This window comes from Hevea brasiliensis, chromosome 3 (genome assembly GCF_030052815.1).
Source record: "Hevea brasiliensis isolate MT/VB/25A 57/8 chromosome 3, ASM3005281v1, whole genome shotgun sequence".
NCBI lineage: Eukaryota > Viridiplantae > Streptophyta > Magnoliopsida > Malpighiales > Euphorbiaceae > Hevea > Hevea brasiliensis.
The window spans coordinates 100,186,185-100,257,896 of NC_079495.1; the positions used below are offsets into that span (position 1 = coordinate 100,186,185).

Consider the following 71,712-nt stretch of genomic DNA (forward strand, 5'->3'; position numbering starts at 1 on the left):
TGACCAAGCTGCTTAGAAAAGATGTGAAATTTTAGTGGACGGATAAATGCCAACAGAGTTTTGATGAATTGAAGAGATGTTTGACTAAAGCTCCAGTCCTGACTTTACCTACCCCGGGTAAAGAATATACAATATATAGTGATGCTTCTCACAATGGGTTAGGCTATGTACTGATGCAAGATCGAAATGTCATTGCCTATGCATCACGCCAGCTAAAACCGCATGAGAGGAACTATCCAACACATGATTTGGAGCTTGCAGCCATTGTGTTTGCTCTTAAGATCTGGAGACACTATTTATATGGGGAAAAGTATTACATCTACACAGATCATAAGAGTTTGAAGTATTTGGGCACTCAGAAAGAGCTGAACTTGAGACAGAGGAGATGGTTAGAGTTGATAAAAGACTACGATTGTCTGATAGACTATCAGCCAGGGAAAGCTAATGTTGTGGCTGATGCCTTAAGTCGCAAGACTATGGCAAGTCTACGAGTTACTCATTTGTCTTTGGTACATGAGTTAAGATCATTGCATGCCAGCTTAAAGATTAATGATGATGGGCAGACAGCAGTTGCATGGCATGTACAACCAGTGTTGATTGATCGGTCGAATAGCGCCGTAATGATGAAAGGTATCAGAAGCTATTGGAAGAAGTCCGGCAGGGCAAGAGACTACAATTTTCAATAAGAGATGATGGTCTACTGTTACACCAGGGCAGAATGTGTGTTCCTAATGATGTTGAATTGAGGAAGATCATTTTGAAGGAAGCACATGAGTCTCCTTTTGCCATGCACCCTGGTGGCACAAAAATGTATAGAGGGCTAAAGGAGCATTACTGGTGGATGGGTATGAAAAGAAATGTGGCAGAGTTTGTTTCTAAATGCCTAACTTGTTAGCAAGTGAAGGCAGAGCATCAAGTACCCGCTGGGTTGTTACATCCACTACCAATACCAGAATGGAAATAGGAGAGAATAACGATAGATTTTTTGATGGGACTTCCGAGGACACAGAAGAGTCATGATGCAGTATGGGTAATTGTTGACAGACTGACCAAGTCTGCTCATTTTCTGCCAGTCTGGATGGACTACAGTTTAGAAAGATTGGCCAAGTTGTACATTGATGAGATTGTGAGATTGCATGGAGTGTCAGTATCCATCGTATCAGACAGAGATCCTAGGTTCACTACTAGATTCTGGGGTAGTCTTCAGAAAGCCCTAGGAACTAGATTGAACTTCAGTACTGCATTCCACCCACAGACAGATGGCCAGTCTGAGAGGGTAATTCAGATCTTAGAGGACATGCTACGGGCTTGTGTGATTGAGTTTGAGGGCAGTTGGGATACACACTTGCCTTTGATTGAGTTTGCTTACAACAATAGCTACCAATCAAGCATTGGAATGCCTCCATATGAAGCTTTGTATGGCAGAAAATGTAGAACCCCATTGTGTTGGGATGACGTGGGTGAAAGAAAAATGATTGGACCCGAAATTGTTCAACAAACTGAAGAGAAAATCAGGGTGATTCGAGATCGACTTAAGACTGCATCAGACCGTCAGAAGTCCTACATTGATCTGAAAAGAAGGGATATTGAGTATGCAGTGGGTGAGAAAGTTTTTCTCAAGGTTTCTCCTTGGAAGAGAATTATGAGATTCGGTAGAAAGGGGAAACTGAGTCATCGTTCCATTGGGCCATATGAGGTTCTGGAAAGAGTGGGTCCTTTGGCATGTCGGTTGGCACTACCTCCAGAGTTGGAGAAGATACATAATGTCTTCCATGTGTCTATGTTGAGGAGGTATCGATCAGACCCATCTCATGTACTACCAGTGGAAGAAATTGAAATGAATCCAAACCTTACATATGAGAAAGAACCCATAGTGATTCTAGTTTATAAGGTGAAGCAGCTGCGGAACAAGTAGATACCGTTGGTAAAAGTGCTGTGGAGCCATCATTCGGGCCAGGAGTCTACTTCGAAACGAGAGGAGGACATGAGGAGACAGCACCCACAGTTGTTCAGAGACTGATACCAGGTAAAATTTCGAGACGAAATTTATTTTAAGGGGGGGAGAATTGTAACACCCCTATTTGTATAGCCTGGTATATTTCATCATTATTCGTGGTCGTGTCGGTCTGAACAATTAAGGGGATTAGAACCACACTTAAGACAACTAGAGAAGCCATAAACACAAATAATTAGTAATGTCCAATTAGTTAAGTATTAATAAGAAAAATAGAACATAAGAGGTTAAACGAGCCAAAAGTCACAGCGAGGGGTGACCTTCTCGGGAACGACTGCGAAGTCATTTTAAACTCAAATTTCGAACCGTAAAATGTGACGCTGCGGTCCTTAGGACCATTATAAACACAGTGGAAAAGAGAAAATAACGAAAAAGGACTGTTAAGTCAGTTAAATAATTAGGTCAGGGAGCCGAAAGAAATATTGAATTATTTGCAAACCGGGATGAACTGGCGAGGGGCAATTTGGTCAATGGACCCCGAGAGCTGACTTATGACCTAACTGTCAAATAAAATAGGAGAAAAGAAAATTTCGGGATCAAGAATTAAATTAAAGAACTATTGAAGAATTAAAGAAAAAGAAAAAGAATAAAAATGATACTTATTACATCATGATGATGACATCATATAAGATGTCAAAATTAATTTTAATTTTCCAACCTTTTTTGACCAAGTCAATTATGGGCATAAAAACAAAAATTCAAAAAGATTTTTGTTCACTTCTTCTTTTGCTTATTCCCGTAGCTCTCTCCTCTCCCTCTCTTCTTATTTTGTTCCACCATTTTTAAGCGAGAAAAGCTTGGAATTCTTTGGTTCCTTTCCATAAATCCTCTAAATCCAAACATTAAATCTTATCCCTAGACCTAGATAAAGACTTTGGGAGCAAGAAGGAAAAGAAAACTTGGAGAAGTGAAGAATTAGGAAATCTACAAATTGAGGTAAGTGCAATTTCAAGTTTGGATTCTTATGGAATTCATGAATTTGAGTTTATGTGTGATGAAATTGCATTTGAAATAAAGGAAATCATGCTTAAATAAGGGAAGAAAGAATGTGGCAGCCATAGAACCCTAAGGTTTTAATGGTATTTAGTTAGGTTAAACATGAAATATTGGTGAATAGATGTTATATATGTGATTGTATAATTAGATTACATGAATTGTGAAGATTGGACAAAGTTAGGGTTTTGGGACTTAGGGTTTATGAACCAAAAATGTAAGAAATGAGTAAATGGTGTCTTGGACCTATTGTGAAGTGAAAATGGTCATTTATGACCAAATGAGTTGTGTTGGAGTGATTGGAATTAAAGTTAAATTCGGAGGGAGTGTGGTCATGCTGCTGACAGCATGACCAAGTCAGCTTTGAAGGACCAAAAATGAAATTTTATAAGTCCAATTGATATGGGACCAATTTGGGATGAAAATAGATATAAAATGACACAATTTTCATTTAGGAAGCCTGCCCAAAAAGTGACTAAAACCTAGTGAACAAAGTGGCCGAAGTCGGAAAATCACAGGCTGCCTCTGTACAAACTGACTAAATGAACAATGTAAAACTCCAATTGGAGTGATTCAAAAAGGAGAATAAACTTAAAACAATAGGAAACATTTTCCATGAATGAAGTTTTGCCAAATTCCAACAGAAAAGTGACCAATGGAACAGTGCAATCTAGACACCAAAAACTGAAAATTGACAATTTTGCCTAAAAGACTTAAGTGTTGAGAAAATGACCAAAATCAACAAGTTTAGTGACCAAAATGTGGTATGTGGGTGAAGTTGGAATTCCCATACCTATTAAGCCTTAGAAAGTCAATAATTTGACTTGGATAGTGTAGTGAATAGTAACCCGAAACACAAAATTTCAAGAACGTCGAATTTAGCACGTTAGAGCTAGGTAAAAGTGAAGTTAAATTTATTTTTGGATTTATGTTAAATTATGGTACTGAAATACTGTAAATTTGTGTGTTTCAGTTGAAAGGAATACCGAGAAAGAACCCAAGGAACCGAGTCAAGGCCAAGAGGCGACTCGTTTGAGGTTTGTGTACAACGTATACTTTTTGTAATCATCTTTTGCATACTGTTTTGAATAATGTGAAATATTGGATTATGGCATTCTTATGATGTTTTGATTTAAATTGTTGAAAGTTATTATGTATATTAAAATGACAATGTTTAGCAAATTGTTAAGATAAGTTTTGAAACCACAGTGTCATGACCATATATTTGAACACCTCACTAGCACGACTAGTGGGGGTAATTAGTTTCGAATTTTGATTCCTTCTCTAGAGAAGTATTGAGGTGTGCCAGTAGAAGAGGATGTGAATGGATATCCATATATTTGAGCTAGCTAGCCTTGTGATGTGATTTCTCTTTAGCCTCTGGCTATTGAGATTCTATTTGTTTCGAATGGCATGATCTAACTGTGGGTTTTATGAAATGTGTTTTGATATTTTGAAATGAACTTGGTTTGCATTTAAAATCTCACAATGTATGATTTGTACTTAATTCTCATATTCAGCCAAATTTTTGAATAAATGTGATTTAATTTTTGCATAAAGATTATTTTAGTATGTTGTGCACCACTGAGTCCTAGTACTCAGCGATAGCTTCTATTGCTGTCGCAGATACAGAGACTAGAGGAGCAAAGCATGAGTCATTGAGGTGTGAGGAGCTATCAGCTTAAAGTCTTCGGGTATAATTTATACCCTAACTGTAAATATTTCTTTTGATGTATATATTGCACATAAATGTATGGACATGTAAAAATGGGTCTTGAGCAGTTTGTATAAAAATTGTATAAAGTTGTAATATATATTGTAGTTTGAAATTCTCTTAATGTAAATTTTGTAATAATGTATCTAAATTGTTTTGTTTCTAATGAAATATGAGTGGAACTATTTTATTTAATTTGAATGAAATGGATTGCTAGTATTTTGATGATCATTGGATAGTGGATTGAAAATTTGAAAGTTAATAAATGTATTGAGAAATTGATTGAGATTGAGTATGAAATTGAAGCCGTTGTTGAGAAAAATTTTTAGAAGTGCTTTTTACAGGTATTTGAAGAACTGGTTTCTCAAAATACAGAGGGAACTCTGTCAAAATTTTTATAAAATTTGAGTAAAAATAAAATGGGCCAAAAATATTAACTAGTTTTAATTTTAATTAAATTTTTTAAACACCTATTAGATTATGCTCACCACTTATCAAAAATAAGAAAATTGTTTTAAAATCCCTTGTAGGGTACTTAATGAGTTATCGGTAGGTGAAGTTCGGTAGTTCATTAGGTATTCTACGGGATCATGTTATGCCTTACAAAGGGTTAAGGTGTGACACTCCTCCTGAGTCCAAAGGTCATCTCGGATCGTCGATCCAACAGTCGGATCGTCCTAGATTGGACCGAAAAGCTTGAAAAACTCGAAACTTTTCTCTTCCATATCTCACTCATCCGACCTCCATTTGCTACAAAATTAGCATCAAAAGAAAGCTCTTGGAACATGCTTTCCAACGCCACCTGAATCGCCTGGATTGAACGCCGGATGAAGCCGAAATCACATCGGAAAGTCGTTGCCCCTGCACGTGCATTTCTCTCCCTTCTCCCTCACATGCCGCCGCTTCTGGTGCTACTGTCGACCGACTGGTGGCTTGCCGGCATTGCCTAGAGTTGCTCAGTCGCTGGTCAGTGGTGGTTGCTCCTTCACCAACTGAAAAAAATGGAGAAAAGGGAGAGAAGAGATGGGGGGGAAAGAGAGATGCGTGAGGCAGAGAGAGGGGTCTATTGGTTATTGTTTTTTTGCTTTTTTTAATTTTAAGAATGAATCCGGATAGCCATGTTATCTAGATTCATTCCTAAAAAAATTTTAATTCTTTTCTTTCTTTTCTTTTCTTTTTTTAATAATAATAATAACAATAAATAATAATAATAATAATAATAATAATAATAATAATATTCATTTAACAAAAATATGATTGTGAAAATATAAATTTTAAAACAATGAATAAAATATCAACAACTTAATAGCTTCATAAAAGAAAATATTTATTAAAAAAAAAATTAGGTTATTACATTCATCCCCCTTAAGAAAAATTCATCATTGAATTTTAAATAAAAAGCTCCAAGAAAAGAATGTGGTTATTCGTTGCTTTTTTTACTCTGATGTAGTGTCCTAGCTATCATCTTCATTCCGTAGCGAAACTCTTACCTCTAACTATCCATTGACCATTTTCCTGATACATTAACACTTAGGTTGAGGCTCCACTACTCCTTGAATCTAGTACCTCACCATAACTTGTTTTAAACATCCCTTGGTGTGTCCCTTGCAGACTTATTCCTTCTTATTCTCATCATTGTAACTAAATCTATTGAGCTATTCTCCTATTCTCTGGATCTTATCCACTTCTTTTTCCTGTTTTCTACCATTATTAATATCTTCCTAATCTACCATACTTATTCTTTAACCTTTGTCCTCTCTCATCCGTATACCTTTTCCTTCAAGGATGTCTTTCCCATCATCGACTTTAACCTTCTTTTTATTTCTTAGTCCTATCTTGACTACTAGTTCCAATACTCCTGGAATTCTAACATTACGATTAGCTCTTACCAACACATCCTTCACATCATATAACACTCATAATTAACCATAAAAAATCCTTCTTGTATCTCCTTCCCAACTTGACCATTAAAAAATTACCATTCCCTAATACCCTTAGTAGGAAATCACTCATCCTGTTTAAATAGAAGCCCCATAAACTATAAGTTCCATCTAAACTAACATGGCTATGAGAAATGTGTGCTATACCTTAATTCCAGAAAAGATACTTTTCATGTTCATTCTTCGTAATATGACCACATATATTGCCCATAGCTTTCCAAACTTCAGCCCCAAATTTATCCATCAGCAACAATTTCAGCCATTAAAACTTATCCACAATTAGCACTTCTTCCAGCTTATAATCCAAAAGGGTTGCAAGCCCTAGTAACTAACTCGTTTTAACTCCTGTCACTACTCTGATTGTTCTTTAATACATAACATCAGGTACACACTTGTCGTCGTTTTCTTTTAAAAATAATGTGTACATACCGATGCCTATCGGGTTCTTAAATACTAGGTCATCTCAACATTATTTCCCTTGCTTATATAGACTTCCAGAGCCAAAGGTACGATCTAAACTTGAAGAGAAAGAAAAATCTCCTCCGACTGACATCAACACACTATTCATGTAACAACCTAAATTTTTTTTTAATAAATATTTTCTTTTATTAAGCTAATAATTTATTGATATTTTATTCATTGTTTTAAAATTTATATTTTCACAATCGTATTTTTGTTAAAAATATTATTTTTACATGTATCATTATTATTATTATTATTATTATTATTATTATTATTATTATTATTTCATTTGTTAATTGTATTATTATTATTATTAAAAAAAAAAGAAAAGAAAAGAAAGAAAAGAATTAAAATTTTTCCAGGAATGAATCTAGACAGGCATGTACAATGAAAGTTGGTATCAGAGCAAAGTAGGGACGGCGATATGTAACCGATTCCTGGGAACTCTCACGCGTGAACTATGGTAAAGTGTGGCTCTCCGCCCAAGGGCTTGCAGGGACAGCGATACGTAATGCCTGCAAGTGCTCTAATAGGTACCCTCTTTTGCCACCAAAGACAGTGACAATTGTGGTATCAGAGCTTAAGCTCAAGATTCATGGAAAAAAGTCTAATTGGGAGTGTAAAAAGGGTCTTGTTAGGAGGTCACATGCGGAGCATAGAATCTTATTTCGTTTTCTTCTATAACTCCTTGTTTCTAACTTTTATATTATACCTCGGGTAATATAAGAGTGCTTTAGTTAGTATCTTGATTTTCGTGGAGTACATAGAGATGTGAAATAGAGTTAGCAGACATGTTGAGGTTTGCCATGGGAATACATACTCCAAAGACTGCTGTGTTTTTGTCAGTATGGGGCTAATGATGTGCCTATCTAGTGCAAGGTACTAGTATTTAAAGGTGAGTTATGACATAGTTGCCCTAGATGGGAGTGAGAGTACCACTGCTAGCAGTTATCAGTGGATAGCCTAGTCAGAGTAAGTGTGTAGTATTAGTGAGTTCAAGAGAGATAAAAGGTTTGGGAAATCTGATATGTGGGACGTACCGTAGTAACTATACATTATTCTCGATGTTTATGCTGTAAGCTGCAGATTATAATACCAATATGGAATTATTGTGTAGAGTTGCGTGCTTCCCCATGGTGCACCATGATTAGAGTGTTTATAAACAACTTTTATTTTGGTACAGTTATGTCAAGACAGAGTTCTATTTATGCAGAGGAGTTAGGAAAACTCTTAGTTAGGGTTTAAGACCCTAAAGATTGAACATTAAAGGTCACAATTGGGTGATAACTAGAGTCAGTGACTCAGTTATCCTACTTTGAACGCAGAGTTATAGCATAAGTGGCACAAGACTAGAGGTTTTTAGTATGGTTACAGTGTAATGATGACACCTACTTGGTGAGATCATTTGGTCTCCGATATGAGATCGTTGGCAGTGTTGGCATTACGGTGAACGTATTGCCTAAAATTTAATGAAGATAGCACCTCCCTGGTGTGACAGTGGAGCGTAAGTACGACTCTACTCCTTTAAGGAGACTGAAGATTATGAATAATATTCGTAGTTTGCGAAATAGCATCCTAGGAAAGTTTACAGTATAAGAAGAGAGCATATAGCTTTATATAGTTGTGAAAATGCAGTAGATGTAGTACCTCTTTTGTAGTTAGTTATGCTACAAATAATGGTAATGTCTTCCCTGGAGAGAAAAAAGAGTACCACTAAAATAATGATTTGTGAAATAATGTCCTAAATGGGACTGTAGTGTGATAGAGAATAGTTGGCTTAAGTAGTCCCCTTAGGGAGAGTACGATTTTCGTTATAAGGATCATAAGGGATCAGATCATGATAGATGCAGAGCTTTTGAGCAGTAAGGAAAAAGGGGATCCTGTAGATTTCCCTCCTTGAGGTATTAGAGGGTAGTTTGTAGCTAAGCAGAGGAAAGGACAATGACTGCAAGTCAGCAAGAACAAGTCAGTGGAAAAAAAGGAATTATAGAAATTAAAATTTGGATGGTTGGTCTCAGATGTAGCAGGAGAAGAATGGAATTAAGGAATAAAGTAATCAAGGTTCTATTTTGGGTGAGATAAAAGAGATGAATTAAAGAGTAAATTGAATAGCCAAGAATAGGACAAGATTAAAAAGATCAAAGTGAGATATAAAGTACATAAAGTACCATCCTAGGCAAGGTAAATAGGATGAACTGAAAAACAATATTAAAAAGTCCCGAATGAGATTACTTGAGTGAGGACAGTTGTCCAGATAAAGAACCCAAAAGTGTAGGACTTAGAGCTGATCATAATTGATGTAGTGTTAGGAGTTAAAACATGAAGCTCAAAGTCGCAGTATATAGATTAGACTATCTATTTTCTATTCCCAAGGTGGAATAACGGCCAATGGGACAAAATCCCTTCACCTTATTGATAGTATGAGCAAAGTTAGTTGAGGAAATGCAAATAGAGCAAGAAAAAGTTATAGGATATACAATGGTGTCATGAACTGTCCTGTCAAGCAAGGAAATGAATTAATAAGTAGTAAGTTAAATAAAAGTAAACCTAATGGTTCAAACAGGCATGAAAAACAAAAAGGATGGTGAAAAATGGCACATAGGCTTAGGACCTAAGTGGAGATGGTGAGATAACAGTTGTGAGGTTTGCGATCAAGGGTTAGGTAAACATTTTAGTATGACCAATAGGGTCATTTCATAAGGAAACGTGAATGAAAATAAACGTGAATGAAAATAAGTGACAAAATGACAGTAAGAGATAGAGTGGGAAGAGTATGTATGAGTGATAGTCATAAGTCACTGAGGATTACAAGGATAAGAGTTATGATAGTAAGCATGATAGTAATCCATTTTGGAAGAGTCTATTAGTGAGAGGTATCTTCTTGAATACAGTAAAATATAGGGATGCAAAAGAGTTAAAGTAGGCGTGAAAGGGTAGAAATGGAGTACAAGTGGAGATATAAAATCTTAGGATGATATGTCAAGCAAATCGATGGTACAACAGAAGGATTGTTATATTGATATCTTATAGAAAGAGATGATAAAATTTCTGGGAGAAGACCAAGAGATATGAATTGTAACATCCCATGCAGCAAGGGGAAATAATCTATGGCTGGAGGCAGGGCCTCACTTGAGACCTTGACCAAATGAGGGGCAGGAATGAACCGAATCATACATTGAAATGGGAGAAACTAATAACTAGAGGCGCCTTTTAGTAGAATGACCTGTAGAGTTGGAAAAACTCCGGGGTTAAAGCATGCTCGCTTGAGAGAAATCTTAGGATGGGTGACCTCCTGAAAAGTTCTTCATTCCACTTATGGAACAAAACCGTGAGGCTCAGGATGTGGTGGGCCAAAGCAGACAATTTCTCTAGTAGTTAGAGCAGGGACGTTACAAAACCAAGTTAAACTAAAGGAGTGTTTCAAAAACATATTTCTTGTTTACTTGATTAGCATTATCGTCACTTGAGTCACATGCTGAAATAATGGTTTAATGGCCAAATTTTATATAGATAAAAGGCTTGATTGCTTTAAAAATTGAGGATTAAATCTCACATTCACTTAATAATGAAAGGGCTCAATTGAAAGTATATTGTATATGCGAAGGAGTTAATTTTATTATTATTTTATGGTCAAAGACTCAAATAAACCCTTAAATTTTAATTTAATAGTTAATTTTATTCTGTAATTTTCATTTACAATTAATTGAATCCTATACAATTTAATTTAAGTTTAATTAAACTCAATTTGAGAGTGTTAATTGACGGTGTTGAAAAAAAATAATAAAGTAGATCATTAATAATTAAAAAAAATATTTTTATAATATAAATAATTATTAAATAATTATCAACTAAAATAAATAAGATTAGGTCTTTCTTTGTTGGAGACTTCTCTTTCACCCTCCCCACTCTCATTCTCTTCCTCCTTCAAAATCAAATTCACCACATCTAAGATCAAATTCATTGCTAAAGTTTCTACATAACAAAAATAAAACACCTAAATTCTTTTGATTTAGATGGCTCAAAATGAAACATAATGAAAAGCGGACCATTTAAATTCAATGCACAAATTCATTTCCTTTTCATCTTCTACTGCCCTAGATAAACTGGTTTTTTTTTTTAATATGAAATTGAAAATTTCTCGTATAATTTACAAAACAAGATCTATGCGATAAAACCTTAAAAAATCTACATCTTCATTAAGGGAGGATACCATCACTGCTAACATAACACCCAAAGCAATCGTCCACCATCACAATATTCACTGTCTCGACTTCCATCATAACCACCATCGCGATAATCACCACTGCCTCCACGATTGTTACTAACACTATATCCACCTTTACGGCGTCCACCGCTTTCATAGTTGCCGTTGTTGCCAACATGGCTATATCTATTGTTACCACCTCCACTTCTACGAGATTGAGCTTCACTTATAGTAACGTTAAGGCCATCAAGATTTTGACAATTCATTCCTTCAATAGCATTCCTCATCGACTTTTGTTGTTGAAGGTCACAAATCCAAAATCGCAAGATTTATCAATCTCTTGATCATTGATGATCTTTGATTCAAGGATATTGTCAACGAGACTAAAGGCATCTTGGAGGGCTTGGTCGGTTGTGGCTTAGGCAAGGCCACTGACAAAGCATTGATACTCAAATTTTGAGAAATTATTAGGTGTATCTGGTGAAAATTTATTATCTCTCACAATCATATAAAACCTACTTTTCATATTATAAGAAGGGTCTACTTTTTTGTGAGAGATGGAACACTATTTTTTAATACTCCTAGCGTATCTAATATTAACCCTCAATTTTTGCTTATTACCATAAGCATGGATTTCATATATTTGTTTAGAGGGGTTTACCTTAAATTAGGAACAACAGCTTATAAGTACCTAATACTTATTAGCTAATTTGAGCTTATAAATATTTCAAAAATTAAGATATTACGTGATTAATTAAAATACTTATAAGTAATTGATAAATAATTAATATGTTTAGTAAAAAATAATTTATAAATACCTTTTATTATTAAAATAATTAAAAAATATTAAATAAGATTTATGATAAAATTTTAAAAATTAAATAAAAATAATATAGTAAAATACTTAGTTAAATTAAGTTATAAGCACATAGTTTATAAGTAGCTAAATAAAAAGTTATGGATTAATTTTAACATAAACTCAACTTATAAATCTAAAAATTATTATAAACAAATAGGTCAATTTATTTTTAGATCTTATTATCTGTTTTGACTAGCTTGTAAGCTAACACAAAACCCTATTAGATTTTAGATTTATTTTAACATTTTATTAATTTTTAATGCTGATTTTTTTTTAATTTTTGCTAATTAAAATTTAAAATAATATATTTATTATTTTTTAATCTCACTTAATACTTGAGCATTTATTTTGGAAATTTAATTAAATTTTATCTTCACCCCTATTTTTTTTCTTTTCCATTTTCTCTTTCCTCTTTTCGATATGCCTTTTTGTTCCCATTTCTTGTTTAGGTGCTTTTACTTTTTTGGGTGTTTTTCATTCTTCTTGCTTATTTTTATAGAAGAAAATGTTGCAATTAGTGAAAAAAAAGATGTTAAGAGTGACAACATATAAGATATTTCTTATGTCATCATGAAAGATTGAAGGTTAAATTGTCTATTGAATCAAAAATTTAAGAATGTATTTGAGTCTTATTTAAAAAAAAAAAGTAAAGTATAATTATTAAATTTAATTAAATCTATAACTTAATTATGTAATTTTAAAATGAAGTAATTTAATTTTTAACATTTTAATAAATTATAAATTATTTTCTACTACTATAATTACTGCTAATTTCTATTAAATTTAATAAAAATAATTAAAATATTCTTAACTTTATTTTTAAATAAAAATAATTTAGTGCATAAAAATTTTATTTTATTAATAATTTAGTATCTATAATTTTTAAATTTTATTAAATTTAAAAAATATAAATATAAATTATAATTATTAAAAATAGAAATTAATTATAAATAAGTTCATATAATTTTATAAAACTTTATTTTTTTATTATTGTGATAATATATATTTATTAATTTATTATATTTTTATATATTATATTATATTTTTATATATAAAAAATAAAATAAAATAAGAACCTAGGTGCAAATTGTGTCTAGATTCAAAGTAAAAGAACCCATTTTGATCCCGTTTTCTTCCCCTCCCCCATTCTCCGTGCAGTTCTCTCTTTGGACTATATTAAAATATTAAAAATTATTTTAAAATTATAAAAATTAAATTATATATTTAATTAAATTTTAAGAATTATATTATAATTAAAAAAAATACAAAATAAGATATCTCCTATGGGTTAAGTGTTACATTTAGTATATGTAAGAAATTAAAAAAAAAAAGAAAAGTTTATTCCGGCTTCCGCTTGTTTTATTATTCAAATTGATGGGAAGGAGCTTTTATTTATTTATTTATTTTGGGTTAATTTTTCCCTCTCATTTCATTTTCATTTTCATTTTCATTTTGTTTTCATTTTCCTGCTCGCGAAAATTCTCTGGCATGCTCATCGGATCGGAGCCCTAAAAGCAACGCTTATCATTTTCTCTATTCAGTTTCGGCATTCACTTACAAACTATTTCTAGCTCTTCGTGATTAATTTCCTATTTGTTTTGATGTGATATAAAACCCTTAGAACCCTAGAGAATCATAGCAAACGACATTGAGTTGCTAGCGGATTGGGAAATGGGGGATTCCTCTGGAAAGATCGATGTTGATAAGCTGATATCATATAGCGACGACCTTGTGGCAGTGTTGAAGGAGAAAAGGGACATTAACATTTTGACGCAGTGCCTGGACAAGTCTAAGGCTCTTCGTTCCTCTTGCGATGCCGAATTCAACGAAGCTCGGACTCTTCTCGAAGGTCTTTTTCGTTGCCTCTCTGTAATTTTCCTTTGCTTCTTTAGTTTTCATGGCGGTTTTGTTGCTGTCGGTTTAATTCTACAAAGTTGTGCCAATTTATTTAACGATTAACTGTATAGATCGAAACCGTCTTTTTTTAATGTGCATTTGTGAAGTTCATTTCTCATTATTTTGTGGGTTTCGTTTGTATTTTTTTTGGGGTAGAGGACTAGGGCCTAAACAATTCCTTTTAGGCTCATATTCCTGTAGATTTTATACTCTGTGATCCCTTGGCATGCTGGAATCATTCTTCTTCTTCTTCTTCTTCTTTTAAACTTTGGCATTTACTCTTTCAATTTGTGTGTCTTTCGGTGGTAATTTGAGTAATGTTTCTTTGGGAAATATTGTAGCAGTTGAACGTGAGAGGCCAGTTGGTTGAGGAAGATTTTCTTTTTTTTTTTTTTTCTTTTCTTCCTTACTGATGAGTTTTTATCAAGGTTTTGCTATGTATCTTTGCCCATATAGAATTTTTGCCGTTGCTATAAAATGTTTTAAAAAGTATTGACCGTTTGTAATGGACAAATATGTAAAACATCGCTTTCAAACATTATCATTGATTGATTCACAAGCATAATGGGAAAGAATTAATTGATGTTAAGATCGCATGATTATTAATGAATACAGAATACTATGTCATATTTGACAAGTTTAATTGATATGATTGTAAATTTTTCCATCATACATATCGATCCAGTTAGTTCTTTATCATGCATTTGATTTGACAATGGCGTGTTCACATATTAAGCAGATCATCAGAAAAAGATAGATGAATGTAAGCAGAAAACAGAGAAGGCAAAGCTTGAAGTTCCTGCTGATGCTGAACTGGACCTTCTTCAGAAGGAATTGGATGCGGAGCATGAAAAAGAACGTCTGCTGATGGAGGAGCTTAGATAAGTATAAAGTTGATTTTAATTATTTAGCTGTTGAGATTCTTTATATTATGTAGTGGCATTGATTGGTTGTTTATCTGTAATTGATGTAAACACAGTCATCAACAATGAGATAAATGATCTCGGACGTCAAAGGATTTCTGTTGAAGAACACAAGCAAGCTCTAAAGAAACTTGAGCAAGAAGAGCTAAGGGCACAGTAAGGATATAAACAGAGCCTCGTTTAAGAGTTTTCTAGCCTTCATCTTTTATGTCAATGCATTAATCTATGATTTTGTACTTGAATCTGTGAATAGTAATAATATGTATTCATATTGTGTGGAACTAGTCTAATTTAAATCAGATGAAAACAACTGAGCCTGGTTAATATACTACGCAGATGTATATGTGAACTCATATTCTGCGGATTGCAGATAAAGAGTCTTTGTGTTTTTAACTTTTTATGTTAAGTGCCAATTGTGAGTCTTATCACATTAATAGTATCATTTCTGTAGGTTTCAACTTTGAATGGTTCATATCAGTCTACTAGATATAGTTCAGTTCCCATAGATTAAAAAATGAAGCAATTTTATTTCGTCTTGCAGGAGGAAGCTTTCCATGTATGCATCTGTCACAAATATCATTCCGAACTTGGATGATCACTCCAAAATCTCAGGCCGTATCCTTGTTTTGCAACCTTTTGCATGCTTCCTTGTAAAGGTTAGCTATTTTCTTTCTTTTTGAGTTCCTTTTTAGTTCATTCTGGTTCGTATTGTGGTATATGGGTTGTCCTTAATATCAATCTCAGATATTGTGGATAGAGACAAAAAGATGGTTGAGAAATTTGAATTTGACCCAACAAACATGGCTGCCTTTGATATATGCCAGAGCATTTGGAAGATGATAAATATGCGATAGATGTTGGACATTGGTCCATTCAACTTGCATACACTACTTTTAGTGATTCTGTGAATCCTTCGTTTGTTTCCGTCTTTTTCTAATACATTTAAATTATTATTATTCACTTGGGAAGTGCTGCTGATGGGGTAGGTTATGGTGTGTAGGTCTTGTTTGCTCATTTTTGCTTTAATGGCGAATCATGCTTCAGAAAGGTTTCTTTTCCCCATTTGCGTTTTTAGATATTGCTTAATATTATTGAAATGCTGCTGACAAAATCACTTTAGAATCAGTTTTAATAATATTAATAATTAAGATGTTTGAATGATAAGAAATATATCTTATAAGGTTCCACTTAGAAATCTAGTTATTTATTTGATGGATAAAACTTGATTCATTAGTGTTACCTTTGACCAATAACGAAAGAAAAAAAAAGGACCTATCACGCCGAAAAGTTTGAAAGGCGTTGTATGTTAAGATTGAGGATAGCTGTCTTTTGTACCAGCAGTGAGAGTCAGAACAGCTGGTTACGATTTTTAAACCACCACTTCAGGTTTAATTAAGTTATAAATTTAAAGTAAGTTGCCCGCCATGAGACGATTTCTGAACCATCAGTTTTAATATGAGTCTCAGTGTAAAATGATTTAAAAGGTGATTTGAAAAAAAAGGGTTTAAAACAGTTTTGAAAGTGATTTGAGGATGGTTTAGATAAAAATTAGAGAGAAATTTTATTAATTTGTAATTAAGTTATATTTATAAAAATATTTTAATTTTTTTAAAAAATTTTATAATTAAAATAAAATAAAAAGAAAATAAAATTAATTTATCTTTAAAAAAAATTTAATATGAAAAGACTTGAGCTTGTTAAAAAATTATATATGAAATTAATTTTTTTTAAATTAAAAAAAAAGTGCTTGAATTTGATTTTACTTGTGTACTCTTTTGGGATTTAAAAGAATTAAAGTTTTTAATTTTATTGCTTGTTCTTTTTCTTAAAATTGTATGATAAAATTTGATAATTAAGCAAAAGTATAAAAGAGAAAAAAAAATAGAGGGTATTGAAAATTTTATTAAGGATATAAAAAAATAATTAAGTAATTGAGATAGTATTAAAAATTTAAATGAGTATATAAAATAATAAAATAGAGAAAATCAGAGAGTATTGGCAATTAAAGTTTAGAGAATTTAAGAAAAATTGAGAGAGTACTGAGAATTAAAGAGAGTGTAGAGAATTTGAGATTTATATAAATGAATCAAGAGTGAGTGAGATATTTATTGGGTTCTTTTGAATTTAAACCGTTGGTTTGATCTGATTCAAAACCATTGACTTAATCTTGTCTGAAATTGCCGGTAGCAAAAAGGCGATTTCAATCTAGTTCAAAGCCGATTCTAATTTTGATCAATTTTGGTTCAGTTTTGACTGAGCCGGTTCTTGTTCTATTCCGAACCATGGCCACCAATACTAGTAGAGTTATAATTGCATCATTTGTGCTACCTGTGCCATGACCCAACCTATGGGCCGGATCGGCACTAGGACCTGGGCCAGCTTAAAGCCTTTGAGGCTCGTAGTAAGCCTAACTATTACTCAATCCAACTCTAAGGCCCATTTGGGCTCAATTTCAAGAATTCAATCGGACAGAATTCAGTCATAACATGAACAATTTAACGGGGAGTTTTTGACTCAACCGACCTGTAAACACAATATATATAATAAATTGGGGAGCTCAGTTCACCCTCTACATAATCAAATGTCATAAAAATAAATAAGAGCTCAGCTCTCTCATTCAATCCAATTATATATGCATTTAATAAGTTTACAGGTCCAACATGACAATTATATTATAGACCCAATCAAATAAATATTTTTAACACATGCGGAATTCTATGAGTAAATAAAAATTATATAATATCATAACATAAACAGGCAACCTGCGAGGGATAGGAACAGGTTAAACTAAAAAATAAACCTTTTGTATCCTGAAAAAAATAGGTGAACAGGAGTGAGCGTTCGACTCAGAGAGTAAAATATCAATTTTAACCGTAATCTTTATAACTATCTAAAGTTAATGCACCATGTGGAGTGAAATGCAACATCGTCATAATTTTCATATCATAACAGTAAAAAGGTAATTTGGAGCACTCATACACCCGATAATGTCAAACAATACTTATATGGGAGTTAATCCCCTATACAGACTTCTTAATCCAACCTCTGCCAGCGAAGATCTCAAGCCGAACTTTCGCTTAATAAACTAAATACGGGGTCCCAGTGAATCTCTCAAGCCGTGTCTACCCGTCCTGTCCATATCCAACACCATACCACACGCACGCCAACGCACGCACACTGCTCCAAATTACTACAAACAACACCCATGGCAATTCATCAATTAAGAATGCAATATAAAACTATTAGTATTTAACTACATAGATATATACATATAAGTGATGCATGAGCATACCGGAACAAATAATAATATTGAAATTATAATTAAAATTAACATTTTACTCACAAACTCAACCGAAGTCACTGTGGCAGCTGGGCGGAGGAGGAAGGCTGTCTCGGCTCACCTGACAATTTTATTATAATTATTTAATACATTTTACTCAATACAAACTGAGAAAAGACCAAAGATGTCCTAAGTCGTACTGAAAATCCGGCAGAGTCTCCCCTATACCTAGGACCCACCCAACCTGCAAAAGGGCTTAAAACGCACTTCTATATCCACAAACCATACACCCACAACTCAATCACATTACACAGCCCCTCCTGGGCCCATTCAAACAGTCATCAATCACAATATATAAAATTACAGTTTAGTCCTTATAATTGACCCTTTTGCAAAAACTACCCAAATAAGCTCTAAAAATTCTAAAACTTTGCCCCACGGTCTTTAGCATTATTACTAAGCCAATGCAAGAGGAATCATAATTTTCTGAGCTACCATGAATATTTTATAGATTTTTAATCCAATTCAAGCACTAGACAATTAAGAAAAAGTAAGGTTCGGGTTTACCTATACTGATTCTAACCCCGGGAATGCGCTCAGAATGTCTGACAATGGTAGGGTAGCTAAAATCTCAACCCAATTCCAAGAATTTTTCGGTAGCCTGTCTGCCTGGCCCCAAATTTACAGACCTGGGTAACCGTTGAATTTCCCTGAATTGAAGGTACCTACACAAAACCTACAACACGGGGGTTAGTATATAATTTTTTAGGGAATTTTCTAAACTCATTTAGTGCTCGGAAAAACACAACGAAATTTCGTGGGACCCATCGAAAAACGGTGTCAGAAAATTTTGAAATTTATATTGCCACGAAGTTCTCAACTAGTGGAGTACTTCGGTACTCTCGGTTTTCTCGTGGAATTTACAGTTTGCGAGAAATCTAGCCCAAAAATCAAAATGGGCTAAAATTTTTCGGACAAAAATTGGGCAAACCGCTCGATGGATTTTGATGTTCTTGGTGTCTATGAAAAGCTCTCGAGGTGTAGATGTGTTTTGGCACAGGACCCAGTTCGATTGGTGTTCGGATCGGCCGAAATCGGCCTGGGAAGACGAAACGACGCGCTGGGCATTGGGGTGTCTTCGAGCGCGTTTTTGTGGCTCCTCAGGCGACGGCCGGCGACGGAAATGAGCTGAGGTGGTGCGCCGGCGAAGGGAGGACGGCTGGGTGGCGGCTGGCCGGCGTGGGGAGGATGGAGGAGAGAGAAACGGGAGAGAGAGAAGGAAGAAGAAAAAGAAAAGGTTAGTCTGATTCAACTGGTCCGGTTCGATTCGGCCGGTCCGATTCAAGATACAAAATTTTAAATTTTTACTCTGCCTTGGGACCGAAAACAAGGCCCAAAAATTTCAAAAAATTCTAGAAAACTCAGAAAAATTCGTAGAGTCCAAATATATTTTTGGTTTTGCTACGTGGTCTTTAAATTAATTTTTAAAAATATCAAAGTTTTATATTTTCTGAAAATCAAATCCGATTTCTAAAATTCGAAAAATTTTAAATAATTTCCTAAAATTTAAATAAAATAAAATATTAATATTTACTCACAAAATAATAAATTTAAAAATTAGGGTGTTACAACCTGCGAATGCCAACCAGAGAATTCCTGATTTTCAGAGAATTATGACATGCACAGAACTGAAAGCAATATGAAGTGTGCAGGTCCTGTTGTTAAATATGGCAAAAGACGATGCAAGACTGCATAAAGCATGTTGGAGGTTTCATTGTTATTTGGTGCATTCATGAACCGACATTTGCTTTCCATTCAGGTAAGAGGAACTTCGTTAACTTTTCCATCTCAATTGAGTTGGTTGGTTGGTTGGTTATAAACTGCTTCCAGTGGCGTCGACAATGGTGGGATTAGATTCGAGAACATCATTGTCTCGGGACGGTTAAGAACCCCCAGATTATATTAGCGTCGCAATATGGACTCGGAGATACATAACATGGCAAGGTTAACTTTCTTAGAGTTGATGAGAACTTTATTGGAATTAACAGAAGCTGGTTCCGTAACAACATTGTTTTCTGCATTAGAGTGGGGTGAAGAGAAAAATAAAATCCCTTATTAATTTAAGGGCTAGGTTCCTTTATATATCATGCTCGATGAAATATTTCGTTAATTTTACTTCTTGGGTGGATGTTTTCTCTCTTAAATCAAATTGTCCTCTTGATAATAATATCGTATAATCATATTGATAAATGGAAGCATTGTCAAATGTATGATGCAAATCCGAAGTATTTTTCTTCATATATATAATATGGCAGATTCCAATCTCCACAAGTTATAACATAGTATCATAATCAAAATGGTGATAATCAGCTTATCAATTGCTTAATACCAGCCACTGGTGCAAGGCAGCTACCATAACACTTATAAGCTCAAGGTTTTTGTTTTTCTAGGTGCAGCCATGAAGCTTTTCCTGAGCCAGGTGGTGCTTCTAATGCCAGGCTTATTTCATTGGCATAGCATACTGGGTGCTTCGAATTTGTCTGCTCAGCTGAATTTTTCTTGGGTGGAATTGTTTTACAAATTTCTGGCTTAGGATTGCCTTTGTAGGCCTTGCAGATATTGGCTACCAAGTTCGCTTCCTGCATCATAAAAATTAACGATTCCGACTTAAGATAGGAGAAAAGAAAAGAGAAGGAGAATATATATATATATATATATATATATATATATATATATATATTTTTTTTTTTTTTTTTTTTCCTGAAAGTAACTTCTATATGTTCATTATTCACCACAACCCGCGGCACACATCTATTTGGTGGTATCAAACCATTGGTTTCATGAGATAGTCAAGCTGCATACATCGTCTCAAATTAGAAAGGTAGGATCAAATGAAATGTATACCTACCATCTCTAGATATATTTTTGAAAAAGGAAAAATAAAATATTAGATATTCAAGGGTTGTGCAAGGCAGTATTTTACCAGGTCTGTGCATGCCTTGAGGGCACAGGCATGTCTAGTATTGAAGTAGCATTCATCAGGACCATGCTGCAAAAGTGTTTTCTGTGATTATTAACAAAGAAGATTAAACCCAGATGATGAATGTGATGAAGGTGAAGAACCTGGCAGAGGAAGGTTTTGTGAGGTTTCACAATGCGAGCGTTTCCCCATGGAACCATCCTCAGGTTGACTATGTGAAAGAGACGTTCTTTGAAGAGGGCGTTGGACAGATCATGCAAAATGTAGGATGCAGAGCTTGGACAGAGAGTTTCATGGTAGAGGGACACATTAACCTTCTCGTTATATTTGACATCAGATGGAAACTTAGTAATATCTTTTCTGGAAGTGGATTGAGATGGGAAGATGAACATGGAAAGGAAGGTGAGGATAATAAAGCAACATAGCAATTGAGAAGCCATTTCTAACAGCAAGCTTAATCAGTGCACTTCACCGCATTGAGACTCCTTGTTAGAGGCTTTATTTATAATACCTGTAACCACATCTTGTGTCATTTTTGCCCCCCTTATTCCATCTGTTATGATTCCCAATCTTCAAATCAAAAGCCACTTTTCTTGCCGTCTTAAGACTTTGAGCTGTGATACTTCTTAGAATTTCCTTTTTCTGGTTCTTTCATTTATAATGGGCAGATATTTCATTTTCCTACTCAGTTCAGATATAAAATTTATCTTTCACTAAATAAGAGAAAATAGGTGGGTGTATCAGTGAATAGAATTTCATTCATTCACATTCATCAATTCTTTTTCTACATGTAATTCAGCAGGTATTTACTGTCAACAAACTATCTGTAATTCTGTGGATAAACTTCAGGAACCCTGTTAATTGCCTTGCTATTGGTGATAGCACTGGCTGATCAATCTCGTCAAGCAATGCCAATGCACCTGTGCTGCTACTTATCTTAACTTGAAGTAACAATTTGCTGAAACATTAACAAGATCACAGTTAAACTGCAATATGAACCTTTTTACCTAGAACGGGTTTTGCTAATAAAGAACATCCTCAAATCATGTTTTAGCTACAGTTTTGTCGCAGATCATACAACTTAAAAAGAACACCCCCAAATATGCTCTCCATAAACCTTAATCTGGTAAAGTGTTTATCTGTCATTTTAATTCTGAATCCATGATTAAGATGTTCACCACTCTATTTTCACCATCTGCTATGCTACAAGTTGATAAAGCATCTAGGTAGGTGAGTTGCAAAAGAAGTTCAATGCCTAATCCATGTAAGAAAAGGACAGCTGTAAAATTCCATCTTCAGATTCATACTTCAAGAGAAAGATGATCTTGATTAAGAATTTCTTATGCACTCCATTCCTGATTATCCATGGCAACCAAATAGAGAAACTAATACACATTTTTGGTAAATATTTTAGCATTGGATGGGGAACTTGGCACTGCTTCTTCCATTCATGAACAAGTGTTTGTTTGATCTGCCATTTGAATCTCCATACCAGCCAATACTTTCTATTCTGGCGTAATCCACCAACCATAACAACTACTGTAAATAAGAATAGGTCCAACACCCTCCATGGAATACACTTGTGATTCATGCGTGTCTGAGATGAAAAAATATCAGTGAAATGATTATGGGGATGAGAAGATGTGGAAGCTTCCCATTGCCTCTTATACAACTTATTTTCAAGATTTATTTGTAAGAAAATGTAAAATCCCAATCTGATGCAAGTGAACTCAGATATAAGTGGCAGCGAGTCCAGATTTTAATGGAGATTTATGTGAGCTATGATGAATATTTTTGAAAGCGTTTGTTTGTACTATAGCATTTGTTATGATTTATAATTAATATGTTAGACATAATGATGATGAAGTTTGCCAATATAACAATGCAATTACAACTTTGAGGTGATCTAATTACATTTTGGGAAGAAACTATCTTTTAATTTCACACACACACACACACACACACACATATATATTGAACCATAATTTTTGCCTTTAGGCTAAGCTTCTGGCGTCATTCTTTTAGCCTCTAGTTTCTACAGTTTGGTAACACCCCAACTCACATACTACACCTAAATTTAAATATTCTACAATCTTAATTTGTGGACTAACCAGTAGAAAAGGATAGAGAAATCAAATTGACTGAATATAAGTTCTTAACCTGTGATCCAAATTCAAGTATTACCAAATAAAATATATCTTATATAATTTCATACTTTACAATGGATATGAACATGGTTTTTGCCATTTATATCAGTTTCAGTTTTTCAGTGGTACTATTCATCCCGTAATATGAATGAGTATGATATTTCATCCTGCGAATCCTTCAAAAGCCTCCTTTTGAAAGCTTTCCTTGACCGTGATATTCTCATTATTAGTCTCTAAGAAGTCAATTCTTAGCTTCAACTCTATAGCAGACTGGATGGACGGGACTTGCCTCTCTAATTGAGCTGATATCTGCAGGCACTTTGTATTTGGAATATGCAAGTGTAAAATTTTTACATTGAAAAGAAATGAGATAAATGAGAGATAAGAAATTAGCTAGGTTTTGGATTAAATGTAGTGTAAATATTATAAATGTATTTTTTTATGGGACTTATCAAGAAAGATTCTCTTCAGATCCTTTAGGCTCTCCAAATCTCTTAATAATGAGTATCAGAGCTAATAATTTAGCATAAATAAATATGGAGACGATGGTCAATGAGCTCTAACCTAGGTGTATGCTCAAATAGATTTGATGAAATAATTAGACTCTTGATGACTTCGTAATGTTTAATTAAAAAAAAAGAAGAAAGAAAAAGCTTTCGTTAGTGTAGGAGCAGAATAAACCCAATAAAATTTTATTGACGTAGGAATAGGATATTAAGAATCCTAGCAGCGTTGGCCGAGGGTTTACATTAATATCTTATTCTCTGTAAATTTATTTTTCTCTATATTCACAAGATGGAATTTTCTCCCTACTTGTACTTAATTTTTGAAAATATAGTTTATTCTCACACAATAAATATGAATGTATTTGAATGATGAAATTAAGCATGTGGTTTTGGTCTTTCCAAATTGTATATCAATTATAAATAATATGTATAGATAATTTATATATATATATTAATATATTTTGATAAAATTATCATAATTTTATTAAAAAATATATTTTATTAATGAATCGCGTGAATGTGTTTATATATTTTTGATAAAAAAAAAATTGCATGGGTTACTCCTCACACTCGAATGGTATATACATGATCTCTAACGTGAAGGACTAATTTTTTGGAATCTCGTATTAATTATAAATATCTTACACAAGTGACTCATATGAATTAATATATTTTAATAAATAATTTTATTAAGAGGTGTATTTTATCAGCGTGTGTATCTTTAAAAAAAAAAAAAAAGTCGGTGGCTTTCATTGTTTTGTCGATCCTGTACGTTGGTGGGACAGGTTTTACTGGAGGTTCGTTTCAATGGAGATTAAAAAATGCATTTCCCACCGACTTCTGCGTTGGAATGATAATAATCCACTAGGAGGGTAGAACGAGTGACACGTTTCATCTGCCTATTGGACATTTTAAGCTCCTTCAGACAAAAATTATAGACTGTGTAAGAAAACACAGTTCCTTATTAAACAACTCTTCTTCGGGAAGACGTTTGTCCCCCGGCTCTGTCTCAGGCGTTACTTATAGTCGGCGTCCGATGAAGCAGAAAGAAGCCGAAGAGAGAAAAGAAAATGGAAGATGGTGTGACTAAAGTTGTGAGATTTTTGCATCCTGAAGAGGAAGAGGAAGACTATGACGATAAGAAAGACGATCACCATCATCGTCAAGGCACAGCTCCTGGATCACTAAACCATGTCATCTCTAACTTGCTATGTAAAGAGGAAGCAGATGAAGAGAAACAAGAAGGTTATGAAGAGAAACAGGAAGAAGAAAAAGATGAAGAGAAGGGAGGTGGAATCCTCGACAATATCATATCCCGCTTGGTTCCTCCTTTGAGTCCAAAAGCAGGAGCACAAAACCAAGGTGATGAAGTTGGAGATGAAGAAGATGGGAAGGGCAAAGAAGAAGATAAGCTACTAGTGAAGCGCGACGAAAAGGGTGGTGGACACATCATTGATAAAATCGTTTCCCACTTCCCAGGTATCTTCTTCTTTCTTTCCAATCTTTTTGGACACTATTTATTTGATTGTTGTTAAGGGCAATAATGATAAGTTAATCATGACTAATGAAATCATGAGTTAATTAGTTTCTGCAGGAGACTGTGAATCTTAGAATATTCATGGACATTGATTAACATTTCAACTGTGTTAAATTTCTGGCTGTAAACAGATGACGCTGTTCCGACAGATGATGAAGCCTCCATTCTAATTCACTCCATCGTCCATGATTAGAGAAGAAGGTGTTCTTCTGTGTAATTAATTGTCAGAATTTTTCATTATGGTTTTCGCCCATTTTTGTTTCGGTGAACCCACGACTGGTCCATGTTGGGAGTGTAATCATGTTCTTGTAGTTCACTCCCTTTAAATTGAAAATTCATAGCACAAAACTCGACTATAATTCAATTGATTTCACTTTCATATTAAAATCTAAGACGTCAATAGAATGTTTAAAACGCTAAAAAGTACTCGACTATTTGGCAATTGGCTAATGACGAGGCAGAGAAGATAAATTCTTTGCAGAAACTGAAAAGCAAGCAGTTTCTGAAGTTTGTGGAGGACGAATTGGTAGTCTATAACAATATAATAAAGTTTTGCAGTACAAAAAAGCAAATGAAATCATAAGTAACAGAGATGTTTTAGGTGCACTTTCAATTTTCCTCTCTTCATATATGAATGAGAAAGATTACCACAAGCCATCAAACAAGTATCGATTATAGACTCATCTTCTTGTAACTAGAATAGCCTTAAATGGCCAAATGGAGAGAAACAAGAAGCAGCCTGAAGATAGCCAATGCTTGCTCCTTACAGAACATCGGATAAGGGAAAAACTTATCCTAACCCAAGATAAAAACATGTGAATCAGGTCTCAGCAAGAATTTCTATAAGCAGTTCTGCAAGTAGTTCCCACCATATGCTTCAGTCTTCTTACCCCAGTAGGTTGATTAAACAGACACATTGAAAGCGACATGAATAACACTATTAGCATATTTTAAATATTCTTCTTTGATGTGAATAATAATTTTATTTCAAATGTATTATGTCAAAGAGTCCACTTAATTAATTTCATAATATCAATCTGAGAGGAAGAGAGAAGTGTGGACACAAATAGAAAACCTCTCAAGGAAACACCAACTAACCGTTTGACTTGGGCCCCATCACCTACTTCAATACAATACTAGTGAGAATATTTGGTGAGAGGAAAGGCGTAGCCTGCTAAGTCCAAACAACCTTGCCCTGCTCATTGTCCATTTCTTCCTATAATCACTTCCCTTTTCTTTACCACATCTCCCTTTAGATATATTATCATAGTGCAGACAATTAAAAATAAGAGATTTCATCTTAGAGAGCTTTAAGTTAGTCCCATGAGTGTCAATGTACAATTTAACCGCAGAAAGGTTCTCATGGCTTCACAAATGTTGTTATTAGCTTTGTCGGATTCACTTGGTTGCTAGTTTTAGTAATAATTTTTTGGATGAGGGAAAGATGAGAAAAATAAAACCAAAAATGATGATATAAAATGGAATGGATGTTATGAGCATTGAGCAAGTTATGTGAAGATGGGAAGGTGGAAGGCCTGGCCATGCTTCGAGCAAACGTTTCTCTTCTCAGCTAAGTGCATGCTTCTGAAGCTGGCTTCAAGTTTAAGACCCAAGGCCAGAGGTAAGACCAAGTTCATTTACATTTATATGCCTTCTCACTTCTAGCTTGAAACCCTTTAAGCCTTCTTCTGCAAACCATCAGATATCACCTGGAAATACAAGTTCGATAGTTTCTGATAGTACAATGTTCTTATCTGGAGCTCTTAAATCTCCTTGATGATGATGGCAGGGAAAAATCACGGGCTTATGAATCTTTACAAGGACATGGAATCTTGTGGGGAATACGCAGATATACGAGTTATGTGGGAGATAATTCACTCTTCTTCTCCTCCAAATGGTTATAGTAACAGGAGGAAGAGACCTTACTGGAAATTCTGTTTCAGGCCAACTGGAACAATGTAATTCCTTTCCTAGGATGTGGCCAGGATTGATGAACTTGACGTAGCCCCCTATTATTGCTGTTACAAGAGATTTGCAGAGGCTAATAAATAAGACAAGAAAAGCATCCCAAATTTGTCATGTACACATCAGCGGCACAGAATAGATTCATTTTTTTTTTTTCTGATTTGTTTTTCGTTCAATAGAATTCCCTCTGGTTCATGTCTTTCATCCACAGATAACTTGAGGGAGTTTTGCTCAAAATGGGTTTGAAAGATTTCAAATCAATTCAGTACTAAATAACTTCATCACTTAATCATCTGAGACAGAACAATGGTCAAGAAAGAGAATATCAAGTATCACCCAAATGATATAAAACATCACATTCTGCCGCTAAATCCTGTGAAGTCACTCTTATTGTTTTAACCAAAAACAGCTACCTGCTTTATATCACATTGATGTTTATATAATCCACATGGTACACTGCTAATTTATTCTCTCTAATACACTAAAGCTACAGTGGAAATTTCAACACAAAAAGGCACACTTAAAACCAAAATCAAAATACAAGTTCTAATCTACATCATGCAGCATCATCCTCATGGAGAAGCATCTGATCGAAGTGCCAGACTCCTGCAAGCCATAAATAATTACTCTTAGTGTATATACATTGCAAATCAATGAAGAGACTAGGTTATTTATGGAACAGAACAGAATGAAGAAGAAATTGAAGTAGCTTGATAAATAAAAGATGAAGAAGAGTTTATTTGGAAAGTTTCTACATACCATGGCCTTTACCAACCATCCTTAATTGAGTAACATATTCTGCTATCTTCTTAATGGATTCAACCTGTTAAAAATCTCGAATTAGTCAAACATCATGCAATATGTAATTTTCAATGTTCACAGTAAATGTTATCGACAATGTTATGATGCTTATTTGTCAATTCTGTTCCTGGTGTTTTAAAGGTAAATATTAAACAAAGCAGCTAAATTATATGGGAAATCAATAAGCATGTTCTTGAAGTATGACTTTTAAATAGCACTGTATTAGTTCCGGTAAAAAGAAAGTCTTCGAGCTAACCTGTTCTTTCAAAAACTCTCTCTCAACGAATTCTGCCATTTGTGGATCATTGTTTCGATCTGCCACCTGTGTTCATAAAGAACATAGTGTGAGAAAATGCCTTCTGCTTCATCATAGAAGAAATAAACTGAAATGAGACTTTTAAGGCAAAAATGCATTACATTGTGCACGCTCAATAGTTTCTCATTTGTCAACTTCTCCAAAGACAATGCTAATTCCATAGCTGAATCAAAGAATCAAAGCTGAAGTTAATTTGAATAGAAAGAAACGCTGAAGACTACAGATGTGCAGTTAAGAACAAGGATAGCATATCAGTTGGCACACACATGATGAAAAAGACAAAAATCTGGTGTCAAAAATTGGATTGTGCATTAATGTGCCTTGCAGCAGCTTAAGAAAATTCAGAAAAGAAACACAATGGAAGATTACTTATAAAACTGGATTTAACTAACTGTAAGATAGGCTTTGAGGTGCATTTCATCAGTTGTTTGTATCATCATCACTGATTTTTTTCTTTTTTTTTTTTTTTAATTTAGAAATAGAAATGCAGACAAGCGTTGAATCATGAGTTTTGGAAAGAAAACTTCTCTTTTAGACCCTTCTACATGAAGAGAGAATAAGTGAAAACTAAGGTTTTGGACAGGAAAAATAATGAAAAATCAGAAGAACTTTAGCCTTTATTTGGATCAGTGCCAATAGATACAAGCTAAGTGCTATAACAGAGACATCCAAGGTTTCCCTCCATTATAGGCCCGACTAGACACAATGTTAACGCCATGGAAAAGGGATATATATTATAGATAACTTATATGCCAATTAACTGTAAACACATAACCAAGCACAGATCACACAGTATCTGTAATAGTGCATCCACTTTCATTTCTAACATCCTATGGAGTTAAGCAGACTTTACCATACAATGCATCTCCCTTCTCTGCATGCTCAAACTCTGACAGAGGCATCAGCATAGAGTGCAGTTTTACTCGCCCTCCACGTATGTTCTAATCATAATTGGAGAATAATTAAACACTAATCAAATACCCAAAATTTATTTTACAATTAGACACTAACCATAATTGGAGAATAAAGTACCTGATACTTCATTAGCTTTTCAGCGTGCTCTCTTTCTTCTTCACTGGATTCCTTGAAAAATCTGGCTCCAAATAATACATCCCATAGTTCATAATAATAACTAAATTAATTAATTAATTAATTAAGAAGTTTACTTGGCTAGGCCCCTCAGGGCAACGTTGTCCCTGTCAAAATATGCAAACATGGAGTGGTATGCATAGGAAGCATTGTATTCCACACTGTGAAAAAGGGGTAAAAGCACAATTAACAGCTATAAAAACAAAAATTCTGGTGTTTGGATCAAATTAAATTTCCTCTATTTGAATATACTGACTTGATCTGCTCGTTTATTGCAGCTTCACACTCATCCACATAGAACTGGCGAGCAAGAGAAACTTGAGGAGAGATAGGAACCATAAAAGCTTCCCTCTTGACCTCTTCAAATGGCTGGAACACTACACCAGTCAACTGCAAACCGCTATCCACAGCGGCGGAAACCACAAGACTGTTTCTTCGCCTTCTTGGCGATAAATTCAGGGCTGCGAAAGAAGAAGAAGAAGAAGAAGAAGAAGAGAGGCCATTGCTGGGACTAAAAGCAGCATCTCCCTGTCCGTTTGACAGAGGAAAGGCTGAAACAGCTCTCAGAAACATTGTTGCTTGCATTTCTACCCAAGACAGGAGAGAAATTGTATCGCAGAAGCAGAGAATTTAGAGCAAAGACGGAGATGTAAATGAAGAAAGGTGGCTGAAGAGAAGATGCAGGTGAATTAAATAGAATGAACGGAGTACTAGAAAGAGACAGGGTGAATGGGGTTTATTTTCAACCGTTTGATTAGGTAAGGAATGGAGGGTCAGATATGAACCACGTGTAGACAGCGTGTGTCGAGCTCGTGGTCTATCCACTACGAATGGGACAGACCAATATCCCATCCACGTTGCAGTCACAAGGTCTCCAAAGTTGTATTGCTTTCATCATGTATTTTACTTTTACACTCGCTGGAACGTCTGATTAAAACTAATACTCGCGGCAATCTGTCGACAGCTGTGCATTATTGTTTGTTTCTTGTGGTTATGTGGCGATATCAATCAATGTTACAAATCCTTTAACGGAAATATCCTTTAACGGAAATATTGTATAGTAAATATGTGATTTTATGTAATAATTTGAAAAATAATGACAATTAAAAATAAAGGGATAGTTATATTTAAGAAAAAAATTATTTTTAATACATAGAAAAAGTTGAGTTTAGTAGGATTTAAAATAATTAATTATTATTTTATAATTAATTTATCTTTTTATGTATATTTATCTATATGAAATAAACGATTCATAATATAATTTTTTTTATAATTTTAATTATTAATTAATTGGGTATTTCAAAATGAGTGTATAAACTTTTTTCTCTCTACTTATGCTCAAGAGGGGGAGAGAGAGAGAGAGAGAAACAAGTTATCTTGCTTTTTTTCTCTACTTTTGCTCCTCTGATTTAAACTTTGGCTAAGTCTCGTTTCTTGTCTACTATCGTCTGAGCTGCTAGACGTTAGATCTCAATCAATTGAGTTGTTATTGATTCTATAATGATAATTTTGAACACATGTTATTATTATTCATTAAATAATTTTATGTAAAAAAAATTTATTTATTACGAGAATTTACGGAAAACTAATTAACATAAAAATATATAAAGTGATCTACCAGATCAAGAAAAAAGGAGACAATATCGAGTTCTTCGACTAAGGCAAAATATAAGGAGACTTGACTGTGGCACATGACTTATTTTTATACTTATCTTATTTAATATATTAAATATGTTGTTACTTTTATTTTTATTTCATTATATTATATCTTTTAAATATTCTACTATTTTATATACTTCTTTTAATTTATATCTTCAAATTTTCTTTTATATTTATAATATTTGCTTCTTACTCGTACAATAAAATGATGAAAATATTATAATTTAATATTTACAACTTATACAAATGTTTTATGGGAATGCTACTAAAAGTCACGTGCAGAATATATTGTGCAGTGTACCTAATTTGGTGCATGTAAAAAATTTAAATATTAAAATTTTAATTTATCATACTAAAATATTGAAAATTTAAAATAAAAAATACTCTTCATAAAAAACATACTGATTTAAATGTTATATATTTATTTTTTATTCAATAAAGAAAAAATATTTTACATAATATTTAAAATTTTTTTAATATGTTAATAAGCCATTAATTTTTTTAACACAATTTTTTTTTATCTGTAAATCTATTTTTTTTAACATATATAATCATAATTATAATTACACTTCACAGATGTTATATTACTACTTAAAAAATAAATAAGTATTAAAAAATAAATTGAAATACATATTTTCATAAATTTAAATTCAAATACTTATATTTGCAATACTTTAATAAGTCATTAATCTTTTTTTATCTATAATTTTTTTATAATGTATAAATACAACATTTCACAAAAATAAAATAAAAAAATTTAAAAAATTTAAACCATCGGGACGTGTTTTATTGAAGAGATTATGCAATTTGAGATGCTAATATCATTAGCGTCTTGATCTAACGAACCCACCTTGGCGTGGGATGTGACAGCACCTGGGATGTTACTTATGATAGCGTCCCGGCTTTTGGATGCTACCAATAGTGGCGTTTTTATGTCAAGTCTACTCAACGTGGGATTCCTTTGGCATTGGATGCGACGGCGACTACTTGAAACGTTATTTATAGTACCATCCTCACTTTTGAACGCCATTAATAATAGCATTTTTATGTCAACACTGGTCAACATGGGATTTTCGCCTATTGACGCTACTAATACTAGCATTTTGCTGTCCTCCCTTTCCACATCACCCACATTTACATCGTTTTGATAAATAAGTGAAACACAATACTTTTTCCGTAATTTATTTGGTACAATGCACTTATACGTTCAATTCCCCCGTATAGGCCTTACCGCCTTCCCTTTTGCATCTCCCTCCGTAAGCTATTGATCGGTGCTAAACATTTCCAAGGGCCATGGTTTGTTTGCTGTTAAAAGTCCTTAAGTAGTTGCTAGCTATGGGTTGATCTGGTTTTGTGTTGATAGGATATTTCTATCCTTAGCCGTTGTTCTTGTTCTGAAAGATGGTGGTACTTTAGGTCAGACGACAAGGATGAGCCCGCAAAATGTGGAAGCAACTTGGTCTTCTTCTTTTCGAGTGCCTTACCTGGTTTTTTTAGGGCTACTTCTTGTTCTATATTGGGTCTCTTTTTCTGGGCTTGTTAATGAGCTCATAGTTTGTAACGTTAGCTTTTATGTAGCTAGTTTTCTCCTCGTGTGTTTAATTGGCCATGGCTTTAGTAGGTTTTAACACCTTCCCTAGGTCTTTTAAGGACATTTTTAATGAAATTTGATTTTTAGAGAAAAAAAAAATATTAACTAATCTATTTATTTATCTGCATATAATTTTTTCTTGAAGTTGCCTCCTGATGCAAGAAAAGCTTGGCATACTTATTATTAATTGCTATTTTTTTAATGTAAATATGTTAATAGTTTATTTTTCTTTAATAATTTAAGTTATACTTAAGATTAATAAATATTATAACCTATATAATTAATTGATAAAAAAGTAATTATCTTTATTATAATATTGATCATCATTGGACTATCATAATAATAATAATTATTATTATTCTTTAAAAATAAAAAATAATTAATTTTGTAAATATTCTAAACATTAAAAAAATATAAAAATATATATTTTTCACGAATATATTTCCATAAAACAAATGCTGGCTAAGTTAATATTGAATCCCCAATACATCTATTTCGACTCTTTTCATACTAATAAATTATTTCAAAATCATGAAGTAAAGTCTCTCGTGCGGCTACAGCTAAAAGGAAATAACTCAGCAGCACTGTATAATTTCTCGAAGTTCAAAGGAAGGGCGTGCGAGTAGGTTACTTTCTGTGGCAGCCTGGCATGTTAGGTTGGAATTTTGGCAGAGGCTTTTTTTGTCTGTTACGTAGACAAAGAAATCTACAGTTGGATAATATTTATCTATTTATTTTTAGGATAATTTATAAATTAATTTCTAAAATATGTTGAAAGCTATTAAAATTTATTTTAATAATATTTTATATTTTAAAATTTAATTATATTAATTTATATTATTTAAATTGATTGTTAATTTCATAGATTTTTTAAATTAAAATTTTTAATTTCTTAAATTTTATTAATAAAATATATTTTATGTTTAGTATTTAACTAATTATTTTTTTTATGATTAAATGAATTATATATTTTATAAAAATATTAGAAGTTCATTATAATTATAAATATTTAAATATAAGATGGTATAAATTTTTATTAATTGATAATATTATTTCAAATAGTAAAAACATAATTAATAATAAACAATATCTTGTACTAAATTCTTAAATTTAATTTTGTAAAAATAATATATTTTATTTATAGTAAAATTTTTTAATAAATAAATAATTACAAAATTCTTTGAACATATTTTTAATAAAAAAATATTTATAAATAATATAATTTATTTTAACAATACATAATCATACATAAATTATTTTAAATTATAATTTATAAATATTCTTAAAAAACGAATCTTAAAAAATTACAATTTAAATAAAAGTTTCATTTCAATCAAATTATTTAATTTTTTCAAACAATTAATTTAAATGAAAATTAAATTTTGAATTTCTCAGGAAAAGGTTATTGAAGTATGGTGTTGGAGAGAGGAGATTCATCGTTGAGCTTGAGCCATAGCTCCAAACTCCCATCTCCTCTAGCGTACTTTGCAATTCTGCCACAACTTCAACCTGAGCTTCTCTTCAGATTGATTTGCTGAGGTGTTAGATGCTGGTTTCTGGCTGATGGCAGGAGCAGAAATGTTGTTAGCAGGCTCTTGAGTGACTCCCTCGTGGGAGTAAAGGAATCGTTTACTAAACCTTCATGTTTGTCTCGTTAATTGTCTGGTTGTGGTTCCGGAGCATATTAATTATTGGTGCGTAGGCTTTTAGGAGTGTCATATTGCAGAGTTTGATTTTCAGTGGCAGCGCTTTGCGTCTTGTCATCTATATTCATCGCACCAATTAATAACAAAGGGTTGGCACATTGACCTGTTTTGACAAGACGGGAAGTTTATCTACAATCAAACAAGATATTAGAGAGGGAAATCCCAACCCCACATGGGAATTCACTCTGAGACTAAAATTAAAATTCTGAAATTTCCTATTTAAATCTAAAATTTTATGAGATTTAATTTAATTATTTTTTATAAATTTTTATATTTAAAATAAAAAATATTCTTTTAATTTAAAATATATTTAATTTTTTATAAAATTTATTTAAATCCTTTTCTTCAAATAATTTATTTCAAATTAGAGTATGCACCCCACTGGTCATAAACTTCTTTAGCCTATGGGAGAAAGAAGGGGTGAGCATTGGTCCTTTCAGTTCAAAAAATTGAAATTTCAATAAAATAAACTTTTTAGTATACCAAATTAAAAAGAATCAAGCTAAGCAAAAGATCCTTTGGGATCTTACATTAATTATAAATAACATTTGTAAGTAGTTTATATAAATTAATATATTTTAATAAAATTATTATAATTTTATTAAAAAGTATGTTCTGTCACTGAATCATTTGTATGTATGTGTTTATAGTTGAAAAAAAAATCAAAGTACTCAAGAGGGTGAGTCGGTGTGTGTGAGGGTTACCCCCTCACATGAGTCGGATACACGTGATCCTCCGCGTGGAAGGGCTGATCCTTCAGGATCCCACATCGATTATGAATAGCGTATGTATGTGGTTTATATGAATTAGTAAAATTACTATGATTTTATCAAGAAAAGTGTTCCGTCAATGAATTACCTGCATGCATATATTTATCTTTGAGAAAAAAAAAAGTTAAAAAGAAAATGAATCAAATAAATAAATTAAAATTTTTAGTAGATCAAACCTAATTAATTTAATTCAGTTTAATTTAAGCTTTATATTAGACATTTTTTTACTCATTTTGAACTTAATTTTATTTATATTTTCTATTTTAACTTTAATTTGATATCTAATAATAATTAATTAAAAAATAAATTATTCAATTTAATTTAATTAATTTTTTTAAAATCAAACTAAACCAAATAAATCGAATTTCTTAAAATTAAAAATGGATTTTGTGACTGGGTTGCCTCATACTACGCGAGGATATGATTCGATATGGGTAATTGTAGACCGCTTAACCAAATCAGCTCACTTCTTGCCTGTGAAGACTACATATTCTGTGGCACAGTACGCCCGACTCTACATTCGAGAAATAGTCAGATTGCATGGAGTTTCGGCTTCCATAATATCTGACAGAGGGCCCCAGTTCACTTCTCGATTTTGGAGAAAGTTGCAGGAGGCACTTGGCACACAGTTGAACTTTAGTACAGCTTTCCACCCTCAAACAGACGGATAGTCCGAAAGGACAATCCAAACACTGGAAGACATGCTTCGCATGAGTGTTTTGGATTTTGGAGGTCAATGGGATGATCAACTAGCTTTAGTGGAGTTTGCCTACAACAACAGTTACCATTCCAGCATAGGGATGGCACCCTATGAGGCATTATATGGAAGGAAGTGTAGGTCTCCTCTGTGTTGGACAGAAATGAGAGAAGTGAAGGTGCATGATGTAGACTTAGTGCAGTACACATCAGAGATGGTTCCCTTAATCAAGGAACGATTGAAAGCGACTTTTCGATGAAGCGTAAGAGTTATGCAGACCCCAGACGGAGAGATGTGGAGTTTACAGTAGGCGACTATGTATTCCTGAAGGTTTCTCCAATGAAGGGAGTCATGAGATTTGGAAAGAAGGGCAAGTTGGCACCTCGGTATATCGGACCTTTTGAGGTTACGGATAGAGTTGGAGCAGTTGCCTACCAGTTGGAGCTACCACCCAACCTTTCTCACGTTCATCCCGTATTTCACATCTCCATGCTCAGGAAATACATTCCAGATTCTTCTCATGTACTACAACCAGATGTAATAGAGCTAAAAGAGAACTTAACGTTTGAGGAGCAACCTGTAGCCATAGTGGACTACCAAGTGAGACAACTAAGATCAAAACAGATCCCTATGGTTAAGGTTTTGTGGAGGAGTCAGTCAGTGGAAGAGTGCACCTGGGAGTCAGAACGGGACATGCGTAGCAAGTACCCTTATCTGTTCAATGTATAATCATGTGCTTTATTCTGCCTTGTGTAAAATTCGAGAACGAATTTTCTGTAAGGGGGGAAGAATGTAACACCCCAAAATTTTAAATTTTATTATTTTATGAGCATTTTTGGTATTTTAATTTTATTTAAATTTTAGGAATTTTTTTGAGATTTTTTGGATTTTAAAAATCGGGTTCGATTTTCCGAAAATATAAACTTTGATGATTTTTAAAAATTAATTTAAAGACCACATGGCAAAACTAAAAATATATTTGGAGTCTACGTATTTTTCTGAGTTTTCTGAAATTTTTTCGAAATTTTTGGACCTCGTTTTCGATCCCGAGGCAGAGTAAAAATTCAAAATTTTGTATCCTGAATCGGACCGACCGAATCGAACCGGACCGGATCGGGCCGATCGAATCGGACCGGCCTTTTCTTTTTCTTCCTTCTTCCTCCCGCGCGCGTCGACCTCTCTCCCTTCTCTCTCTCTTTTCTCTCTCCTCCCTCCTCCCCTTGCCGCGCCGCCGCCTCCCCTGCCTTCCCACCTCGCCGGCGCCTCACCTCGGTCCTCCCCCACGGCCGGCCGCCGCCTGGAACGCCGGAAAACGGCCTCTGAAGGGACGCGCAGCGCGCGACGTTTCAACTTCCCGGCCCAAATCCGGCCGATCCGGCCACCAATTGGACCGGGTCTTGTGTCTATAATCATCTACTCGACGAGAGCTTTCCATAGACACCAAGATCACCGAAATCCATCGAGCGGTTTGTCCAATTTTCGCCCGGGAAGTTTTAGCCCATTTTGATTTTCGGGCTAGATTTCTCACAAACCGTGAATCCCATGAGAAAACCGAGAGTACCAGAGCGCTCCACTCGTCGAGAGCTTCGCGGCGACATAAATTTCAAATTTTTCCGACACCATTTTCGGTGGGTCCCACGGAACTTCGCAGTGTCTTTTCGAGCAATAAATGAGCTTAGAAAATTCTGAAAAATTTATGTACTAACCCCCATGTTGTGGGCTTCGTGTAGGTATCCTCAATTCGCGGAAATTTGACAGTTGATTGGGTCTGCAAATTTCGGGCCAGACAGACCCGTTATCAGAAAAGTCTCCAAATTGGACCAAGGTTTTGGCTACCCCCCCATTGTCATACGTCCCGAGCGCGTCCCCGAAGTCGGAATCGGTAAAGGTAAACCTGAACCTTGTTTTTTCATAATTTTCTAGTGCTTAACTAGGATTAAAAATCCATAAAATATTCGTGGTAGCTCAGAAAATTATGATTCTTTTTGCAATAGCCTAGTAATATTGCTAAGGACCGCGGGGCAAAGTTTTAGAATTTTTAGAGCTTGTTTGGGTAGTTTTTGCAAAAATGATCAATTATAAGGACTAAATTGAAATTTTACATATTGTGATGGATGACTGATTTGATGGGCCCAGGAGGGGCTGTGTGATGTGATTGAATTGTGGATATATGAGTTGCGAATATAGATGTGTGTTTTTAGCCCTTTTGCAGGTTGGGTAGGTCCTAGGTATAGGGAGACTCACGGATTTTAAACACGACTTAGGACGTATTTGGTCTTTTCTTGATTGTATCGAGTCATTTATATTAAAAATTGTAATGTAATTGTCGGTGTGGTGAGCGACCTTCTTCCTCCGCCGCCTCGGTGACCAAATCAAGTTTGTGAGTAAAATATTAATTTTAACTGTAATTTCGATATTATTATATGTTCAAGCATGCCCATGCATCACTTATATGCATATATTTATGTAGTTAAACTCTAGGCACGATTTATGTTGCATTGATAACTGTTAAAGTGCCATGGATGTTATTGTGGTAATTTGGAGCAGTGTGCGTGCATTGGCATGCGTGTGATGTGGTGTGGACTATGGATAGGACGGGTAGTCACGGCTTGAGTTCTTCGCTGGGACCTGATCCTTCGAGGGGTAGTCACGGCTTGAGTTCTTCGCTGGGACCCTCGATTTGGTTTATTAAGCGAAAGTCCGGCTTGAGTTCTTCACTGCACCGAGTTGGATTTAAGAGAGTCAGATAGGGGATCAGCTCCCATATATTATGACTGATACTAAAGGGTGTGTGAGTGCTCCAAATTACCTTTTTGATGTTATGATGTGAAAATGTTGTTGATGTTGCATTTCACTCTACAGGGTGCATTAGTTTTAGATAGTTATAGAGATTATAGTTAAAATTGATATTTTACTCTCTGAGTCGAACGCTCACTCCTGTTCAATATTTTTTCAGGCCACAGGAGGATATTTTTGAGATTAACCTGCTTTCTTCCTCGCAGGTCGATTATTAACGTTTGTATAAACTTGTTAAATCTTAAAATTTCCATATGTGTTAGAAATGTTTATTTGATTTGGGTCTGTAAACTAAATTATTATTTTGGACCTGTAAACTTATATTCTATGCATGTTTGATGGATTGGATGAGAGTGCTGAGCTCCCATTTATTTTTATGTTGATGAATATGTGGAGGGTGAGCTGAGCTCCCCAATTGAGTATTTACTGTGTTTACAGGTCGGGTGAGTCATAAACTCCCCGTTGGTAGGTCCATTTTATGGCCGGACTCTATCCGGTTGATTTCTTGATATTGGGCCCAAATGGGCCTTAGAGTTGGGTTAAGTGAATAGTTAGGCTTACTACGGGCCTCGGGGGCTTTAGGCTGGCCCAGGTCCTAGTGCCGGTCCGGCCCATAGGTTGGGTCGTGACAAATGTGGTATCAGAGCTTAGGCTCCAGATTCTTAGGGAATGTTGTCTAAAGTGTTGGGAAGAGTCTATTAGGAGTCACATGCAGAAATATAGGGTCCACATTCGTCTTGCATTGTCATCTTTGCTTCTAGTTTCTGCTTCAAATAATTATGTATAAATATGAGTCCATAGAGCTGTGTAACATGTTGTTTTGAATTTTGTGGGCTAATGCTGCTGAATTTCAGGAAAATGCGTAGAAGCAGGAGAGCTGCCACTGCACCAGAACCAGATGTGCCTGACGAGGTGTCGGCACAGGATGAGGCGCCTGCCCCGAGGAGGCGGGGTAGGAGGCCTAGAGCTGCTCAAGTAGAAGAGCAGTTGCCCACAGTTCAGGAACAGTCTTTCATGGCACAGGGTCCATGGCAGCTACTCTAGCTGGGTTGCAGAGAACCATCGACATGATGGCGCAGTATATGGTCCACCCTCCACAGCAGCAGCAGTCCACCGCACCAAGAGGGGAACCTTACAAACAGATAATCAATTTTAAGAAGTTGGTGCCTGGTACTTATGATGTGTCAGACGATGCATATCGGTTTTTGGATTCCTGCAGACAGGCAGGAACAGAGTTGCAGTTGACTGACAGAAGACTCATAGAGTGTATGCAGCATGTCATGGGGCCTATGCCTAGACAGTGGATGAATGACTACATATTACCTCGGATGGAGGGTTTGTCGTGGACTCAGTTTGTGGAACTGTTCATCAATCGGTTTGTGCCAGAAAGCTTCAGGGATCAGAAGCAGTGGGCCTTTGAGGCCTTAAGACAGAATGGCAGGTCTGTAGATGAATATGCTACAGAATTCCTGGAATTGAGCAGATATGCCCCTACAGCAGTAGCTACAGAAACTATGAAGGTGAAGAGATTCCTAAAGGGGCTTGACAGAAGGTATGCAAACCTGGCCATGATGTCTGATCAGTCTTTTGATGTAGTGGTTGATCGAGCCAGACAGATTGAGATTAGCTATGCTGTGGATGACAGCGGAAGAGCAAAGAAAAACAGAGCAGAGGGTTCTTCAGGTGTTCCCCAAATGGGTACTCCAGACAGTAGTGGCCAGAGTAATTATAGAGGAAAAAGTAGGAACAAGAAGAGTGGTTTTAGACACAAACCTCGAGGGTTCGCACTGAATCTGGATCTAGCGGTGGTCACGATTCAGGTACAGCAGCCTGGTGCAGTTCGAGATCTTCCTTAGCATCTTGTGCACAGTGTGGAAGAGGACATTCAGGACCTTATTTGATGGGTTCAGGAGTATGCTTCAGGTGTGGCCAACCAGGTCACTTTGCTAGGGAATGCCCCGTGTTCAGCGAGCCACAGATGGGGTCACGTGGTTACATTGCGAATGTTCCTTGTCGATTGTATCCGGTGCTTCGGCATGGCAGCGCCGATCGATTCGATGTGAGAGGACAAGGGGGACGTGGATTTGGAGGCGGTCGAGGTAGAAGTCGATCGTGGTTACGCCACTCAGGGTAGGGGTCAAGCTCGGGTTTTCACCCTGACCCACCAGGATGCTTAAGCTTCAAATGCAGTCGTGGCAGGTATTCTTCTGGTCTGTTCCTATGAGGCTCGTGTTTTGATAGATTCGGGTGCTACGCACTCATTTGTCTCCCCTGTGTTTGCCATGAGATTGGGTAGAAACCCTACCACTTTAGAATGCCCTTTGTCTGTAGCTACCCCACTTAGTGACAACATAGATGTAGATATGGTTTTTCCGGGTAGCCCAGTAGTAGTGGATGGAAAGATCCTCCCCGCAGACTTAGTTCCTCTACCAGTGATTGATTTTGATGTAATTTTGGGGATGGACTGGTTGGCAACTCATTATGCCACTTTAGACTGCAGGAACAAAAAGGTGCATTTCCACATACCTGGTGTGGAAGAGTTTAGCTTTGATGGTGACAGGAGCGTGGCTCCATATAACTTGGTGTCAGCAATTAGTGCTAGAAAAATGTTGAGGCTTGGATGCCAAGGGTATTTGGCATTGGTGAGAGATACATCTGTAGAAGGTGTCAGCATGAAAAATATTTCTGTTGTCAGAGAATTTATGGATGTCTTCCCTGAAGAGCTTCCAGGGTTGCCACCAGAAAGGGGAATAGAGTTCTGCATTGATGTTGTTCCGGGTACAAACCCCATTTCAATGCCGCCTTACAGGATGGCACTAGCAGAATTGAAAGAGCTGAAGGAGCAACTACAGGAGCTTTTGGACAAGGGTTTCATACGCCCGAGCACTTCACCCTGGGGCGCTCCTGTGCTATTTGTAAGAAAGAAAGATGGGTCATTGAGGTTGTGTATTGACTACAGACAGCTGAACAAGGTGACTGTGAAGAACAAGTATCCACTTCCTCGGATCGATGATCTGTTTGATCAGCTCCAAGGAGCTAGATTCTTTTCCAAGATAGACCTGCGATCAGGCTACCATCAGTTGAGAATCGGGAATGAGAACGTGTCCAAAACGGCATTCAGGACAAGATATGGTCATTATGAGTTCTTGGTGATGTCTTTTGGACTCACTAATGCACCAGCAGCCTTCATGGACTTGATGAACTGGGTGTTCAAGCCATTTTTGGACCGTTTTGTCATCGTATTCATAGATGACATTTTGGTATACTCTCAGACTGAGGAAGAACACGTGTGGCGCTTGAGGATGGTGTTGCAGACTTTGAGGGAGCACCAGCTATATGCCAAATTTTTGAAATGTGAATTTTGGCTAGAAAGCATCTCATTCTTGGGACACGTGGTTTCTAGTGACGGCATTCAAGTGGATCCCAAGAAAATTGAAGCTGTAACTGATTGGCTTAGGCCTACAACAGTCACTGAGGTGCGAAGTTTTCTGGGTCTAACTGGCTACTATAGGCGTTTTGTACAGGATTTTTCCAGGATAGTAGCTCCCCTAACTAAGTTAACCTGGAAGAATGTTCCATTCATTTGGACAGATGACTGTGAGGAGAGTTTCCAAAAGCTTAAGGAGTGTCTAACCACTGCCCCTGTGTTGACACTACCTAAGAGTGGTGAAGGATACACCGTGTACTGTGACGCCTCCAGAGTTGGCCTAGGGTGTGTTTTGATGCAGAATGGAAAAGTAGTGGCTTATGCTTCAAGACAGCTGAAGAGGCATGAGCAAAACTACCCCACCCATGATTTAGAAATGGCGGCTGTAATCTTTGCACTAAAAATCTGGAGACACTACCTGTATGGTGAAGTGTGCGAGATATACACCGACCATAAGAGTTTGAAGTACATCTTCCAACAGAGAGACTTAAACTTGAGACAGAGGAGATGGATGGAGCTTTTGAAAGACTATGATTGCACCATCCAGTACCACCCTGGGAAGGCCAATGCAGTAGCAGATGCTTTGAGCAGAAAATCTTCTGGCAGTTTGGCGCACATTTCAGCAGAGAAGAGACCGTTAATTCAGGAGGTACATGAGTTGATGGATCAAGGTTTAATCCTAGATCTTTCAGATGAGGGGGTATTGTTGGCTCATTTTTCAGTGAGGCCAGACTTGCGGGACAGAGTTAGAGTTTCCCAGCACAGAGACCAACAATTGATGAAAATCATAGAAAGAGTACAGCAAGGTGAAGGTGGTGAGTTTGAATTTGCCAATGATGGCGCCTTAGTGCAAGGTTCTAGGATATGTGTGCCCGATGTGGACAATCTCAGAAATGAAATCATGCAAGAGGCACACTATACAGCATGCAGATGTCCACCTGTGCTCCACCAAGATGTACCATGATGTGAAGAATAGCTATTGGTGGAATGGCATGAAGAGAGACATAGCAGACTTTGTGTCCAAGTGCTTGACTTGTCAAAAGGTGAAGTTTGAACACCAGAGACCGTCAGGGAAGCTGCAAGAGCTCCCTATCCCAGAATGGAAGTGGGAGATGATCACTATGGATTTTGTGACTGGGTTGCCTCGTACCACGGGAGGATATGATTCGATATGGGTAATTGTAGACCGCTTAACCAAATCAGCTCACTTCTTGCCTGTGAAGACTACATATTCTGTGGCACAGTACGCCCGACTCTACATTCGAGAAATAGTCAGATTGCATGGAGTTCCGGCTTCCATAATATCTGACAGAGGGCCCCAGTTCACTTCTCGATTTTGGAGAAAGTTGCAGGAGGCACTTGGCACACAGTTGAACTTTAGTACAGCTTTCCACCCTCAAACAGACGGACAGTCCGAAAGGACAATCCAAACACTGGAAGACATGCTTCGCACGAGTGTTTTGGATTTTGGAGGTCAATGGGATGATTAGCTAGCTTTGGTGGAGTTTGCCTACAACAACAGTTACCATTCCAGCATAGGGATGGCACCCTATGAGGCATTATATGGAAGGAAGTGTAGGTCTCCTCTGTGTTGGACAGAAATGGGGGAAGCGAAGGTGCATGATGTAGACCTAGTGCAGTACACATCAGAGATGGTTCCCTTAATCAGGGAACGATTGAAAACAGCTTTCAGTAGGCAGAAGAGTTATGCAGACCCCAGACGGAGGGATGTGGAGTTTGCAGTAGGCGACTATGTATTCCTGAAGGTTTCTCCAATGAAGGGAGTCATGAGATTTGGAAAGAAGGGCAAGTTGGCACCTCGGTATATCGGACCTTTTGAGGTTACGGATAGAGTTGGAGCAGTTGCCTACCGGTTGGAGCTACCACCCAACCTTTCTCACGTTCATCCCGTATTTCACATCTCCATGCTCAGGAAATACATTCCAGATCCTTCTCATGTACTACAGCCGGATGTAATAGAGCTAAAAGAGAACTTGACGTTTGAGGAGCAACCTGTAGCCATAGTGGACTACCAAGTGAGACAACTAAGATCAAAACAGATCCCTATGGTTAAGGTTTTGTGGAGGAGTCAGTCAGTGGAAGAGTGCACCTGGGAGTCAGAACGGGACATGCGTAGCAAGTACCCTTATCTGTTCAATGTATAATCATGTGCTTTATTCTGCCTTGTGTAAAATTCGAGGACGAATTTTCTGTAAGGGGGGAAGAATGTAACACCCCAAAATTTTAAATTTTATTATTTTATGAGCATTTTTGGTATTTTAATTTTATTTAAATTTTAGGAATTTTTTTGAGATTTTTTGGATTTTAAAAATCGGGTTCGATTTTCCGAAAATATAAACTTTGATGATTTTTAAAAATTAATTTAAAGACCACGTGGCAAAACTAAAAATATATTTGGAGTCTACGTATTTTTTTGAGTTTTCTGAAATTTTTGGACCTCGTTTTCGGTCCCGAGACAGAGTAAAAATTCAAAATTTTGTATCCTGAATCGGACCGACCAAATCGAACCGGACCGGATCGGACCGGTTGAATCGGACCGGCCTTTTCTTTTTCTTCCTTCTTCCTCCCGCGCGCGTCGACCTCTCTCCCTTCTCTCTCTCTTTTCTCTCTCCTCCCTCCTCCCCTTGCCGCGCTGCCGCCTCCCCTGCCTTCCCACCTCGCCGGCGCCTCACCTCGGTCCTCCCCCACGGCCGGCCGCCGCCTGGAACGCCGGAAAACGACCTCTGAAGGGACGTGCAGCGCGCGCGCGATGTTTCAACTTCCCGACCCAAATTCGGCTGATCTGGCCACCAATTGGACCGGGTCTTGTGTCTAAAATCATCTAATCGACGAGAGCTTTCCATAGACACCAAGAACACCGAAATCCATCGAGCGGTTTGTCCAATTTTTGCCCGGGAAGTTTTAGCCCATTTTGACTTTCGGGCTAGATTTCTCACAAACCGTGAATCCCATGAGAAAACCGAGAGTACCAGAGTGCTCCACTCGTCGAGAGCTTCGCGGCGACATAAATTTCAAATTTTTCTGACACCGTTTTTCGGTGGGTCCCACGAAACTTCGCAGTGTCTTTTCGAGCATTAAATGAGCTTAGAAAATTCTGAAAAATTTATGTACTAACCCCTGTGTTGTGGGCTTCATGTAGGTATCCTCAATTCGCGGAAATTCGGCGATTGGCCAAGTGCAAATTTGGGCCGCATGGACTGCATCTTGGAAAAGTCTCTGAATTGGACCAAGGTTTTGGCTACCCCCCCATTGTCAGACGTCCCGAGCGCGTCCCCAAAGTCGGAATCGGCAAAGGTAAACCCAAACCTTATTTTTTCATAATTTTCTAGTGCTTAACTAGGATTAAAAATCCATAAAATATTCGTGGTAGCTCAGAAAATTATGATTCTTTTTGCAATAGCCTAGTAATATTGCTAAGGACCGCGGGGCAAAGTTTTAGAATTTTTAGAGCTTGTTTGGGTAGTTTTTGCAAAAATGATCAATTATAATGACTAAATTGAAATTTTACATATTGTGATGGATGACTGATTTGATGGGCGGGAGAGTGTGTGATGTGATTGAATTGTGGATATATGAGTTGCGAATATAGATGTGTGTTTTTAGCCCTTTTGCAGGTTGGGTAGGTCCTAGGTATAAGGGAGACTCTGCCGGATTTTCGGCACGACTTAGGATGTATTTGGTCTTTTCTTGATTGTATCGAGTCATTTATATTAAAAATTGTAATGTAATTGTCAGGTGAGCCGGGACAGCCTTCTTCCTCCGCCCAGCCGCCTCAGTGACCACCGTCAAGTTTGTGAGTAAAATATTAATTTTAACTGTAATTTCGATATTATTATATGTTCAAGCATGCCCATGCATCACTTATATGCATATATTTATGTAGTTAAACTCTAGGCACGATTTATGTTGCATTGATAACTGTTAAAGTGCCATGGATGTTATTGTGGTAATTTGGAGCAGTGTGCGTGCGTTGGCATGCGTGTGATGTGGTGTGGACTATGGATAGGACGGGTAGTCACGGCTTGAGTTCTTCGCTGGGACACGATCCTTCGAGGGGTAGTCACGGCTTGAGTTATTCGCTGGGACCCTCGATTTGGTTTATTAAGCGAAAGTCCGGCTTGAGTTCTTCGCTGGCACCAGGTTGGATTTAAGAGAGCTGTATAGGGGATCAGCTCCCATATATTATGACTGATACTACAGGGTGTGTGAGTGCTCCAAATTACCTTTTTGATGTTATGATGTGAAAATGTTGTTGATGTTGCATTTCACTCTACAGGGTGCATTAGTTTTAGATAGTTATAGAGATTATGGTTAAAATTGATATTTTACTCTCTGAGTCGAACGCTCACTCCTGTTCAATATTTTTTCAGGCCACAGGAGGATATTTTTGAGATTAACCTGCTTTCTTCCTCGCAGGTCGATTATTAACGTTTGTATAAACTTGTTAAATCTTAAAATTTCCGCATGTGTTAGAAATGTTTATTTGATTTGGGTCTGTAAACTAAATTATTATTTTGAACCTGTAAACTTATATTCTATGCATGTTTGATGGATTGGATGAGGGAGTTGAGCTCCCATTTATTTTTATGTTGATGCGTATGTGGAGGGTGAGCTGAGCTCCCCAATTGAGTATTTACTGTGTTTATAGGTCGGGTGAGTCATAAACTCCCCGTTGGTAGGTCCATTTTATGGCCGGACTCTATCCAGTTGATTTCTTGATATTGGGCCCAAATGGGCCTTAGAGTTTAGTTAAGTGAATAGTTGAGCTTACTACAGGCCTCGGGGGCTTTAGGCTGGCCCAGGTCCTAGTGCCGGTCCGGCCCATAGGTTGGGTCGTGACATTAAGCTTTATATTAGACATTTTTTTTACTCATTTTGAACTTAATTTTATTTATATTTTCTATTTTAACTTTAATTTGATATCTAATAATAATTAATTAAAAAATAAATTATTCAATTTAATTTAATTAATTTTTTAAAAATCAAACTAAACCAAATAAATCGAATTTCTTAAAATTAAAAATGAATCAAACTGAATTACAGAAAAAATTACACTAAATTTTGAAATTAAATTGGTTTGATGAATTTTTTTTATTTAAATTGAATTCTGCTTAAGGTCGTGTATAGTTCTTGGTTTTAAACTGAACAAAAAAACTGTATTGAACTGAATTTATTTTGATGCTTTAGTTCGATTTTGGTTTTTCACTAATAATCGAACCACCAGAATCATACCAAAATCGAACCAGAACTGAATTGAGAACTAAAGTGATATATATGTTTTTCTATAATTTTTTTAGATATATTATATACATTTTCAATATAATTATATATGTGTTATAATTATGAACTAAATACATCCTAATATTATATTTCAGTTCTCGACTATTTTAATAATTTTAATTATAAATATATTAAATTACTTTACAATTCTTAATTATAAGTGTACTAATATACTATATATATGCTTAATTTATAATTATATTTTCATCTTATAATTAAATGTTTCATAATAAATAAATAGATAACAGGTATGTTATATAATATATTTTTACTACTATATGCCTAATCTTATATTATATATATGCCTTAAAGTTAAAAGTTTATATAATTTAAAAAAGTTAAAAAATATATTATATGATATAGTATGTATTAATAACATATTTTAGTTCTTAAATACTAATTTAAATAAAAATTTTCATGGAAATAATGGTATAAAATTGTTTCAAGAGTCGTGAATCATATTAAATCGAACCTGTATCAAAGAATTGAAAATCATATTAAACTGAAATCAAAATAATAAAAAATCGAACAAAAATCATACTAAAATTTCGATTCGATTCTAATTCCCAAGTAAATTCTGAACCGAAACCAAAACCGCATACCTTTACTGCTTACCCCTAATTTAATCTTAATAAGAATTAGTTGCAGATTTTTTAGTCTTAGACATCTTGGGTTATACATGAATGTGGAGACAGTTTCATAATAAAATTCTATTGTGACTGAGATTTGCCTAGTCCTGAATTGAGTGCTACCTTGAAGTTCGCTTTCTCGACATCCAGAATCAACTCTGATTTCTCATATGTTATAAATATATTATTAATTAACTTCATAGGTTAATTTATTTTAATTTTCATAATAAATGATAACAGCTTATTCTATCAAAAAAATGAAATATTCTTCAATATTTGATTGGAAAAAAAATATCACCAACTTAATTTGAATTCTAAATATAAAATTAATGAAATTATCGATCGTGGTGAATCAACAGTTTTGAATTGTTGATGCCTAATTATTGAAGCAAAGGAATTAATTTACCACTAACAGACACCAGTGTAGAACTATAGAGATAAGGATTATTGAAGAGGAGGGGACCCTTCTCCTCAAATCAGACAATCACTTCATTGTCAATATGCTGCTTTTTCTAACGTAGAAGATGCTCTTCATCGAGAGGCTTGTGGATACCACGATCAATTTCTTATTGATTTGTGACATTGGTGAGGCTGCAATGTGTCACGGGCTCATTACCCTATCCCCAAAAGATAGGTCTCATGGGGTGTGCAGCACACTCGCTTATATGCCCTAATAACACCTCTTATTTGATTGATGTGGAACGAGTGTAACATTCTCCTCCACTCAAGCTCGTGACACCCACCCTACCTACCTCGGCTTCATTGAGGTGCTTGGCGTGAGGTCGGATCATTACGAGGTTGTCTCTGATACTACTTGTCACGGGGTCATTATTCTCTCTTCAAAAGATACATTTGATGGGATGTGCAGTACACCCGCTTATATGTCCCAAGAACCCCTCTTATTTAATCAATGTGAGACAAGCATAACAATTGTGTTCGACATGTCATGTCAGTATATACTATATCCAACACTGTCTCTGGTTATTGGATTACTAGTTTCATCATTGTATTTGCTCCAATGTCAATTTTGAATCTTTTCTTAATGTATTTATGTATAAAAACCATGAAAACACCTTCCTTCCATAATCTCTCCCACTTGATGATTCCTTTCTAATATTCCATTTTTAAGCTTGAGTGTCGCTTTCTCATTCCAAAATCTTAAATTTCTCTTCCCATAATAAGAGAACTTCTGTATATGGCGATGCACCCATTCCCATCCCTCGTAGGACTACGGTTATTTATGAACGGGCAGAAGTAGAAATTCATGATTGGGATAAAAATAAATAGTAAAAAAAATTAAATGAAATTTTGATACAAATACATGGATTAAAATAAAATATACAATATCATGAGATCAAGTTTAGATGATATAAAAAAAAAAAAAATTTACAGAAAAGTGCATAGACTGAAAAAAAAATATTGAAGAAATAAATAGTAATTTTTAAAAAATATATTACAATTTACAGGCAAAAAATTTTTTAGAGGGAGAAACAGTATAAACATATAGTTTATAAGTATCAAAATGAAAAAATTATTTTCTGCAACTTATCTTTTTTTAGCTATAATTCAATTTATAAATTCAAAAAATATTACAGATAAATAAGTAAATTTATTTTTAAACCAAGACAAACACTTCCTCGATCTGAATCAAATTTGGCACTATTATTATTACGTTAAGCTTAAAATTATTAATGACTATAAAAAATTGTGAAACATCAATTAAGTTAAGCCTAATTAGTAAGTATTATCAGAAAAAAAAAGAAAAGTATTATTTTTGCAATATTGTTGATTGGTGATGGTTATTATCATTGTTATTATTTTGATACTGGGGTTTGTGGTTTTCATTGATTTTCTAGTAGCTCAACTGCGGATGTGATTAAGACTATAGTTAACAAAGATGGATACCATAGGCATAAGAGAGGATAGATCCCCAGGATGCTCTTCCATGCTCTGGTCCACCTATGAAGCCTCAAAAAACTTCTTTAAACCACTCGATGATAACTGAGGAATTTGCTTATTTATTGCAGCTGCGTCTAAAACTGGCTGAAATTGCATCCCATCTGTAAGCATCATTTTGCTCATATCTTACCATAAATTCATTCTAAAAGGTGCTGGTAAGGTTATATGCCAAAAAGACCAAAAAAAAAATGTCATTACAACCGGCGAAACAAGAGAGGCCTTAACAAAAGCAATTATTTTAGTGTTTCTTGTTACACATCCATTGAGAAAGTAATTATTTTGGCATGCAAAAGAGTGTGTACCACTCCACAAAATATCTCTATCGTTGCCTAGGTCCTGCTATTAGTCTTACTAATTTGTAAGAAAATCATACACAAAGAATTATAGTTTCCGGTTCTAAGGAATCATTTTTCACTGGTTCCAAATTTCGATAATATCCTCTCATCTGCAAAGTTGCAGTATAAACGTCATCTTAAATTAAACAAACGCTTGGTGCAAAATTGACTAATGCCAGCCAAATATCACTTTGCTTGCTCCTTTGTCTCAAATAACTGGATGAGAAAATTTTGTTTAGCAAAATGTAAATGAATTCGCTCCTTGGTAATCTATTTGCGTGATCTAATATCAATATAAAGGAATTCACTGTATCACAAATACTTCCATAGGAACTAAGAAATTCAGTTTTAAATCAGTCATGGTACTCATACAATGAGAAATGCATGCAAAAGGATCCAGAAGGAATAACAAAGGAGTTATTCACAGCATCATCGTACCTAAGAAACATCTTGACCACTTTAGAATTTGTCTACGCTCACTCCATCTCTAAGTACCTCGTATGCCTCTCTACTCCTGGTTTTCTTCATCCCAGCTGTGAAATGGAGCTTTGATCCATCAGAAGTGATACATGTCACTTTAACCCAAATCATCACCTTAGTCTTAATCCCCTCTACATCAGCCAGTTTTCCTTTCTCCAAATACCCGGTTACAGTGGCGGAGAAACGCAAGACAGATGAATCCTTGTAGCCCACTTCACAGATTGAGGGAATAAAGACAGTAAGCTTTCCTGTCTCCTCATTAAACTCATAGTTGGTTGCATCTCGAGGGAAGATTCCTACAGCCAAGTCATACTCCTTAAGCAGTTCCGGCAATGGCTTTTGCATTTTTCCTGTGCACCAAATGTTATTTCATCATATAAATGCTAAAGCTACCTCAGAATGATTTTTATAGATAACCTCCAAATCAATACACCAATTAAACATGGGAGATGAAAACCTAACCATAACACTATGAATGAGGCTGTAGACTAGAATGGCAATTTATTCAAAGAAACTTCGGTGTCACCCAAGTAGGTCACTGGACATTTCCCAAACTAAGGCCAGATTAAAGCCAAATGACAGCACAGTCTGACCTTCAGCCAGTAGCAAATAGTTATTTCCACGATGTCAAAAGCACCTATGCTTTAAGCCTAGTTGGCTATCATCCTTCCTTGGGATCGGTGAGTTTGGCAACTCAAATCCCCCCAACTACTTAGTTAGCAAATACTCTTGATCTTATATATGAATTATATTTCCAATACTGCTTGACCTATTGAAAGTTGTAACTAGGAATTGTCTGTTTGCTATAGCTAGGCTTCTAAATACTGATTGTGTATGTACTGGATACTATTGACCAAAAAAAAAAGAAAAGAATGATATCAAATCTAATGAATATTGAAGTAACTGAAATGTTTTTTCTACAGGCATGAACAGCTTTCAAATCGGGTTGAAAAAGAGAAGCCCATAAATTGCAGATTTATAAAATCTGACATCTGAAGCACAATATATGCAAGGCCAAATTGAACTTGGTTAACGTCCCCAATGGATGAACTTACCGAAAAAAATAATTCCAAAGGTAATCCAATTAAAATCAGTAAGGAACAGCATACTCCTATATTTGACGTCAGGGTTATTATAAAAACTTGAAACTACAGCACAGTCTTATGAGCACAAAAGTAGCACATAAAAATTAAAGCATCACATTTGAGAGTTGTACATGGCAATAAGATTATGTAGTTTAGAAATGGAGACTAACATAATACACAAGGCAGAAAAGTGCAATGTCACGGGGGAAAAACAAGAGCAAGAAGAAGAAAGCAAAAATGAAAATTAACCAACCTTTTATTTTGTTGACTAACCATTTGGCTCCTCCTTCAATACTGCTCGACATTGACTGTTTAACAGGGGAAAAACGTCAGTATGAAAATTGTGCTAACCGCTGATGCAACAGTAGCAGGGCACATAAGCATGAGCAAATATACAAAAGGAAATAAGTTTATGTGCATAAGCAGCATTATCAAGAATAAAAACTAAATAAAAAAAGGTGGAATTCTCAAATGTTTGACTTCAACTTGAAAAGAGATCATACTCCATATGAATTTTCATAACATTGTAAATAATTCCAAAACAAACACATCATCTCATTTTCCAACTTCCAATCATAATTTCTACTCAAAATTTCAATTTCTTGATATGGAAGTATAATCACACCATTAAACATCACAATTAAAGAAGTCGCAAGTTTAATAGTATTTAGGACAGTGAACTAGGCCACGAGATTCTATTTCTTTCTTGGTTCATGAGCGTAAATTTATATTTCTGCTCTACTATCTTCCACCATTTTACACCATTAAAAAGTACACTCAATTTCTTCAACATTAATTTAAAGTATTCTGAGCAATTATTTATCACCAACCTCCAGCATTACCACAAGTTCAACTATTTAGGTATCATATTCCTAATCACCAAGTCGCAATTGATAAGCAGCTCCATGAAATCAAAAAAGCTTCAATTTGCATTAAAAGCTCATTTTAGATTCGATTTAACAGAGAACAAAAGCCATTTCTAGATGTTTCCAAACAAAACCCAATTTTGTACGTTCCAGTAATTTTAGAATCTACTACCGGTTATCACAAGTCACAAATTTTCCAAAAATCATCTTAATTCCGACACTATATATAGCAATTATTGCCACGAATGATGAAAAATTAGAGCATTGACATTTCTGGAAAAGAAAAATCCCTAATACAATCAACAATTAATCAAAGCAAAAGGGAACGAAGGCGATTACGAGTAGATGGAAGTTATACATGAAATTAAAAAGTGGATTAAAGAGGAGGGATTGAAATTGGAGAGAAATGGAAGGGAAACGAACGTTAATGTCGTCGCCGACAGAATTGAGCTCCTTGTTGGCCTTCTGGCCCAACCAATAGGAACCAACCTTGTTCAGTATCTGATCCATGTATGCAGCGCTCTCTCTCAAATCCTCGATTGAACAACTGGTTTAACTATCTTGAAAATTTCTCTCTTTTTTTTTTTTTTTAATCTCGAATGAGGTAGATCTAATTCCAAAGCAAGGTCTTTTTATTTTTTCAAGAGACAGAATGATGTTCATTGATTTAATCTACCAACAAAAGAAAAAAAAGGGCCATTACATATATGGGCCTCCAGCAAAACGGCAAGAATAACTAAAAAGCCCAGCAACAAGCTCAGATTACAGCAAAGCCCTTAAAATAAGAGCCCTATGACAGGCCATCAAAGAAACAACCTAAGCCCAAGAGTACTCAGCCGAACATCAATAGTGCTGCATCTGAGCTCTAACACACAAGAAACCATAGATGCAATAATAGTAGCACCCAATCCTATGCAGGCCGCCACCCCGTCCAACACTTCTGTTTGTATAGGCTGAGAAAATGATAAGAGAGAATAAAGAGAGGGAAGAGCTTAGGTTTACAATGAAAAAAATTTTATATTTAAAAAAAGGTAAAATAATAATTCACTTACCATTTCTTTTCTTTATTTACTCCTTATTCACTTTTATTCAAATAGATTGAGATAACAACACCTTAATTCGAAGATACCAACAAACTCAAATCTTCAACGATGGACCCAAACATGTCGGAAGCTTAAGCCTTAGAAACAACTATAAGAACCACAGGCAGCCTTGGAGGGGATGGTGGCAGAGCCCCACAGCTTCTCATTCTCATATAGCTTGGAGGATTTGTCGTCGGATCCTGAGTCTACACAAAGGTCCCAGAGATGCCACCATAAAAAACCAGCAAGAACCCTCCATTGAGCCTCACACAAAATCTAGGCAACAAGGAGCGTAAACAACCTAAGATTACCAGAAACCACCCTCACCATCAACAACTTTATTTGCAAATCCACGAAAAAGCTACTCAAAGTTTATTTACACCCTAACCAGGTGGTTGGGGGAGGGGTTGGTGGTGAGAAATCAACAGCCAGGCTGGGACGTAGCCCCCCTATCTATAGGGGAATGGGAAGCCTCAACTGGAGGCAGGAAGAAGACGTAGAGTCTTAGATAGAAGAAAACCCACAGAGAGAATCTTCTCTATGAATTTTCAATTAATGTCTGCGATTAATCTCAATGACTCAATCTGTGAGGAATTTACTCCCTCCCTCAAGAAAATAATAAATTTCTCTTTCCGGATAAAGAGGGACAGGTCCTCGCATACTAATATGTAATTTATTTTATTTTTATATAAATGTAATTAAAAAAAAGTAGCTCTCCCTTTAACAAAATGAATTAACAATAATCTATTTAATAATAATAATAATAATAATAATCAAATGCAAGCATGGTAAATTATAAAAAGCAAATTTATGATAAAAGATGGTGTAATTGTAATCACAACAATTATTAATAATTACATCACACATGAAAAAAGCGAATATAAATTGAGAGTATCATAGAAAAGGTAGGAGTGGTGCCAATTGAAGATAAGTTGAGAGAAGGGAAATTGAGGTGGTTTGGTCATGTGAGTATAGAGTATATGGCAGGCTAGAGAGAGAAGAGAGAAAGAGATAGAGGATAGAAAAAAAAAAAAAAAAAAAAAAAAAATTAACTTGGAGAAGAGAGTATAGTACAACATTTTTTATTACATTTTTTGAATGAAAAAAAAAAACATTAAAAAAAAAAAAAAATAAACTATATTTTAATTTTTTTTTTATTTTTGAATAGTTTGAGTTGAGTCGAGTTGTACATCACACATGAAAAAAATCATTAATACCCTTATCTTTTGAATTATTTTCATCAATAATTTTCTATCATTAACTCTCTCTCTCTATATATATATATCCCATTGGAAGTGAATCGATAATTTTCAACTTCTTTTAAAAAAAAATCATTTTCCATTTGTGGAAGACCATTTTTCAGGTTCAAAACTTGATGCACAAACTGATATACATGTGTATATATAAATATATATAAACGGAAAATTATTATTTAATGAAATTTATATATTTAATATATTAATCTTATTATATATTTTATCGACTCTAATTTTTTAGGATAAATACTTAGTTGAGTTAAATTAATCTCATTATATATTTTGTGTTTTAAATTTATAATAAATCAGATTTAGAAAACAAAAATTCTATATAAATAAGTTATTAATACAACAGTTGAGGAGCCCTAAACTAACTAAAATACAACATACTCTATGCAACATTTAAGCCTATTCATCACATTATTAGGCTAATACGAAATCTTGAAATTTGCCTTATGTTAACTCTGTTTACAATATCAGAGCCATAGGATTCTTGAAGACTAATATGCTTCGCTTAGTTTACTCTCGCTGTATATAATTTAATTTTTTTTGCAATGGCTCGGGTGGAGGAAGGAGTTTTAGAGAGGAATCATGATGGCAGGTTCAGAACGATAATGCGTGGTAATCCAATGACTCTACAAATTAAGCTCAAACCAGCACGCACCCACCCTGGAATGTTTGCACTTTTCATAACCCTTTAACCTAAAACCAAGATTTTTACTTGTAGTTTTTCTCTTGGACTCTTTGAATAATTTTTCCATTTATTTGAAAAATAAAATTGTTGAAAATTTTGGACTTTGGAGCGTCAGATTCAATAGAGAACTGCAATATTCTTTGCGTCTTAACCCATGCAAGGTTAGAATGAAACGGCAAGAATTATTTGAAGCGCTTATATATCTCTCTCTTTCTTTCTTTTTTTTTTTTTTTTTAAGAATTTCTTTCGAAAATACGTACGAATTCATAATAAATGAGGAGTAATAATAATAAAGATAAATAAATATGGTTTATTCACTATTAAGAAGTACTAGGTTAGTTTTATTTTTATACATGGTTATAGATAGAGGTAGCTTGACCTTGAGATGGTGTTGTCCATGGTCACAAATATTTTTAATATCATGTGGAAGGAAGCCGGTGATATTAGGGAATATTTTAGACGATAGACAATAGAAGAAAAAAAAATCTTAATAAATTGAGCTTAAAAAAATATTTTTCATATTTTTAATATTTAAAATATTTTAAAAAATAATCAATAAAAAATATTTTTATTTAAAAAAATAAATTATTATTTATTTTCTAAATTTTAATAATTTTATTAAAATATGAAAATATTTGTGTGTATACAATATAAATACATACTTTTAGGTTAACATTGCGATCAACAACAGAAAATATTTTGAATGAAAATATTATTTAAGAAAATATTTTTTATAAAAATAATTTTCATATATAAATTATTTTGTGTGAAACAAATAAAGCCTTAGAATTAAAATTAGCACTTAACAAATAATTATATACATACTAGTACTTACCTAAATTAATAATTATATCATAACTTGTTTGACTTTTAATCTAATAGCTGAAAGCAAATTACTCACTTGATAGATCAGGTTTGAATCTTTACTCCCACAATCTACTTATTAAAAAATGTAATTTTTATATAACATTATTAGTAAAAAATGTAAAAGTTAAATTTAAATTTAAACTTCTCTTTTTTAAATTTTGATATATACAATCATAATGAAACTTATATTGAGTGATAACTTTTGTTTTATATTTATATTAAGATTAAAGGAAAAAAAAATTTTAAGTGTGGAATTTTTTAATTTTAAATTAATGAGAATTTATTATTATAATAAAAACTACAGAAAAAAAGTGGATTCAGCTTTTTCTCTAAAAAGGGAGAAAAAAATTCTGCTATATCCATAAGCAAATGTTGGACTTTTTAGATTGGGATATTTGGAGTAGCAGCTTGACAATATAATAATTGTAATAATAAGGGAAAAATATAGAAAATATCATGTGATTTCATGGTTTGATATATGAAATAGCGTGATTTAATCTTTATTAAATTGATTTTCTATATTTTTTTTGTTAATAAATATGATTTAAATCATTAGTTACTATTAAATGATACAGATGTGGAGATATATAATAAATACAGTACTTACGTAATGCATGTGTGGTATTTATGTAGCAAATATGTGTCGCCATATCAATGCTACTTATTCATTATGTCAACATTATTTAATAATAACAAGAATTGTACATGATTTTTTGGAAATTAAACTAAACCGAAGAACTATAACATGCTGAAGTTTTTTTCATATTTTAATTTGGTTTTGCTTCTTCACTAAAAAAAAAATGAGGACCATACTGAAATCTAACCAAAACTAAACTGATAACTAAATTTAACATATGTTATCTATGTTTTTTTACATTTATTATATAATTTCAATACAATTATATTTATATATGTATATATAATTATAAACTAAATATAATCTAATATTATACTTTATTTATCTATATTTTTTAATAATTTTAGTTGTAAATATATTAAATTATTTTATAATTATTAATTATAAATGTACTATCATACTATATATATGTTAATTCTTAATTATATTTGTATCTTATAATTAAATATTATATAATTAATAAATAATTAAAATATATATTATATGATATATTTATACTATTATATTATATAATGTATTTAATCTTAAATTATATATATATATATATATATATATATTATAATTAAAAATATATATAATTTAAAAATAACTAAAAAATATATTATATACATATATATTACCTATTAATAATTTAATCTAAAATTTAAATATTAATTTAAGTGTAGTTTTTTAAGAAAATAATTATAGAAAATTATTTTCAACTCAACTCAACTAAGCCTTTATCCAAAAAATTTGGGGTTGGCTATATGGATTCGCTTTCTTCACTCTGAACGATTTTGGGTTAAATCCTCAGAAATGTGTAATGCTTCTAGGTCATGTTGTACTACTCTACTACAAGTCAATTTAGGTCTACCCCTTTTTTTCTTTCTATCCTCTAATCTAATGTGCTCTACTTGTCTAACTGGAGCCTCCGTATGTCTACGCTTTACATGACCAAACCACCTCAATCTCCCTTCTCTCAACTTATCTTCAATTGACACCACTCCTACCTTTTCTCTAATGCTCTAATTATGGACTTTATCTAGTCTAGTATAGCCACTCATCCACCTTAACATTCTCATTTCTGCAACTCTTATCTTAGATGCATTCAACTCTTTCAGTGCCCAACACTCATTACCATATAACATAGCCGGTCGTATGGCTGTATGGTAAAATTTTCCTTTCAATTTATTAGGAATCTTACGATCACATAAAACTCCCGTGGCACTTCTCCACTTCAACCATCCGGCTTTAATTCTATGATTAACATCCTCCTCACATCCCCCATCTACTTGAAGGACTGAGCCTAGATATTTAAAGTGATTACTTTGGGGCAGTATCACTCCATTCAAACTAACTCCTTCCCTATCACCGCTTGACCTTTCTTGACCGTTTGACTTGCAATGCATGTATTCTGTTTTCGTTCTACTTAACTTAAAACCCATTGACTCTAGAGTACTTCTCCAAAGTTCTAGCTTTCTATTGACTCCTTCTCGTGTCTTATCTATCAGAACAATATCATCCGCAAACATCATGCACCAAGGAATACTCTCTTGTATATGTTTCGTCAGTTCATCTAAAACTAATGTAAAAAGGTAAGTGCTTATGGCTGATCCTTGGTGTAATCCAATTGAGATCGAAAAATCTCTTGTGTCCCCTCCCCTGCGCAGCGCATAAGTCCCCTCCCAAGTTGCTCCTTCATACATATCTTTCAATACTTGTATGTACCTAATAGATACCCTCTTGTGTTCTAACACATTCCATAAGACCTCTCTTGAAACATTATCATAAGCCTTCTCCAAATCAATAAAAACCATGCGTAGATCTTTCTTCACATCTCTATATTTCTCCATCAAGCTTCTAATGAGAAAGATCGCTATATTTCTCCATCATGCACCTAACTTGATTGAGATCTTGACATTTCCTTTCTCTCCTCCTTGCTAATCTATAAATATCTTTCTCCCCTTCTTTAGTTTCAAGTTTCTCATATAACTTTTCAAAGGCACATGCTTCACATGCTCTTTGCTGACTAACTGCCATTTTTGCCTCTTTATTTGATATCTTGTCTTTGTTGTACTGTTATATGCCTCATTATTATCACATTTAGGTAATTTCTTATACCATTCCTTTTTTCTTCACTTTTACTTCCACGCTTCCTCATTCCACCACCATCTCTCTTTTGAGGGTGGTCCCTGTCCTTTAGACTCTCCAAGTACTTTTCTAGCTACTTGTCTAATCTTTGATGCCATTTGTATCCACATATCATTAGCTTCCATATCCAGCTTCCATACTTCGGACTCGAGAAGCTCATTTTTGAACTTCCCTTGCTTTACTCCTTTGAACTCCCACCACTTTGTTCGAGCTACACTATTTCTTCTGACCTTACTTGAATTATTCCTAAACTTGACATCCAAGACCACCAACCGATGTTGACTTGTTAAAGCCTCTCCTAGAATGACCTTGCAATCCTTGCATAGAGCTCTATTTGTCTTCCTAGTTAAGAGGAAGTCGATTTGGCTTCTATGTTGCCCACTTTTGAAAGTCACTAAATGTGACTCTCTTTTTATAAAGTAGGTATTTGCTAGTATTAGGTCGTATGCTATAACAAAATCCAGGATGCTTTTTCCCTCCTCATTTCAACTGCCAAAACCAATACCTCCATGAATATTCTCATAACCTTGTCTGTCATTTCCTACATGCCCATTCAAATCTCCACCAATGAAAACATTCTCTTCATTCGGTATGCTTTGCATTAAATCATCCATAGCTTCCCAAAACCTTTGTTTACTCTCACTGTCTAGTCCTATTTATGGGCCATAAGCACTAACTATATTTATTGTTTCTCCTTCTAGTACTAGCTTTACTAGTATAATTCTATCTCCTACTCTTTTCATAGCTATTGCTGCGTCTTTCAATGTCCTGTCTATGATTATGCTCACTCCGTTCTTATTTCTCTCCTTTCCGGTAAACCACAATTTGTACCCTGAATTACCCACTTCCTTACTTTTCTCTCCTACCCATTTAGTCTCCTGAATGCAAGCAATATTCACCCTTCTCCTTTCCAAGGTATCCACAAGCTCCATTAATTTTCCTGTGAGTGATCCAACATTCCAAGTACCAACCCTGATCCTCCTCCTATCCTGCTCCTTCCTAATTGGTCTCCTTCTATGATATCTTCTATTGTTTTCTATGTCTATCTTGTGTTCTGTTCCACTCTCTGTTCTACTATCTTTCCTATGAACTAACTTTTTTACCCACCACGTCCATGTGTGAGACTTCTGCTTATACCACAACACTGCGTCGGGCATGCGTCGTCCGATGGCGCGTGAGCCCTCACCACACTCACCACTTTCTTCTCTACACTCTGTGTGCGGTCGTTAGTAGAGGCGCGTAGGCGTCCGCCCCATGAAACTACTCTTTTTTACACACCCCCACCATGATGTGGAACCTCTCCTCACTTAACACACCACCACACGCGCGCTGGCGCCGCTTTCTCCCTTTCCGCCGCACCACACCACATTTCACTACACTACACCTCTCGCAGGCGCGTAGTTAGGAGTTAGACGAGCCCCAACTTATATCATTTGAATCCATATCATAGAGTGTGACGAAATTTTTACGTTTGTTTCACACTCACGCCCTCCTCTCCTCCTTTTCCAGCTTGGGGCTAAACTAAAAACTACTTAACTTAGTGAGTTAGAAAATTATTTTAAGAATCGAAAATCAAATCAAAATTGAAAAATAAAAAATTATATTAAATTAAAATTGAAATAATAAAAAATTAAATTAAAATTATATTAAAATTTCAGTTTAATTTTAATTCTTAATTAAATGCTAAATCAAACGGAAATCGCATGCTTCTATTTTTCCAAAAAATAATAATAAAAAGAAACAATTCATGGGAGAGTGGTGGATCTAATAAGAAGACCCAAAGGGCATAAAATGAACCCGGACCACCGATCAGAAGATTCGTACCTGTGGATCATGTGCCATGGGCTCCAACTTGTTCTTCTTTTTTATAATAATAATAATACTGCAACTGCAAGTGTTTGAAGAATAACAAGAAGAAGGCAATAAAAGAAGATAAAAGAATCACGTTCAAGATGCGAAAAGTTAAGATGCGAAAAGTTATAACGGAAAGGCAAAAGCAACACGGCGGGGCTAATTTCATTGGAAGAGAGACAATATTAGACGCATGCAGCTTATATTGGCTACTTGCTAATTTTATATTATTTATTTATTATTCCTTTAATTGATTTTCAGTCTTCAGTCATTACCTGGTTCAGTTTTCATTTTTAATGCTTATCCGATCCTTGGTCTTACGCCTCTGCATCCACTTGATCCTCCATTTGCTAGACTTTTTTCCCCATTCTCGCCCTCTCCTCTTCCCTGTTTTACACATATGCCACTGCCTTTTTCCTTTTGATTGACTTTAATGCCCCCATCATATAGCATTACTCGAATTGGTCTTTTGAACATGTGAACAGAAAAATAAATGTTGATTTTTTTTTTATTTGAGCATTGAAGTTCTCTCTCTATAAGTTAAATATCTAAATCTAAATTCTTATAAATCTAATTTATTATTGATGGTAATATTTTTTTTATAATTAATTTTAATTAATATTTAAATTTGAAACTTCACAATTTAAAAAATAATTTCAATATCATTAAATTAAAATTTATTAATATCAGTTAAGATAATATTTTTATTCATTGATTTTTTTAAAATCCTCTTTTAATTATAAAAATATGAAATTGAGATTTTGCTATGCTTTGAATTTTTGATATTTTATTTAATTGACTTGGGGCTAAATAATACTATAGTAATCGTTTGAATAGGGCAAAATAATAATAATAATAATAATAATAATAATAATAATAATAATAATAATAATAATAACGTGCGTTTGAATTTGTTTTTTCTAGCCAACGAAAGGCAACAAGTCAACAACTGTATTCATTATCCAATACGTTCAATTTCCCACGAGATAAAAGTAATAATAAAAATCATGCGTCATTCAGAAGGGTGTAATAGTAACTTAGAAAATTCAAAAGAAGGCTACTTTGGTAATTTCGGGACAAACTAGGGCCCCTTTTTATTTGGGTTACCTTGCATGAATTTTCATCAACCTTCTTCTGCTTTAGAAAATCCAAATCACCAGCCCACCCCTTCCCTCTCTCTCTCTGCAAAAGACATCAGTCGCTGCAAGTGCAAACAACACCACATTCACCTCTTCCAGGTCGAGTTGGAAAGTTGCTAACCCCAATCTCCAGAATATATATACATACGCTGACACAAATATACAGCACCAGAAGTTATTAAACCTCAACAAACACCTGAAACCCATCTCTCCCTGTACATCACCACCCGCACGAAATGCCTTCTAATCGTCCTAAATCCTCACTCCTGCAACATCGGATCAACACCACCCCAACTAACTCAACCATCGCTGCCACCACAGCCGCGTGCCAGAGGCGGAGGTCCCCTCTATCGTGCGCCACCCCTGTCCCAGAAACCGTCGCACGCTATCACAACCATGTTGTAGGCCCCAACCAGTGCTGCTCCGTCGAGGTACAGCAGATCGCTGCCCCTGTCTCCACTGTGTGGTCCGTAGTCAGACGATTCGATAACCCTCAAGCTTACAAGCACTTCGTGAAGAGCTGTCACGTTATCGTCGGGGATGGCGACGTGGGCACCCTCCGAGAGGTCCACGTAGTCTCCGGACTCCCTGCAGCTAACAGCACGGAGCGCCTGGAGATCCTGGACGACGAGCGCCACGTTATCAGCTTCAGCGTCGTTGGTGGGGACCATCGGCTCGCTAATTACAGATCGGTGACAACTCTCCACCCTTCTCTCGCGGGTAACGGCACCGTGGTGGTGGAGTCTTACGTGGTGGATATTCCTCCCGGCAACACGAAGGAGGACACGTGCGTGTTTGTGGACACCATCGTTCGGTGCAACCTGCAGTCACTGACTCAGATCGCCGAGAACTTGGCCGGAAGCAATAAATCATCATCGTGAGTCAAATAATATAATATAAATCATATATATAATCATCTTATAAATATGAAATATCATATATAGTAATGTTAAAGGTGAGTGGTCTTTGGTGATACACGGTCGTTTTTGTGAGTATCGGATGTGAGTTTGCCAATGAAACTTCAACAGCTAGTTCATCCTGTAATATTAGTGGTATTATTTATTGTAACTTTGAATTTATTTATTTATTTTTTTATCAATTTGTGAAGTAGTAGAAAATTCGTAATGAATTAATGATACTTACCATTATCTTTCTTAGAGGTATCTTAATATCTTATAATAAGTTTCACTAATTTCCGTCGTCATTACCGGCGGTGCTGAGATTGTTGTTTTTGATGGTATGGGAATAATTTAATTAAAAAAAAGGGAAATAAATGGTCTCGGTGACTTGGAAATCTGGGATTTTTTTCTCATGGCAACCGTAGGATTTGCCGGAGGTGTGACACCTTGTTTGGATAAGTGGAAAAGGGACGGTAAGAAAAAATAACAAGATGAAAATAAAGTTAAAAAGATATTTTCTTTTATTTTGATAGAAGAAGGAAGATAAGGAAGGGGAGGAAAATTTATTATATTGTTCTCTAGTTAGTTTTTTTGAATTTTGAGAGAAAATAAAAAGTTAAAGAATCAAAATAGCTTATTCTTTGTTATTTTTTATTTTTTATCTTTTATTTCTACTTATCAAAATATAATGAGAGAAAATAAGTGATGAAAAATAAAAAAAAAAATATTTTTCTTCATTTTTAATAATTTATTCGAGCAGAGTGTCAAGGTTAAGAGAAATTTTCATAGAGTTTAAACATAATTATGTTGAATTTATATATTTAATAAATAAATCTTACCGTATATCTTATGTCTTGATATTATAATAGATTAAATTTAAGTAAAAAAATCATAAATCATAGTGTTATTATAAAAAATTTAAATTTATATAGAAATAAATTTAATAATTATTATATTAAATATTTATATTTAAACTTATACATTCATTATATACATTTTAATTAATTTTATATAAATATTGATAATAATAATTTAAATTATTTTCATATGAAGTGGAGAACAAGCTCACATTTGGTTGAGAGCTTATAACAAATTTTGAGTTAAATATATATATAAAAATTTAATGTAATCATTAATAAATTTCGAGCTCTCCATAATCACACACAACAAGATTTGATCGCTGATCAGGTAAAATTTGTTTAAATAGCTTGTGACATATTGCCTTTATAGTCCCACAAGTTAAGGCGTCTCTGGCTAATGTCGGCAGCCGGAAAATGGTATCGTCGGCAACGAGTAGAGGAGAGAGGATATGGGCAGCAACAGAAAACCTCATATGGTTACGGTGCACAAAAAGTAAGGTGGTTTATGAGGTTTTATTTATTTTTTTTCCTGGTGAATAATTGACCATTAATAATGAGTGGAGCCCAACCTAGAAATTTGCAGTAAAGGCGTATATCATAAATGGCAATTAGGAAGCATCCATCCACGGGGAAGGAGTGGGAGCAAGTTGCAATTAATTAAAACAAAAATGAAGTAACAATAACGTGAAGTAGGGAATCAAAAGTAGCTGCAACTTGACTTTCGATAAATCAAAAGTACAAGCAAGTTGCAAATTTGTTTTTCTCAAGCTCCAATTTTATATATAAATATGATGGATAAATAAAATGCAAGTTGGCTCACAAAATAAATAAATAAATAAAACGCAAGTTGCAGTGTTTGTATTATGTCTGAAAGTAGCTGTGAATGGGAAGGGTTTGGCAAGTTGGTATGCAAGTGGAAGGAGAGAGAGAGAGAGGAGGCTGCTTTTAATGTTCTCGTTTAATACTATTCTCTCTTATACTTTTTTTAAAATGCGTTCACTCCACCCACCGCCCATTCTTTGCTTCTCCTTCTACATATATAGATTGGAAAATTCACCCAGAATCAGAAACTGTCTCCATCCTAAGTCTGCAAATATTTCTTAAAATTTAAAATTATTTTGAAAATTTGTGGTTGATTCTATACTTATTTTGTTAATTAGAAATGCCATCATAATCAATCAATGTTATAGTATTTTGAGAGTGTAAATTTATATGATATAATATATTAATTAAAAAAACTAAATTACAAAAGATCAAGAAAAAAAAAACAAAATTTTACTAAGATAAAATAACAAACAAAAAAACATCAAGGGATAAAAGTTAAAAAAATTTTAATTAAAAATACCTTACTTTATCAAAAAATAAAAAAGAAAGGAACTTATCACCAACTAACGTGGCCTGGCCAAGCTTAAAAATAGTATATATATATATATATATATATATATATATATAAAGAGATTGAAATATAGAAAAGAGGAAGACGAGGGAATAGGGATCACATTTGATGAGTATTCAATCCAATTAAAGTATGTAATTAGATTTACGATGGATTTAAATTTAAAAAGTAATACACGTGCTGAGTTCAGATTTAAAGAATAATATCTATAACGGGTTCAGGTTGGGCTTAAGTTTTATACTTTAGATATCTATTATTTAATCTCATTTATATAAATATTTAATTAACTATAAAATATATTTTTTATAATAATATTTTTAAATTGTTATATATTTGTTTTAAATAAAATAGAATTTAAATATTTTATAGAATTATTAAATTTTTATAATATAAATTATTAATAAAAATAATTGTTATATGAATTATTAATTAAAATATATAAAATTAAATAGGGTATTTTTTAAATAATAATAATCGAATTTGGAACGAGTTTCAATAATTGAAATAAATTTTAATCAAAATTTAAAATGAGTTCAAATTTTAAAAATATTAATTCGGTTAGAATTTGAGTAGGATGATTTTCGCGATATTTACCTATTGTCGTCTCTAATAAAAAATATTATATAATAAAACTAATATATGTACCATAATTTCATTGTAATTATTAATTATGATGAATTCCATGTGAGTTCTATCATGATTAATAATTATAATTAAGCTGTTATATGCATAACGGTCATACCAAATAAAAATTTTCCTAATAGTAGGGGCCATATAGATTTTAGCCAAATCTCTATTTCCTATAAATAAAAAAAAAATAGTAATATGTTAAAATATTTTAGTGAATGCCGTATAGATTTTAGCCAAATCTCTATTTCCTATAAATAAAAAAAAATAGTAATATGTTAAAATATTTTAGTGAATTTTGGTGATATGGATACATCAAATTGAAATTTAATAATCACATAAATTATAATTAGCTACTAAAAATTCAATAATCACGAGTGTAATTTTTCTTAAAAAAATTATCGTAAATGAGACTTCCTTTTAAAATAAGGCAATTTGAATTTAATTAAGTAATTAAAGATGTTTATTTAGTCAAATTTAAAAAATTTTAATAATAGTTTTCTCTCTACCCAACCACAGCAGTTTTTATGGTCGCACAATGGACATAATAATAATAATAATAATTTTGATTTTAATTTGTTCTGAAAATTAAAAAGGAACGATTGAGATGAATTTATACCTTTTGTACATAAAGAGGATAAGATATAAATTCCAATTTGAAATTTTATTTAAATTGAAAAATGTATTAGAGTTGTTAAATTTTAAATAATATTTGCATTTATAGAATTACTTTATTTTTAAAATTGCAAATTATTATTTAAATTTTTTCTGATGAATTTTATTTATATAATTTTGAAATGTTATATATATATATATATATATATATATATATATATATATATATATATATATATATATATATATATATATATATATATATATATATACTCAAAAATTATATAAATAAAATGGGACCACATTGGAGAAACACTAATTTTAAGGGCCAAATTCAAACATTTTGATAAATGAGAAGTCATTCTCCTAGCCTAAGTTTGAACGTTGAAGAAGCATCTAGTCAGATTGAAAGGGAAAGAGAGAACTTTCTAGAAAGATGATTTAGATAGGTAAATCAAATTAATAAAAAAAAATTTAAATTTTAGTTCATACCGAAATTAAATTAATAAAAAAAATAATTGAGTGAAATAATTTAAATCTAAATTTTGACTTAACAATGAAACGAGGAAAACACAAGAATGCAAAGAGGGGAGATTCTTGAAGAAATGAAGTTGTTCAAAAGAGGAAAAAAAAATTGTTTTGCGCTGGTAGCCACCCATTTTCAGGTTCAATATAACTTGAGAATGAAAGAAAATAATGGGTATGGTAGGTAAAGCATGAACATCTAGGGTTCAAGTTGTGCTCACCAACGATGCAACAAGTAATGCATCTTAACTGCTAGATAGCAATGTACGAATCGTTAGAGAGTTTATCCATTGAAGAGAGTTGCTGGTGTTGAGGACCCATCGACGTCCACGTCCAAGAAATCAGATCATTTCAGCTCTCAACTATATTATCACACAGGCTCAAATTAATTTTCCTTTACAATGAAGAATGGAGAACAAAACAAAGAAGATGATGCGAGGTCTTATGTATGTACAAAAGGGAGAACTACTTGCAGCAAACCCTAGATATCAGAGTTAAGATATAAATTGAAGTTCACGGATGATTTGTTTAGAGAGTCCAAGTTCAAGAATTATAAAAGAAATTAATTAGATTTGATTCTCATGACTAATATCCTATGATATAATAATAAATGTATAAATTGAACGTAAAATATATTTTTTACTTTATTTAAAGAAATGAATTAACTGAAGTTCTTTAAATTTATTTGGACGCTATCTAATCATAAATTAATTAAAATAAAAAAAAAAAGAATTACCTCTATTATATAATTGGGTTATAATACACAAAACCCATTTAATTTTGATATTAGTCGTGAATTTTTTCTGTGAATATGGATTAGCAAGATAAAAGAGATCATTGAGCGAGTTAATTTGAGCAATCTCTTCGATATTTAAATTAATATAGGTATTAAGTTGAATATATAATTAACTTAAATATCGGAGAGGTTGTTCAAGCTAATCTACTCGATATTTTCTCTTGTCTTGTAGGTCCATACCCACAGATCCACGTATAAAAGCATCAACTTTCTTATGAACAAGGAAGAAAAAATAATGAAACATACACACACACATTGCTATATGGATATAGGTAGATGATTTGTTTATACTTCGAAAGAAATGAAGAGTATGAAGGTGTTGAGGCTTCTTCAAGGCAACGACAGAGGATGTGGAGACATTAACCACTTCAACCTAATGCCCATTCATTTTGCTTGACCAAATGAACAACTAAAGAATTGAATTGCTATTTTGTGTTACAACTTGCTGCTTGTAAAATTACCAAATAATACCTTAATATTAATGACATGCTTCTGCAATTGCCCATTTTCTCATTGCAATTTTTTTTAAAGAAAAACCAATATTAAAGGGTTAGCCTTAATTTAAAAGTAAGAACCAATAAATTTCAAAAATTAAGCAAGTATATATTGGCATATATAATTTATTTCTAAAATTTTTGGAAAGGAATGTACATGCAATTGCAAAGAAGGAAGGAGAAGAAGGAGAGAGAGGGAGTTTTTTACCGTACAAGTGTGCCATGGAAAGGAAAATACGAAAAAAGGGTTGAAAATCGAAAAATTATCGGAGTGAAGTGAGTTGAAAATACAGAAGTGAGTTAAAATAGCGTCTTTAGTTTGGACGCTATCAAAAATAGCGTGCGGAGGCAAAATGAGTGGGACGCTGTTAAGAACAACGTCCAAATCAGCGGGACGCTATTTTTAACAGCGTCTAAATGATTTTATTTATTAAAATAATATTTACATTTTATTTAAAATATAAAATAAAATAATTAAAATTTTAAAGAAAAGTTAGACGCCACTGTAAGTAGCGTCCAATTTTTCTTAAACTTTTTTAATTATTTATTCTTTAATTTTAATTTTTTATTTCATTAAATTTTAATTTAATTTTAAATTAATAAATAATATTTATAATAAAAATACTATAATATATAACATTAAATATTATGATTTAATTTATTAAAATAATATTTATATTTTATTTAAAATATAAAATAAAATAATTAAAAATTTAAAGAAAAGTTAGACGCTACTATAATGCTTTCAACTTTTCTTAAATTTTTTTAATTATTTATTTTTTTTATTTTATTAAATTTAATTTAATTTTAAATTAACAAATAATATTTATAATAAAAATATTATAATATATAATATAATAATTTTATTTATTAAAATAATATTTATATTTTTTTTAATAAATTAAAAAATAAATAATTAAAAAAGTTTAAGAAAAGTTAGATACTACTGTAAGTAGTGTCCAACTTTTTTTAAAATTTTTAATTATTTTATTTTATATTTTAAATAAAATATAAATATTATTTTAATAAATAAAATTATAATATTTAATATTATATATTATAATATTTTTATTATAAATATTATTTATTAATTTAAAATTAAATTAAAATTTAATAAAATTAAAAAAATTTAAGAAAAGTTGAACGCTACTTATAGTCCAACTTTTCTTAAATTTTTAATTATTTTATTTTATAATGTAAATAAAATATAAATATTATTTTAATAAATAAAATTATAATATTTTAATATTATATATTATAATATTTTTTTTATTATAAATATTATTTATTAATTTAAAATTAAATTAAAATTTAATAAAATAAAAAATTAAAATTAAAAAATAAATAATTAAAAAAATTTAAAAAAAATTGAACGCTCCTATACTTTTCTTTAAAATTTTAATTATTTTATTTTATATTTTAATTTAAAAAATAAATATTATTTTAATAAATAAAATTATTTGGACGCCGTTAAGAATAACATTCCACCCATTTGGATGTTGTTTTTAACAGCGTTCTACTCATTTTACCTCTGCATATTATTAAAGATAGCGTCCCAATTAAAAACGTTATATCGACTCGTGTTTGTATTTTTAATTCATCTCACTTTGGTAATTTTTCAATTTTTAACCCTTTTTTTATTTTTTTTTTTCTATGGCACAGTCGACTGGTAATTAACTAGAGAGAGAGAGAGAGAGAGAGAGAGAGAGAGCTGGGATGAAACTGGCCCAATAGCATGACAGAGAAGAAGGGTATTTTAGTAAAAACGAGGAAGCTAGGCAGGCTTCCAAATTGTTATCTGTTGCTTTCAGCAAACTGCCAGAAATCCACTTCCACTACTCCTAATTCTGGAAAGGGATTTCCAACAACCTTATTTTCAGAAACTTCAAAAAAGAGAAAACACTAGCTCAATTTTACGCACTTTCTCAATGGCTCCAAAGAAACACCAGCTCCAAATGCTTCCTGCAGCAGCTGCTAATGCTTGGGGGATCAGAACCACCTTTCATTCCCTCATTGCCCTCCTCCTCGCCGTTCTCGTCGTAATCGCCCTTTATCTAACCCAAAAGAGTGGAGAGCTCATGCAAGATAGGACTACTCGTAAAAGTTCAGGTGACTTGCTTGCCAGGTGCAATTTGTTCTCCGGCAAGTGGGTTTTCGATAACAAAACTTACCCTTTATACAAAGAGCAAAAGTGCACTTTCATGTCTGATCAGTTGGCCTGTCAAAAGTTCGGCAGAAAGGATTTCAACTACCAGAATTGGAGGTGGCAGCCTTACCAATGTGACCTTCCAAGGTCGGTTTTCATCTCTAGACTTTGCATATCTTTTGAACGTGTATTGATTTTGTATGGTGACTATCTGATTATGTACAGGTTGTGTACTTTGGCTATGTTTTTGAGTTTTTGTGGATTTTCTTTTTCTTCTTCTTCTTCTCCTTGTTAACAAAAAGGTTCAATGCCACGGCATTGCTTGAGAAGCTAAGGAACAAGAGGCTTATGTTTGTGGGGGATTCGCTGAACAGAGGTCAATGGGTTTCAATGGTGTGTCTAGTGGACTCCTCCATTCCTCCTGCCAAAAAATCCATGTACCAGAATGGTTCACTGGCGACGTTCAAGGCCATTGTGAGTCCTTCAACTCGGCTTTCTATATTAAATCTTCTGTGAACGTTACCACACCAATCACGAATCTCAATAGAAAGTTCATTTTTGCTTATTTTTGTCATGGGTCTTTTTATCCTAATGGGCTTTTCCAATAAATCCTTCATGGGCTTTCTTCTTCTTTTTTTTTTGACATAAATACTAAAACCAAAGCCCGAAGCTTATTTTGAGTAATTAATGTTGACGAATCCAGGAATATAATGCAACAATCGAGTTGTACTGGGCTCCATTACTAGTGGAATCAAACTCTGATGATCCAGT

The 71,712-nt window shown here is 34.0% G+C and overlaps 7 protein-coding genes across 8 annotated transcripts in view; 4 read left to right on the forward strand and 3 right to left on the reverse strand.

The window, feature by feature from the left end:
- The first annotated feature begins 13,585 nt into the window (after nt 1-13,585).
- Nucleotides 13,586-16,063, forward strand: LOC110638908 (kinetochore protein SPC24 homolog). Its single transcript, XM_021789640.2, has 5 exons — nt 13,586-14,035; nt 14,822-14,963; nt 15,060-15,161; nt 15,547-15,620; nt 15,750-16,063. The coding sequence occupies exons 1-5, from the start codon at nt 13,858-13,860 to the stop codon at nt 15,857-15,859; spliced, it is 606 nt and encodes a 201-aa protein (XP_021645332.1). The 5' UTR covers nt 13,586-13,857; the 3' UTR covers nt 15,860-16,063.
- Nucleotides 16,064-20,714: 4,651 nt separating this feature from the next.
- LOC110638913 (uncharacterized) lies at nt 20,715-21,705 on the reverse strand. The gene is made up of 3 exons (XM_021789649.2): nt 21,409-21,705; nt 21,269-21,349; nt 20,715-20,924 (listed from the first exon to the last, which is right to left on the reverse strand). The coding sequence occupies exons 1-3, from the start codon at nt 21,703-21,705 to the stop codon at nt 20,715-20,717; spliced, it is 588 nt and encodes a 195-aa protein (XP_021645341.2).
- Nucleotides 21,706-24,848: 3,143 nt separating this feature from the next.
- Nucleotides 24,849-25,814, forward strand: LOC110638932 (uncharacterized). The gene is made up of 2 exons (XM_021789675.2): nt 24,849-25,397; nt 25,587-25,814. The coding sequence occupies exons 1-2, from the start codon at nt 24,989-24,991 to the stop codon at nt 25,646-25,648; spliced, it is 471 nt and encodes a 156-aa protein (XP_021645367.2). The 5' UTR covers nt 24,849-24,988; the 3' UTR covers nt 25,649-25,814.
- A 1,964-nt stretch (nt 25,815-27,778) lies between these two features.
- On the reverse strand, nt 27,779-30,361 carry LOC110638947 (ferritin-4, chloroplastic). The gene is made up of 8 exons (XM_021789695.2): nt 29,883-30,361; nt 29,704-29,787; nt 29,570-29,630; nt 29,391-29,478; nt 28,639-28,700; nt 28,478-28,543; nt 28,180-28,243; nt 27,779-28,026 (listed from the first exon to the last, which is right to left on the reverse strand). Exons 1-8 carry the CDS (start codon nt 30,209-30,211, stop codon nt 27,977-27,979), a joined length of 804 nt encoding a protein of 267 aa, XP_021645387.2. The 5' UTR covers nt 30,212-30,361; the 3' UTR covers nt 27,779-27,976.
- A 20,397-nt stretch (nt 30,362-50,758) lies between these two features.
- Nucleotides 50,759-61,549, reverse strand: LOC110652832 (uncharacterized protein At5g01610). Of its 2 annotated transcripts, none has more exons than XM_058144173.1 (3): nt 61,418-61,549; nt 52,315-52,369; nt 50,759-51,326 (listed from the first exon to the last, which is right to left on the reverse strand). In XM_058144173.1, exons 1-3 carry the CDS (start codon nt 61,433-61,435, stop codon nt 50,956-50,958), a joined length of 444 nt encoding a protein of 147 aa, XP_058000156.1. In that variant the 5' UTR covers nt 61,436-61,549; the 3' UTR covers nt 50,759-50,955. The 2 variants fall into 2 exon arrangements, with proteins under 2 accessions (XP_058000156.1, XP_021664140.1); XM_021808448.2 differs by lacking the exon at nt 61,418-61,549 and adding an exon at nt 53,351-53,566.
- A 1,043-nt stretch (nt 61,550-62,592) lies between these two features.
- Nucleotides 62,593-63,740, forward strand: LOC110641625 (abscisic acid receptor PYL4). Its single transcript, XM_021793411.2, has one exon. The coding sequence runs from the start codon at nt 62,820-62,822 to the stop codon at nt 63,462-63,464; it is 645 nt and encodes a 214-aa protein (XP_021649103.1). The 5' UTR covers nt 62,593-62,819; the 3' UTR covers nt 63,465-63,740.
- Nucleotides 63,741-70,682: 6,942 nt separating this feature from the next.
- The window catches only part of LOC110641627 (protein trichome birefringence-like 34), a 2,011-nt gene continuing 981 nt past the window's right edge, over nt 70,683-71,712 (forward strand). The window contains exons 1-3 of the mRNA XM_021793418.2: nt 70,683-71,088; nt 71,244-71,415; nt 71,645-71,712. The exon at nt 71,645-71,712 is cut by the window's right edge and continues 129 nt beyond it. Of these exons, the coding sequence (XP_021649110.2) occupies nt 70,724-71,088; nt 71,244-71,415; nt 71,645-71,712 (605 nt within the window). The 5' untranslated portion in view covers nt 70,683-70,723. The remainder of the gene's footprint in view (nt 71,089-71,243; nt 71,416-71,644) is intronic.

Excerpts from the sequence above, each read along its gene's own strand:
- LOC110641625 (XM_021793411.2), top strand. The coding sequence starts at position 62,820 with ATGCCTTCTAATCGTCCTAAATCCTCACTCCTGCAACATCGGATCAAC.
- LOC110638947 (XM_021789695.2), bottom strand. The coding sequence starts at position 30,211 with ATGCAAGCAACAATGTTTCTGAGAGCTGTTTCAGCCTTTCCTCTGTCA. Across the intron at positions 28,701-29,390 it reads GAAGGGAGATGCATTGTATG|CTATGGAATTAGCATTGTCT; the intron begins GTAAAGTCTGCT and ends TCTTTGATTCAG. Across the intron at positions 28,027-28,179 it reads GATGGTTGGTAAAGGCCATG|GAGTCTGGCACTTCGATCAG; the intron begins GTATGTAGAAAC and ends TATGGCTTGCAG.
- LOC110638908 (XM_021789640.2), top strand. The coding sequence starts at position 13,858 with ATGGGGGATTCCTCTGGAAAGATCGATGTTGATAAGCTGATATCATAT. Across the intron at positions 14,036-14,821 it reads AGCTCGGACTCTTCTCGAAG|ATCATCAGAAAAAGATAGAT; the intron begins GTCTTTTTCGTT and ends CATATTAAGCAG. Across the intron at positions 15,621-15,749 it reads TCACTCCAAAATCTCAGGCC|ATATTGTGGATAGAGACAAA; the intron begins GTATCCTTGTTT and ends TATCAATCTCAG.
- LOC110652832 (XM_021808448.2), bottom strand. The coding sequence starts at position 53,437 with ATGGATCAGATACTGAACAAGGTTGGTTCCTATTGGTTGGGCCAGAAG. Across the intron at positions 52,370-53,350 it reads CTGTCGGCGACGACATTAAC|TCAATGTCGAGCAGTATTGA; the intron begins GTTCGTTTCCCT and ends CCTGTTAAACAG. Across the intron at positions 51,327-52,314 it reads GTTAGTCAACAAAATAAAAG|GAAAAATGCAAAAGCCATTG; the intron begins GTTGGTTAATTT and ends TTTGGTGCACAG.
- LOC110638932 (XM_021789675.2), top strand. The coding sequence starts at position 24,989 with ATGGAAGATGGTGTGACTAAAGTTGTGAGATTTTTGCATCCTGAAGAG. Across the intron at positions 25,398-25,586 it reads AATCGTTTCCCACTTCCCAG|ATGACGCTGTTCCGACAGAT; the intron begins GTATCTTCTTCT and ends GGCTGTAAACAG.
- LOC110638913 (XM_021789649.2), bottom strand. The coding sequence starts at position 21,705 with ATGGCTTCTCAATTGCTATGTTGCTTTATTATCCTCACCTTCCTTTCC. Across the intron at positions 21,350-21,408 it reads ACAAAACCTTCCTCTGCCAG|AAAACACTTTTGCAGCATGG; the intron begins GTTCTTCACCTT and ends TAATAATCACAG. Across the intron at positions 20,925-21,268 it reads TCAAGGCATGCACAGACCTG|GAAGCGAACTTGGTAGCCAA; the intron begins GTAAAATACTGC and ends TTTATGATGCAG.